Source organism: Zeus faber (assembly GCF_960531495.2).
Source record: "Zeus faber genome assembly, chromosome: 8".
Taxonomy (NCBI): Eukaryota; Metazoa; Chordata; class Actinopteri; order Zeiformes; family Zeidae; genus Zeus; species Zeus faber.
Window position 1 is genome coordinate 4,994,206 of NC_137195.1, and position 60,000 is coordinate 5,054,205.

Genomic DNA, 60,000 nt, shown 5'->3' on the forward strand with positions numbered 1-60,000 from the left:
CACATGTTGAGACTTCCCACATTTTGATTGGCTCTAGTTTTCAAAAGTCAGACCGCTGCAGGACTGGCATCGCCAGACCAGTTCGCAAATGCATATTAGCCTGGAATCTCTCTGTTCATTTTTAATTTTCAAGGGGCGTTACCAACGGGCGCAGACCGAAATGTCTCTGGTCGCAACTGGTTAGACCTACAACCAATCAGAGCGTTGGATAGACCTACAACCAATCAGAGCGTTGGATAGACCTACAACCAATCAGAGCACTGGATAGACCTACAACCAACCAGAGCGTTGGACAGACCTACAACCAATCAGAGCGTTGGATAGACCCACAACCAATCATAGCGTTGGATAGACCTACAATAAACCAGAGTGTTGGACAGACCTCCAACCAATCAGAGCGTTGGATAGATCTACAACCAATCATAGCGTTGGATAGTCAAACAACCGATCAAGAGCGTTGGACAGACCTACAACCAATTAGAGCATTGGATAGACCTACAACCAATCAGAGCGTTGGATAGTCAAACAACCGATCAGAGCGTTGGACAGACCTACAACCAATTAGAGCATTGGATAGGCCTAGAACCAATCATAGCGTTGGATAGACCTACAACCAATCAGAGCGTTGGATAGGCCTAGAACCAATCAGACCAGTGGATATTAGATAAAGGGTTGTGATTGGCCCGGCTACCGACAAGGTCGGGTGGAAACCTGTCTGCATGGGAGGGTGGCCAGATGTATTCAGCAGAGTAAATGGAAGCTGAGCTGCAGATCGCTGTGGTTTCCAGGCTCCTGCAGGACGGACGCTTTTCCAAGCGCTGGCTTTCATCCAGTGGCTGTGGAGGAAGCAGGGAAGGCTGTCATCACCGGGCTGCGCTGGACGTCAATCAAACCGCGCACACGTGGGTCAAGTGCTGGTTCACCTCAAACCACGGCGATTCAGGGGGAATACGACGGAAACTGCCAGAAAGAAAAAGGAAGTGCAGCTACAACCAAGAATGGGAAACGACTTACAACTGGGTGAAGCAGGTGGAACGCGAGGGGGTTTTTTTCTCGCCAAATTTGCAGAAAGGAGCAATACGACGTGAAGCGACACACGTGAGGCTCCCCAGAGAAATGCACCGAGAGATGTTTCGAAAGGGGGCAGGATAGAAATGCTTTTTTTTTTTTTTTTCTTTTTATTCGGTTAGTTCTGGTTGAAGTTTAGACGGCCTCTCGGCAGTGGTGACGTGTCCCACATGGTCCCACACAAACATCCTCTTTGTCCCGCTTCGGGTTGGCCGGCATCTGGTCACCCAACCCTCTTCTCTGTCCTCCAACACATGTTCTCTCTCTCTCCTGCTCTCTTGACCCCCCCCATTAAATTAAATTACATTAAATGAAATTCAATGAGCCTTATAACTGTGAGTGCGTCTGTATGCGGCGTATACATATAACTATTTAAATCATTACAAATCATTTTAGGAAGATTAACCATCAAGATTAATATCAACAATTATATTGGTGCAAAATGGAAAGTAAAGTAAAATATGTTGATGGATAATATGTAAATACACCTGCATCGACCGAAACAAATTCAAATCTCTCCTTCCCAGGATGCCAGAGCGATGGAGTGTGTGTGTGTGTGTGTGTGTGTGTGTGTCTGTGTGTGTGTGTGTGTGTACGTGTCATTTTTTTTTTTTAAACCAAGAAAGGAATTCAGTGTTACAATTCACAAATATATTTATAAAACAATTCACAAATCTGCATATAAAAAAAAAATGTAATGCAAAGAATACCAAAACATAAATGCATCTCTCAGTCCACAAATAACTGCAAGGATCCACACATCTGTATTTAGATTTTGAAATGCAGAAAAAAATACAGAAACCTCCTCGTACAGAACCCTCTCCATCCACAAAATAAATTGGAGTGGATGCAAAGCAGAATTCCTTCCATAGAAACATGCTGCATGAGTTCCAAGGATCCAGTCATGAAAGGAACACTAAGGTCATCTGTAACACCACTTCTCTGGCTCCCATGTGTCTGACGCACTCACACGCACACGCACACACAGGCACGCACTCACACACACACACACACACACACACACGCACACACACACACGCGCGCACACACACGCGCGTGCGCACACATGCGCGCACACACACACACACACACACACGCACACGCGCACACACACACACGCACACGCACATTTATGCAGGCACACACACGCGCGCGCACACACATACACACACACATGCGCACACACACACACAAACACACATGCGTGCGCACACACACACAGACACACATGCGTGCGCACACTTACGTGCCTACGTGTATGTGTATTAGTGTTGGTGCTTGTGCTACTCTGTTCCGGTGTGAACATTGAACCAAAACCAATCAGATATTAGTCTGGCACCCGATTAAAATCCCATTCGACTCTCAGCCCATCTCCTCAACACAAGAATGTGAGACACACAGATCCATATTAAACACGTCAGATCCTGTCGAATAAGAGCACGTAAGGCGTCCGCGATGGATAAAAATGAATTACATCGATGCGTCAATAAGCGTGTTAAGATGAGCCCAAAGCAACGGTCCAAGTCAAAGTAAAACTAATGGATCCGATCAGTATTTCAGTACAGTTTAATAGTTTAATAGTCTCATAGTTTAAATAGTTTAATGGTTTAAATAGTTTAATAGTTTAGTGTCGGTATCAGCGGCGAGAAGCGGAGTCTGGGGTCCAAACAACCCTGTAGTCCACACAGCAAATCGACGCCGCTGGAGATGCGTCACTAGAGGTTTTAAAATGGAGGAGTTTGACGAGGTGTTACCGATGCTGTGGACCTCCCCAAGGAGGCGCGGACGCTCAGAACGCGGAGAACTCTGGTTCACCCGGGACTCGGCTCTAGCGCGGGGAGTCTGTGCGTGACAGGAGACCACGGCGAGCGGCGACTGCTACTGGACCGTCTGCGGAGCCAGCGGAGCCATTTGGCCACATTCAGCGATATGCAATATGTTTGGATTTCCTAAATGCGTTGCCAGTGCCATGCGCCAGATTCCATGAGAGATGAAATGAAGAGAGCAAATAACAAAATGTGAAAACGAAGACAACCTCCCTTCACTCCTCGGCCAACAACGCAAGTCCATGGATCCATGTGTGCACCAGTGTAATATGCCGCAAAGTTTTTTGTATAATTATACAATATGTGATCCTGCACTAACTTGTACAATATGTAAGCCTCACTATTAACTAAACAACATGACATGACATTTGCAGACATTTAGTGCTTATTTAGAATCAGTAGTGTTGGCAAGCGCACACCCAGTGGCCAAATGTGCTACAGATAACTTGGTGATGTCCTGAATGTTTGAATTAACATTTTTAGTAATTTCCAGTAATTGAAGTAATTTCCATTACTGAATATTCCATTATTGACATGATGCCGTGAGGTGAACCCAAATCCGGGACACACAGAGACTCAGGAATAGGTGCAAATAAGCAGGCTATATTAATTAATAACAATAACCAGGGTTTATTAAAGGTAACAAGGGGGGACAGGGGATGGTAAGCACGGCAGGCAGGGAAGGTCGGGCAGGCAGGGCAAGCAGGTCAGGCAGGGCAAGGAGGTCGGGCAGGACAGACAGGCGGGCGGGCGGGGAACCGGAGAGTTGGTAAGTGGTAGTCTTGACAACGATGTGGCAAGACTGAGGGAGCAGGGAAGTGGATATTTACTGGTGAAGTAAACCAGAGTGAAAGACAGAGAAAGCCAGGGAGAGAGTGAGAGAGAGGGAGACAGTGGGAGAGAGAGGGCAAGGGACAGAATGACTAGAATAAAACGGGGCAAACTGGGATAATTATGCAAAAAACAAATAAATAAATAAAAACAGCCCATCAGGGTACACCCATTGTGTTCTCGTCATGTTTTGATTTCCTCCATCGTTATCTCAGCACGTATATCATTTAGGATTTCATTTGCAAGCCTCTGTGCATTTATAACGGAGAAACTGTCTCCTGTCTGCATGCAGTTTGTATGTACAGTATATGTAGTGTAGTATATGTAGTAATAGTACTAGTAGTAGTAGTAGTAGTAGTAGTACTAGTAGTATTGGTAATAGCAAGCACTGGTGTAATAAGAGGGATTGACAGGAGAATTAGTTCAAATAAAAAACAAAGCCCTTTGTACATGGCTTTCACAGACCTGATAAAGGCCTTTGACACGCCAGGCCCTGTTAAGCACACTAGCTTGATACGGCTGCCATGATAAGTGCATCAGAATATTGCGGCTTCTACATGACGGCATGTCAGCCACAGTGATCGGCAACAGCGGCTCTGAATGCAGGAGGTACACTTGAAAAGACGTGAGAACAAAAGACGTAAGGACCAGAACACCCTCAGCAGAATACTCAATAGGAACGCAATAGGAACTCAGCGGCGAAAGAAGCACGAGCTCGACAGCGAGAGTTGGCAGTGGCTTTGATTTACATAATTATATTAAGTTTAAAAAAAAAGTTGAAATAGTCATATCAAACTCAAACAATGTGTCATTTATTGACCGTACCTGTATTTCCTAAGATAATGACTGGGGCTTTTATTTGCCTCAGCTACCGTTTGGGTGCCGTGCTCCTCAATCATTATTTAGCAGATGTTTTTGTCCAAAGTGACTTACAATAAATAAAACACCGATGGACGCAGCCATCAGTGGCTAAGTGTCTTGCTCAAGGACACTTGAGCATAATGGCAGGAGCAGCCAGGGATCAAACCGGCAACCTATGGTTACGAGACGACCAACTCTACCTCCTGAGCCACTGCCCCTACCCCCCATTAGATTTTTGGTTCGAGGATATGGGATTGGCCGGGGCGCACAGCGGACCAGCGATTGCTCTCTCTCTCTGAATCAATCCACTGTCCTGATCCAAGTCCCTTTATTTGGGTTTAGAATGTTAATTTCATATAAGCACAATATAATGAAAACAAATAGATCTAAAATAAAAACACTGACTCGATTCAGTATTGTTTACCGGTTTATATTTGTTGTTTATATTTAATGGTTATATTTGAGGAAATACAGTATCTTAAACAAGCTTGTTGACCCAGAAAGGGAGGTTGTAGTCCGTCCAAATGACGCAACGACATTTGGACAAATCGTGACGGGGGGAGCTCTCAGAGCGAGAAAAAGACAAAAGACAAGAGTTTATCTCAGGGGCTTGTGCCGAGAAGAGCCCAAATCACCGCCTCAATTTGTTCTTACCTTGTTCTGAACATGTCTTTTTGGTCCTAAACTTCTACTTCTTTTTAAGTGCACCGCTACCTTGGGTCCACCCCTTCAATGTCGAAACGGGGTTCAAACAGGGATACATCATCGCACCAACTCTGTTTCCCATCTTCATCACTGCCATACTCAAGCTCATTGTTGAAGAGCTGCCACAGGGGATCCCAATCCTGTACAGAACTGATGGCAGGTTCTTCAACCTTAAACAAGTTCAAGGCCAAGAGTACAGTCAGCAACACCGCCATCATGGAGCTTCAGTACGCGGACAACAGCGCCATCGCAGCACACTCAGCAGAAGAACTCCAGGGCATACCACCATAAAAGTGAACTATTCAAAACTTTTAACCTATTAAAAAAGGTTGACCAATGCCACTACCTCGGCAGCCTCCTCTCCTCAAAAGCTGACAAAGACTCTGAGGTCAACCATTGCCTGAGTTGTGCAACGCCGGACTCAGTAAAAGAGTTTTTGAAGACCGAGACCTAAAGTCATAGACCTAGAGTCATAGACCACCTACAGCAGGCTCCTGGGAGCCCTGGAACCACACCGTCGTAGATCCTCACAAAAGATTCTGAAGATCAGCTGGGAGGACAGACGCACCACCTTCAATGTCTTGGAGGAAGCCAAAATGACTGGCATCACCACCACAATAATGCAGGGCCAACACCGATGGACAGACCATGCCATCCACATGTCCAATACACGTCTCCCCAAACAAATGCTGTACTCCCTGCTGAGGGAGGACAATAAGGACAATATCGAGACCGGTTCTGAAGAAATTCCACATCACATCCAGCAACCGGGAGCACATTGCACTGGACAGGCGATCCTGGAAGAAATCCGTGCAGGAAGGAGCTGCACATCACGAAACGGAACTCCCCGTTGAGCAGAGACAAACATCGGGGGACCCACAAGATGACGACCCTAATGGAGAGGACAGTCAAACTCGTCTCGAGTGACCGCCGATGATGAGCGGGGAAGCTAGGCGGCGGCTGGCAGGCAGGCAGGAGTGAGATGACCGTGGGACACGAGAAAAAGTGACCCGTCCAGCAAAGGATAAACACCCTGCGTTATAAACAGTGACATGTCAGACCACTCTTGGATATTTAATTCACCCCAAAATAGGCCGGTAGTATTTGAAAACTGCCGCTTAACTTCTGCTGCTTGACTTCAGGGAGTAAGGATCATTATGGAATTAACATCGGACACAGAAGAGCAATCAATCAATGGTGGTTCACAGACTACAGGGTAGGACAACTACATAATTAGCCGCTGTTTATGTGAAGATAATCCCTTTAGTGGGTGTTTTTAAGGGAACGAGCTCGGACTGTCTCTCATGATTAGGCTGTTGCAGGACACGACTGAATGATTGCATCAGGGGGGATTTACAAGTGAGTATACGCAATGCAGACTGAAAAAGAAGTAGGTGTACGCCATGTACCTGCGTATACCCTGCACTACACCACTGGCTTTCACTAGATAGCGCAAGACAAGGATTTCCAAATTGAATCGGCCTGGAACGACTACTACCACTGAGGTGGAAGCAACAATCTGGCGAGGAGTGGGTGAAGGGCTGGGGTGGATATACCGCAGCAGAGGTGGGATGATGGACCGATTGAATGGGGATGCGCCGGTGGAGCAGGGAGCCGGGAAACCGGGAGCGTGAGGGAGGGAAGCCACGCCTAACGGCGGTGGGGAAACGTGAACACTTGGTGGTGAAGGGTCAGAAGAGTAAACGCCCCCGCGCAGCCGACTTGTTGCAGAACGGACCCGTGGAGCAAGCATCCGGTGACCGTGGCAACATCACCGCCATCAAATTTAGCAATGCAATTCAATAAAAGAAACGTCAGAACATCAATCAAAGGTAAATGAAAACCTGGATGAGAGGTTCGGGAACGCAATGTGAGGGGTGAAATTATATAGTTGGTGCATAAAAGGAATAGAGGCCACTGAGCAGAGCTCTTCTTTCCTGACGTCCACCTTGATGTTCTTCAAATTCCGGGTGGATGAGGCGCGGGTCAGCGGGGCGTTTAGTGAAACAACACTGACCCCTAGTGGTCATCGATGGAAGCACCCATCAACTGGGTATTTCGGGTGCGTGTGTGCGTGTGCGTGTGTGTGTGTGTGTGTGTGTGTGTGTCCGTGCGTGCGTGGGTGCGTGCGTGCGTGGGTGCGTGCGTGCGTGTCCTAATAATGGCTCCTGGTGGACTGGGACCTTCTGTGATGCAATGAAGGCTGACAGCCGTGAAGCAGGTCCAATCAGGGGCGTGGGCACCGTCAATTAACCCTCCTCGCCGTGTGAAACCAGACATAATTGCCTGCGGGTGCGGAGGGCCGCTGGGCCGTGGCTGCCCAGCGTAGGCTGAAATGGGTATTAGGTGACCATTAAACACAACTGAACCACTGGGTGTTCCTCCAAATCACATAGTTACACACTGCCATTCCCAGCGGCTTCATACAGCCAATCATCTATTCTCAAAATAAATTGCATTTTGATTTTTTTGCATTGTTCTTTTTGATATTTAAGACATTTAAGAAAAATACACCATAGTTAAAAGTCTGAGGCAGCTGTTGTAGAGAAACGTGTGGGTCTTATGATAACGTGTAGGCCTACACACATGTACAAGTGCATGCATCATCGTTGTGTATTTTGGTAGCCCGCTGTTGTACAAAAAGTCCATATTTATCTTTCGAGGTGCAGTGTACTGGGATGGTTTTTAAACTTTAACTGTGCCGGTCTGGTGTGTTGTAGACACATCTAGTTTTCGCCTCAGACAATGTTATTGTGCTTTTAATTCATGTCACGTCAGTTATATCGCACACAACTCACCTCGCGGTAAAAGTCAAAAGCAGGTATTTTTTAAATGCTCAAACACAACAAAGCCTGGTTTATTCGTGAAACCAATGCAGAAATAATGCCGATTTTTTTTTTTTATATTAAATTTTATTATGCCACACATATTACTTATTACACAGGCCTTGTTTCTACTGTAGATCTTGACAAACGTGCTAATATTGATTGACTTAATGAATTAGATGATTACAAAATAACAACCTAACGCAAGTTCATACAATTACTTTAATAAGACACAAAAAAAGCAAACCCTGTTATGTCAGAACTGGTTGTTTTTAAGCCATTTTTGGTGAATTTTAGTTCATTGGTGAGTTTTTGATTTTATTCTATTACATGTTGTACTAAGATTATTACTATCAATATTTTAAATCAAAAATTTATAATTATGATTTAAGTCATCATCAACTAATAGTTTGATGAGAGTGAACCGATTATGTAGGTGTTGCCAAATATTTGCACGATACATCCTACCCGATAATCAATATCTGACTCATTTATTTAGATGTAAAATATAACATGAAGTAAGAATTAATTAATTAGAGTAAATAAAGCTCTCAAGTTCCAACATTTCCTCTTGTCCAAATACAAATCCAACATATTAAAAAAAAAAGGGATTTTCAAGTGGGACCTGTGATGCTCCTTTTCAACAAGTTAATATAGGTCTGAAAATACCACTGAGATTATGCATTCTTTCAAGTCATCCTTTTGTGCCGCTTTAAATGTAAATGAGCTGCCAGGCCCCTGTGAGCCAATGGGGTTTGAGCACGAGTAGTACGGTTCTGTTGTATTTAGTCTGGCGAGAAATAATCAATCAAGTTGCTGAATCTTTACTCATATTAGATCTACAAAGCCTCATTTAAAATTGTGTTCCGACTTTGATAAGGTAAGGGCACTGCTGCACTGCTGGTTGCACCACACGGGATACCGCACCGGGCTCGTTTGTTTCATTAAATTAGGAACCGCTGGAAAATAAAATATAATAAATAAAATAAATATACGTTCAATAAAAACACACTGTTTTTATTGGTTTTATTTCTTAATGTAAAGTTGTTTTGTTTTTTTTTTAGAACGAAACACAGCAGAATTATTTTTTCAAATACCTACATTAACATCGTCTGCAGTTTCTTCACGGACAGTTGTTTTTAATTCCTCCTTCTTTTACACGATTTGTGCTGGTCTGTTAGCCAACAACAGCTCACTTACCTTGCTTAGGGGGTCCGGCGGCTCTTGGTAGTTCACCAGCCGTGGGTGGAGTTATTCAGATGGACGGCGATTCTAATTAGACGCAAATCTGAACGGCTTTCCTCAGGACTGTTTTCTGAAACAGAGAGCTCCCAATAAACTGACTGGGTTGTCTTATTTCACAGTTTGTGCGTTCGTAGGCCCGAGTGCTTGATTTGTAAACGGAACTGGGGGTCTTAAGCTGCCGTGCGTGACGCGGCACCGGACGTGCAGGGCTTATTTTATTTTGTTCATTTATGGAACATTAATTAAAAATAATAGGGCTGCCCCCTGAACATCGACAAGTCGAATCATCAGACGGACACCCGTCAGTTGACTGAGATTCTACAAGTCGAGCAGTGTTTTTTTTTCATGTACGTATGCATTACAATAAAATGATAAAACAGATAGAAGCTTACAAAATCCACAGGGATAACATTTCAATGGGGAATTATAAATAAGGGGAATCATAATTATAGTTTTAAATCTGTGAATGGAACACGGCTCTCCTTGCTCTCCTATCGCTGTGCCCCGTTCCCCCAAATAAAACAACTAAAAATAGTGTGGAGGGAGGGGGCACGACTCGTAGATTATTTTCTGCACATAACGCATAGAGGGGGCGATCGGGGAGAGAGTCACGGAAAAGGTGTCCCAGTTACGCACGGTTTCCTTCCATACTGTTCCATACGCACATGTTTCATTCCGTAAGGAGATGTAAAATAAAAACACTGTATCTGGCACAAATGAAGCCTGGTCAGCCCCTCAGAGACCCAAATGCATGTGCACAAGCACTGAAAAACTGAGTTTTTCCATAGTAGGTCCCCTTCAAACATAAACCTTCGGAGTTTGCTAGGCAACCAATTTGAATGGTGGTGTGTACTTTACAACTAAATAGGTTGTGAAATTTGCAATTTCCGAATGTTCTCTCCGCGCACTCAACTGCGATATATAAGAGTCTTATGCAGATGTAATGTTTTTTTTAAGCATTTCTATAATAAATGTTTTTATAGAGCTCAAGAGATACCATTGTCAAGTCCTGCACCCGACCCGTTGCATACCGGCTCTAATATATATAATTATACACAATATATAAAAATATATACTCATTTTGTTTAAACTCTGTTGGAAACTTACAGAATTGAAAATAGCCTTACTTGTTGTATTAGGATTTTCCTTTCAGAATAACAAATTCAATGAACAGAAGCTACACGGCCTGTCTCTGGTCCAGATGAGACTTCCAATTTTTAAATGTATTGGAAACTAAGCCCAACTTTTATCCGTGTATCGTTCGTTCATTTCTTAACCGATTACAAACCCGAAACCCAAACAACGGGGGGGGGGGAGTTTTTGATTTTGGGTGTAATTTCATATAAATGTGACGCATGACGATCGGTGCAAAGTTGGGGGCCGTTGGGCCCAGCGGTGGCAGCCGGTCATGGACCTGGACCTCCGCCGGCTTCGACCGGGTGCCGCGGCCCGGCAGCGGGGTCCAGACCCTCCAGCCGCGGGGCGTGTGGCGGCCCCGCCGCCCCGCCGCGGGTTCTCCGGGGCCAGGTGCACTTACGCCGACCGGCCGCGCGGGGGCGCCGTCCCCCCAGTTTTCCGCCGGAGCGAGAAAAACGCGTCCCAAACATCCGGTTCTCCCGCGCAGGAAAAAAACATGGCGGACGGGCACTGAGACCCACACCAGAAAAACACAGAACACGTTGCCGAGCAAGGTAAAGCCGCGCGGGCGGGCGAGCCGCGGGGTCGGCGTCGCCGGAGCTTTTGACGCGACCACGCGTGGGCGCCACCGTCCCGCCGTTTTCCCCGGCTCCCATCACACGGGTCCGCTCCCGTTACTTTGTGCTAATATTTACGTTGAGGTCAACGGGCTGCGGCTAACCAGCTAGCGGCGCGCCTGCCGGGAGCCGCGCGGCGGGGGGCGGCGGCGGGGAGCGGCGGGGAGCGGCCGCGTCGCCCGTCGTCCCCGGGGAGGGAAACGCGGCCGCTCCGCTCCAAACGAACGGACGCGGCTCGAATCCCGCGTCTCCGTCGGAAGATACGCGCAGGGTGCGTTGGTGCTGGGCACGCCGACTCCGTGGGGCGAGTCGTTGGTTTGGAATCGGCGCGTCGAAAGGATTCGATTTATTTCGTGTTCGAGTGGTTTTTTGTTTATTTTTTATTAGACGGCAGTGATCCATACGGTGTTTATATTTGTTTAATGCGTCTAGATCCCAGAGACATGTATGTGCAGAGCACCTCCCCGGAGCAAGAATAACGTGCTTCATAACAAGTAAATAAAGCACAGGTAATCACTTCATGAGAACAGACTATCCACGCAGACTGAGTAGTGAGTCGTGCAAAGTGTTTTGATTCTCAAACGCCTCTATTTGCATTGCAATGAACTGCAAACGGCGTCGATTGCAATTTGGGATGTTTTGTCCGAATGGTCCGCACACGGAGTGCGGCGGGGAGGGGGGGGGGGGGGAAATCGGGGTGGAGGCTCGATCGATCCGCTCAGGCTTTGCCGCCGACCGTGCGGGTTCGGGGTCGATTCGCTCAGAATGACTCGTTCGTTCGGGACCGACCGGCGCGGAGAGTGCGCGGTGCGTGTGTTTTGAATGGAGCTCCGCACATGACGCTGCGCTGCGGTGGATCCGGGCTGTTTATCCCGCTGTCTGCGCGCCGCACGGACCTGTTGCGACCGCGGCTCAGATTTCTGTCTCTGTCTCTGTCTGTCTGTCTCTCTGTGTGTGCGTGTGTGTGCGTGTGTGTGTGCGTGTGCGTGTGCGCGCTCGCGTCTATCGACGTGTTTTTAGGGACGTGATGGTCCGCGGGTGAAGCTCTGTGGCGCCCCGGTCCTGAGGCTGCAGCAGGCGGACTGAAGGGAGTGCGCGGCCCGCTGAGCCTCCTTCCCCCTCTGGAGGAAGAAACGGGAGCTTTACACCGGAGTCTCGCCGCTGGGATGGAGCTTTAAGGTAGGCTAGGATATGCTTCATTATGTTTGTGTATTTCCACCGCACTGCATGTGTTGACGGGGTGCGTACTTCTGCTAGCGCTGAAATCTGATCTTGCAGAAAGTTTGACTGGTTGGTGTTATTCTAAACTGACGAAAATGCTCCGAATGCATCTCGAACATTATTCAGGATTCAACATTTCAAGATACTTCATTTGACACATGCATCATACAAGTACGGTGCAATTAAACAATAAATGGGAGAACTGCAAAACAAAGTCAGGAGAATAATTAAAATGATATGATCTAAATCAGGAACAAAAACCTGCAACAAGCAAAAAATGTATGTATGTGTATGAAAATGTGCATGTTCTTTGTCTGGCAGAGTATGTATATACAGTCCCAACAAAGGAGCAGCAGAGCACAGTAAACATTGTGTATGCACAATGTTGGGAATATGGGTTCTGTCACAGTGTGCAGGGGGGGGGGAAATAGATACTTGGCAGGGGGGATGTTTTATAAAACAACTAGTCACCAATCAAGATGAAATCAATTGTACTTACACTTGAAAACAGTTGTTTTGCAACTACAACAAACATAGAAACCACAGTAATTCAGATAAAAAAAAACAATGTGGTTCAGAGTAAACACATCACAAAAGAAGGGTGTGTGTGCGTGTGCGTGTGTGTGTGTGTGTGTGTGTGTGTGTGTGTGTGTGTGTGTGTGTGTGTGTGTGCGTGTGCGCGTACGCAGGCACACCAGCATTGACAGCCGTGTCTGTGTCTCTTGTTACCTCCCGCTGTGACCTCCTGTCTGCAGCCTAAACAAGACCAGAGCCCCAGGCCAACTCTGAAACGTACCATTCCCAGATCCGGGGTATTGTCTGAGAATTGCATATAGGGGTGCGATGAATAACCAACGTATGTATCAGAAATCGATGACCAACATATTGTCGATTCGTTGGCGACGTCATTGCGCGTGTTTTTCGTGCTGACTCTGAAGGCTCTGGAGCGAAGTGAACACAACACCTTCACAAGCAAAAACCTCCAAAGTGTGGAGGCATTTCACCGTTAACTTGCCCAAAAACATTTTGAAATGCAACATTTGCATTTCAAAATGCAGCTATGCTGCTCCATCTGAAGAGGAGGCACGTTGGCTCTCTGGCTGAGGAAGACTCGTCCCGGTAAGTTAGTTGGCAGCTAATGCTAATGTTAAAAGCCATTCACATTATGAGCTGCAGCGTTTTCTATTTTGAAATACATTTTCTCTTGATCGAGGAATTTCTAGCTGGCGTTACAGAATTATTTTTATTCCCAATTATCCTGTTCACATTCCAAATATGCCCTAACTTTACAATCTTCAACGTTGCATCGTTGTCATGGCGACGTCTTTGGCTGGTGAATGTTTCGCTGCTGACTGCACAAGTTTGGAGAAAACCGGAGGATTTAATACTTTCCTAATCGCAAAAAAAAAAAAATCTACAATTCCTGTCTATGCGTGCGTGCCCAAAGTGGGTTGCATTGAAATGTATTCAAACGATTTATGGGTTCGTTTGATCTCTAATATGGGTTCGTCTGATCTTGTTTAAACATGACTTTTGGAAAAAAATGATAGCCCTAATAACTCACATCTCCATTTTTCGTGAAACTGGATTTATAGAGGGCAACATTTATTTGGAAGGCTTTTCAATGTGCATTTCAATATCTGCACAGGATTTTAGAATCAAGAACAAAAACCATGCCTTGAAGGTAGATTTCAACACACCCTTCCATCCAGAACTCATTTTACTCACTTGATGTAAAGTGAATATGACAACAACCTTTCTGAAGGTACAAGTGTATCATGCTCACACACACACACACACACACACAAAATAGCAAATTGTATTTGATATATCGACATAATTCATGAAGAAATAATATTAGGATCGCTGATCAATAATTTAATCTTGATTAAAGCATAAAATGGCCACAATAATGTCAATAAAAATGTAAAACTGATTGTGTTGAATGGTTGCTGTGCACACTGTATGGGTCTTTGCCCTTCAAAACGTTGACTGAAATCCCCCTGATGTCTTTGAAGGTGAAGGAGACCATTAAAGAAGTCAAACGCTCCCTCACACTGACAGCTGATGTCTCAACTAGTCGTGCGACAGAGGAGCTCCTCTGTGTCTCCTGCCGTTTCAGAAGTGAGGATCGGCAAATGAAGACTCGGAACCTCGCCACCGGGCCTCTTGAGGAGAGCTGCTCTGGTGCAAACATAATGGCGTGGCTGGAGGGGATTGGTAGAAGAAGTGGACATCTCGCCGACCAAAATAAAAGCAGTAGTTCATGACACAACGAGTCCAATAAGGTGGCGGCGACGCGAACGCTGGAAAGGAAAACACGGTCGGGCCTCTGTCCAGTGCACTGTGCACACGCTCCAGCTCCTAGTTCAAAATGTCCTCAAGAGGGCTCAGCGTCAACAGAGAGTAAAAGTGCAAGACACTTTAGGAGAAAATTTCAGGAGAAGCAAGAAGGCCAACACAAAACTGAAGCTGAAACAATGAGCACACCACAACATGAGCTGATCCAGGATGTCGAGTACAAGATGGAGCAGTTCATACTCACATGATGGAGAGACTCCTGCGACAGCGCTGGCCCATCACTGCCGCTCCACCCCATCCTGAGGTGACTCCGAGGGGCAAACACCGCCTTGACTTAAAGCCAGGGCAAGGGGTGCTGCTCCAAGGGCGGCGGCCTTCTGGATCTGCTAGACGAGACGAACCCAGGAACCCAGGAAAAGCATTTTTTGGCCGCTGAAGAAAAAGGGATAACCGGGAGATGGAGTCTGAACGCCGTCTGGGCGGAGAGATGCAACCCAGATGTTCTTTCAGCTGCCCTTCACCCAAGATTCAAAAAGCTGAGGTTGACGGCAGCTGAAATTGACACAAGGGTGCAAGGGCGGTTGAGGTCAAAGAAGCAAAGAACACTGGGATACCTGGGTGCGAGCAGCGGGAGATGGTCAATGTTCCTGGCCGGTGGGGGGCCAGGTGGACCAAAAGATCCAATTGGTGAGAAATGCAGTTCAGATCTACTTCGCAGGGCCAGCAACCCCCAAAAAGGAGGATCCTCAAAGATGGCGGGATCTTTTCTGTGTATTCCTGCAACATCCACCCCGTCAGAGCATCCTCACGAGACCATGTGGAGATGCTGACTTACCTCCATTTCATGAGAAAACTGTGATCGACATGTAGCCTAATGTTGTTACTCACTCTCACTCGCTCACTCACTCTCGCTCTCTCACTCTCTCGCTCGCTCACTCACTCTCACTCTCTCGCTCGCCTTTGTAAAAAGCAGTGCAAAGTTTGCAGTATTTTTGGGTTGTTGACTCATGCGGGTCTACATATGTTCTCTGGAAAACCCAGCAGGGTGCAAACATTCCTTTTAGTCCACAACAAAGTGGAGACCACAGAATGCACTTTCCTATCCTCGCCCTCTTGTTTTGTTGTTTTTTCCTCTTTTATTTTATTACTGCAACTCTGCTTAACCTTGGTTTTATATTTTGACAGGAAAAAATGGATATTGAAATTGTTATTTGTCTTTTGTATCAGTAAGAAAGTTCGTTAAAATACGTATTTTTGAATGAAGTAATCATCTACATTGTCTTTATTGTTGGTTGGCACATGCTTTAAACACCCTGAAGGTAGCTAAATAAGAGCCCTCTGGGTAATTGTGCGATCATAATCCGAAAAGTCGATTATTCGTTTCAATAACCGATAGATTATTCAACTATAAAAATAGTCGTTGTTTGCAGCCCTAATGGCATGCCTCAGCAAGCAGAATCATTACAGCACAATTGATGCAAATGGGATGGTAATTAAAGATCATGAAAAGGTGCTCCGGAGTTTTAATTCATGAGGAAATATCTGCTTTTTCACCGAAGAGAGGAAAGTAAAAAAAACATGAATTAATCGTTTAAACTCTTTTAATATCCATCCTTGTTTTGTTGTGTGTGTTGATAGAACGGAGGCCAGTGTTGTGTCGTGAGCTGGGTCAGTATCGCTGGAGTATGAGGAAACCGGTGTCACAGAAAGGTAAGGACAGACAGTACTTCTTCACATATTTAAATGTTTGTCTCTGGGTTTAGCTGCAATATCACTCTATGCCAGGATGAAATTCTCACTATTCACTATTTCAATTGTACTGAAACACTGATTTTTGTCTGCATTTATTATTTTCAGTAACTCATTTATCCACTGTTTTGGTTTTAAACAAAATCTGATAGAACATAAAATTCAAGATTCAAGAGGTTTATTCGTCACATACATATACATACTTTCATACATACAGGTATATGCAGTGAAATGTAATGCAACGCACCCGTGATAACACACAATATGTCCTAGGAAATTTCTTTCTACTAGACCAACTAACTGATTCCTAAAACGTAATACAGTAAGTCGAATACTTATAGAATCAAATAAATTAAAATGGAATAGATAAAGGGAACTGCCACTTAGTTCCAGAAATAAAACCTAAAACCGGAACAACTGCAGTAGTGATTTTTATTTTTTTAAATTTTTATTTTTTGGGGGGGTGGGGGTATTGGTGGTAATGTATAAGCATACTGGCTTATATTGACCATGTCCGTGTACGGTGCCTTCCATGTGCGATGTCCTTCACGCTGTCCCTCTCCTCCTCCTGCAGCGATCGAGTGGAAAGATGGCAGACGGATCAAACACGCCCGGAGTGGAAGGCCTTCCCGGGTTCCCTCGCAGTACCAAGGAGGTATGGATCACCACCTGCTGGGCGGGGCCTTTTCAGGCGGGGCGGCTTGACCAGGAGCTCCCTTTTTTTTTTTTTTGTACATTTGAATCTATAACAGCTTGGGGAAAGACTCAAATGTATGATTCAAGTGGTAAAACTTCCAATGTATTCTTTGAAAGAGTGATGATCAAATTTTGTCATGAACGGTGTTAGAGCCAACAACAGAGCATGTTTTCAGGTCCCTATAACACTGGGTCAAAGTAGCCAACTAGCGGACACGGCAACAAGACAAGACGTTGTCACTCTTTAACCGGCAACGGGTGATATGGCTAAAAAAGGTGATATCAGAGAAGTGTCAGAGTCTCAAAAGGTTTGATTTTTGGTCCTTTTGGGGGAAACAAGCCAGATTCCACGTTGACCCCTTCCGTCCTCTGACAGGTCACTTCAGCTGGGATAAATACCTGAAGGAGACGGGAGCCGCGGCCGCCCCGGCGTCCTGCTTCAGACAGGTCAGCTCCGACACACCCGAACACGAACACAAGCTCCTCACTTTTTACTGTCTGTCTGACTGTTTACTGGGGATTCTGCTGGATGATGATGATGAGGTGGAACCCTTCTAACGCAGATCATTAGTCCCTGGTGTTGTACTCTGCTCTGGCGGGAAAATCTGCAGGGAGCTCCTAACCCACAATTATCTTCATTAACCAACTATTGCAATTTGATATAAAAATTAATAAAAAAAAACGTGTATATATATCTTCTTTTCATTTTCCAGTGCACAAATGATGTAAGGATAATGTAAATATGGCACATATTTAGCCAAGTTCTCAAATATTATACTATATACAGTTTTACAAAATATTTTACTCTCAAATATATTACTCTTAATACAAATTGTGACTTATTGAAACAAACGCAACACAAATTTAAATGTCTATGTGCTCACAGTCGTTAGAATGATAATGTCTTTGCATGTGAGTGTCACCTCAGATACAAAAGCTCAGATCTGGCGCGTTTCTACCGCTTCCGTACGAGCAGAGCACCGCGCCGCCGGTGAACGAGTTCAAGGCCGGAATGAAGCTGGAGGCCCAGGACCCGCGGAACACCACCTCCACCTGCATCGCCACCGTGGTGGGGCTGACGGGGTCGCGGCTCCGCCTGCGGCTCGACGGCTCCGACAACAAGAACGACTTCTGGCGGCTGGTGGACTCCTCGGAGATCCAGCCCATCGGGAACTGTGAGAAGAACGGAGGCATGCTGCAGCCGCCACTGGGTAAGACTCACTGTTTATTATAGTATATTTATTTATCAGTACATTATCATATATTACATTGTATTCAAACATCCATACGGTCAAACTGTACATACAGGGAGTTTTGGAATGTCTGGAAATGTTTGAAATTCTATTCCAGGCAGCTATGGTCATGGAATTTGAGGGTTTTGTTTTTTTTTGTTTTTTTTTTCTCGTCTCGGTTGTGGATTGTCCTGGATTTATTTAGTCTGGTTGAAGTGTATTTCACTCACAATGATACATGTTTTTGTATTCCGGGTTAGATTTCAACATAAGGGTTCCCTGACGATAAGAAATGTTTAAAATAAAGTTTGTCACTGTTGAGATTGATGGACCATGGATTTCGAGTGGCAGTCCTGGAAATATTTTAAATCCCGTACTCAAGAATCTTAAGGTGGATTTCAATATCTCAGACTTTGTGTTTCAGGCTATATCTTATCGTCGTTTATTAAAACTAAAACATTTCTCTCTATCGTGTCTTTAACATGTAGATGAGCAATGTAACTCAATCACGGCTGAGCTCTGCTTCAGCTCGAACGTGTTGACCTCTCTGAGCCGGTCCCTGTGTTGATGTGTCTCGTCCCTCTAGGCTTCCGCCTCAACGCCTCCTCCTGGCCCATGTTCCTCCTCAAAACCCTGAACGGGGCGGAGATGGCTCCTGCACGCATCTTTCACAAGGTACCTGTCGAATGCTCGCAAGCCTCATGGGAGGCACACACGCACCAGCCTGCCAGTCAGCTTTTGTTAGCTTAGCCTACATTCTTTTTGTGCTGAGCCGTTTATCGGCGGAATTCCTTCTTGAAATTCCAGATATTCAACTAAATTGTGCGGTTAGCCACACCCTAATCAAGGTGTCAGTATACCTGTTTCCTCAGTTGTCACTGGAACAATACATTGAAACAATTGACAGCTTGTTCTTCTCTTATACAATGAATGGCGACTCAGAGCTGCTTTAGAGATTCTTACCCAGACTTTAATTACACCAAAACACAAACCATCTATTACCTCATACCTAAAACTTAATGTTTTCTGAGGTGCCATTGAGATGCTTAACTTCACCTTCCCCCAAAAATTGGTTCAAGACTGCATGTGACTAAATGGCTTCCAATTAATAAAGAGGCTGTTTTTTGGTTGTCCCGCTCATTGGCACCTCAACCGATGATGTTTAATTGTTTCAGAAAGTGACATTGATATTGATGATGTCAATTTCACTTTCTGCCACACGTGTCACACGTGTTTTTTAACTCAGGACCACATCGGAAAACATATTGCTAAATTGCCCAAGTTACAAAATGTTTCTTGTCCATTCGTAGATGTGCACACATGTTGGGTGTAGACAGCTTGTCGGAAGCAAACAAGGACAGTTACATCATAATTGGGCCGTGGCCAGTGGTGCCAACCTATTTGAAAGAGGTTGGCACCTATAGAGGTGGTAGGAAATGCTGGTAGGAAACCCCAGTTTCCTACCAGCATTAAGTTACAAAATGGCAGCCTCCATGTGTGACTCTGGCCCTTCCTCCTTCTCGCCCTCCTTGCCCTATCCCTCAGCAGGAGCCTGCCGCCCCGGAACAGAACTCCTTCCAGGTGGGCATGAAGCTGGAGGCGGTGGACCGTAAGAACCCCCACTTCATCTGCCCGGCCACGGTGGGCGCCCTGCGTGGCGTGGAGGTACTGGTGACCTTTGACGGATGGCGCGGGGCGTTTGATTACTATTGCCGCTACGACTCACGAGACATCTTCCCCGTGGGCTGGTGCGCCCTCACCGGAGACAACCTGCAGCCGCCCGGCACCAAAGGTCAGAACCAGGACTGGGACTCGGCCTGGGTCCTTGTGTCCACCTGATTTGCTCATTCTAGTTGGGGTTTGATGCTAGTTCCAACGGTGAATGATTAATGTACTTATTGTTGCTTTGGACAAATGTGTCTGTTAAATTATGTCATGTAATGCAGTTCCAGCTGGGGCTTGAAAATTGTTCCAGTGGGGTGTCGATGCTTGTTGTAGTTGAGGTTTTGCACTGGTCTAGTGGTGTGGTTTGGTGTTGGTTCCAGTGGGGGATTGATGCTTGTTCCAGATGAGTTTGGCGCTAGCTCCAATGATGTGGATCCAGTGGGGGATTTATGCTTGTTCCAGCTTGAGTTTGCGCGCTAGACCAGGTGATGGTTTGGTTGTAGTTTCTGCTGGGAACTCTCCAGTTGGGATTTGGCACTTCTTTCACTTGGGGTGGGAGGCTAGGCTTCCAGTGAAGGTTTGATTATTGATCCAATTGGGGTTTGGTACAAGTTCCAGGTAGTCCGCTGGATAGTCAGCTTGGGCCGATATTCGGTATTATTATGTGGGGATGGTAGCTCAGGCGGTAGAGCTGGTGTTCTAGTCATCTAAAGGTTCCTGGTTCGATCCCAGGCTCCTCCTGCTAGCATGCTGTAGTGTCCTTGAGCAAGACACTTAACCCCTATTTGCTCCTGCGTCCGTCGGTGTTTGAATAATTGTAAGTCGCTTTGGATAAAAGCGTCTGCTAAATGACTAAATGTAATGTAATGTGATTATCAAATATCGTCGGTAGGCTTGGGCCGATATTCAATATTATCCTATATCGGCCCAAGCCTACTTGCAAGTCCAGCGATATTTGCCACCATATGGAATATTTTCACAGTATCAAAATAGCGTCCGTCCGTCCACGGGGAGCGACGGACGAAGCAGCAGAGCGCACTGACAAGGCTCATTCATTTGCGTGCACAAAGAGGATGCGCAGTATGTGGACACATGCACGCAGTGGCGCAACAGCGAGGAAGCAGATGGGGGATTTGGACGTGGTGGCGCACGTGGCACGGATGGTCCAGCGATTATGTTGCGGCTCTTGTACATCTCCTATTGTAGATGTATTTATTGTAATTGAATGAAACTGAGTGCCGGGCTCCATATATTTACTGGGCAGTCTAGGACATCAATTTTGATTTCATTAAATGAGACAGGCATTAACATTTTGGTAATCGTGTAATCATTTTTGGAGAATCACACATGGAGAACGTGAGGAGGATAGAGGAGGAGCACGGCCAGAATAAATAGACGAGGCTCGGAAAGTCCTCAATGACATCACAGGGCAACAAGGCAAAAGAAGGACAAGTCGTAGGGACAAGCCTGGAGCAGAGGGTTACCACCTGGTTCTCTCGCTTTTGAAACCTGTTTGGCAGTGCTCCAGAAGTTGAAGGTGCTGATGAGGAGATCCCCGACATCCTCATAGACCTGAACATCAACGACAGGCCTTTCACTGCTGTAGAGTACGTCAAGCCAGAGCTTCCCTCAAGCAAGGAAAATGTTCTGGGCCAGATAACATAGCTCCCCAAGTGCTGAAGATCTCGTGTGGGGATGTGTGTTGACGCACTGATGAAGAATGGCACGCCGGACCAGTGGTCAAACTCCAACATCATCAGTATACCCAAGGCTGGCAATCTGTCCCACACAGACAACGACAGGGGTATCAGTCTGTCGTGCATTGTTACAAAGATGTATGACAGGATCATCCTGAACCGCCTGGAAGATGAGATCGATCCTCACCTCAGAGACAATCGGAACACATTCCGAGCAAAAATGCTCCACTGTTGCCCAAATATTTGGCCTCAGCAGTGTTGACTTCAAGAAGGCGTTCGAGTCCATCCATCGGGGCAAGATGGCAAGATTCTTGAGGGCCAACAGAGTACCACCCCGTCTGCTCTGTGGTATTAAGTTGATGCGCACCAACACACGTGCTAAAGTGATGACACTGGACGGTGTAACCAGTTTGTTCACGATTACAGCAAGGCATCTACAGGGGATACTCTGGCCCACTTCCTGTTCATCATTGTCTTTGGCTATGCGCTGCGGAAGCTATCGTCGGGCAGGAGGCCTAGCTTGGATTTATCATTATTCCGAGGAGGTCAGGACGCTCTTAAGTTTCAGTAAAGTTGGTTCGATTTTCGGTGCCATGTACGAGCCTAAACCGGTTTGATTTCATGTAAACCGACTGAACTGGCATTTGTCATTTCTGGCAAATTAAAAAGTAGCCCACATCAGCCAGCTGTGCCGACGGCGTCATGCCTCTAAATCCAACTTGTATTGCATTAGTAATAAGCAATATGACAATGTGATTAACATATTATGGTTGTTTATTAACAGACTAACGGAGCCACTAGTGTCTGGCAGGCCGTGCGCAATGAAGTCCTGAGCCAAGGCTGGCAACATGAATTAAAAAAAAGAAAAGTTAAGATGAATGGTTGTTGTGAGAAATAATAACACAATGTGTCACTCAATTGTCCTGCTGATTGCGGTGCCGCTATACTGTCTTCTTCTTATTTAGTGTAGAGGTGCATTACCGTCACCAACTGGGGAGCGGCTGCTGATTCAAGTGCGACACCTAGTGGTTCAATTCGGTATACTGCTGGGTGTTTGATTTCAAATTCAAGAGGTTATTTGCCACATACATATACCTAGTCATACATATACTGTATGTAGTGAAATGTCATTACACCCGGTGATCACGCACAATAAGCTCTAAAAATACAAAAAATGTGCGTAATCGACACCAGGCGCACGCACAGGCGGCCGCAAGGGGCGGCACCACAATCGTGATTGTGGGTTCTATAATTATATAATAGAATTAATTCTCTTGTATTAAATATACATTTTAAATCCTCCTAAATGAAACTTAGCTTAACTTACCTCCAGTACTTATTTAACAGAGTAGAAGTCCTGGCATGTCACAAAGCTTCAGATGGCTCCACTGGAAATAATAATTATCATATCAAACCGGTTTGAACATTTTTACACCAGCCCAACCCTACCATACAGTAGTTGTGGAGACAGACCTGGACTTTGTGGATGACATCGCCCTGCTCTCTGACAACATAGGACAGGAGCAAGAACTCCTCCAAGTGGAGGCTGAATCCGGTGCGGCCTCTGCCCGAACGCTAAGAAGACAGAGGTTGTCATGTACAACAAACCTGACCATGCACCCCTGAAGACACTGGAAGGTCGAGAGCTGAAAGAGGTCAAGGACTTCAAATACCTTGGATCCTGCATCAACTCATCTGAGCAGGACATCAAGATAAGGAAGGCCAAGGCGTAGAAGGCTCTTAATGACCTGAAGAAGTTCTGGGGCTCCAATAGGGCGAGAGGGGTCAAAATGTCATTCCTTACCACCGTGGAGTCAGTCCTGCTCTATGGCTGCGAGACATGGACCCTCACCCCCACCCTTGAAGACCCTCAATGGTTGCTTCCCCCGCATTGCGGTTGCAGGTTGCACTTGGCATCTCCTGGCTTACTGTGATCTCCCAAGGCTTGGTGACAAGATGATAGCACATAGAATGCAGCTGGCAGGACATTGCCGGAAGCACCTGGAGTTCAGGACCCATCAAGTTCTCCAGTGGGAACCAACTCACGGCCAGAAGAGGCGCGGTGGGCGGATGACCTCGTATATCGGGGTAATGAAAAAGAATACCGCCGCGGAGAAGACCATTGACCATGGAGGAACGGAGTGTGTGGAGCAGCCTTTAGTAAGTCCGGCTGAGAATGACCAAGTACAATGGTAGTAGTAGTAGTTTGTTTTTTTCGAACACAATGAATCACTTAACCAATTATTTGATTCACAACTACATTTTAAAGGAAAGTCATACAATTAAAATAAAGTTTTTGAAAACAGTATTTATCGGCTGCAAGGAGGCCGTGTGCTTGTTTGAGTTGGCTGTGAACAGGAAGTGACAGATCGGGGAGGGCTCCGCTTCGGTGCCTGTTAGTGTGTTACTAAGGGCCTGGCGCTCACCCAGTGGGTGCAGGAGAGGAGGGGTTGTGTGTGGGTGTTCTAGCAGAGGCTGGGTGCCCCTTAGAGAGAGAGAGAGAGAGAGAGAGAGAGAGAGAGAGAGAGAGAGAGAGAGAGAGAGAGAGAGAGAGAGAGAGAGAGAGAGAGAGAGAGAGAGAGAGAGAGAGAGAGAGAGAGAGAGAGAGAGAGAGAGAGAGAGAGAGAGAGAGAGAGAGAGAGAGAGAGAGAGAGAGAGAGAGAGAGAGAGAGAGAGAGAGAGAGGCCAAGGCAGACATATGGCTGTGGAAGACTGAATATTTACATCAGTTAACAGAGGGAGGGGAGAAGAATCAGAGGAGGGACGGAGGAAGAGATGAGATAGGAGGAGCGAGCCAGAGGAAGAGAAGTACAGAGGAGGACAGGAAGAGGAGAAGAAGAGGAGGAATAGTACTTTTTTTCCCCCCCTCTGGAGAACCACGGTGAGTAGATAAGAACAGTAGAACTTGTGATGTTCGCTAAAAGCTCTAAAGTCTCCTGAGGAGGATTTCCCTTCTTGGAAATGCAGCGCTGACGCTCTGTGAACTCCATGAACTCAGTGAACTCAGAGCGTTCTGAAGGAAAACGAGCTGCAGCTTGCCGCATGACTCCCTGCCACTGTTTGCAATGGACTCTGCCGGTCCACCAACAAGTTCTGTAGAGATCTACACACACACACACACACTGAGAGGTTAGGCAGGAATCCTGGAACAGGCTCTGGATCGGTCTGTGGGTTTATTGTGCTGCGGCTGTTGGAGGTGGAGAGAGCTGACGGACTGCTTAGATGGTTCGTGGTTGGTTTGTCTGTTTTGATTCATCCAGACTAGGGACATTTTCTTGTCATAATTCTTGTCAGTGGTGAGAAGATAGTTTAATGTAAGTTTAACAAGGCTTTATTTTCAGTGGTTAGAGGGAAATGAGCTTAACTTAGCTTAAAATTGATTAATAAAGTGGAAAATGTGAGTTTAACAAGGCTTCAGAGTTAAATTCAAATGGAAAAATCTGATAATTGAACAAAGTCTGATAATTTATCAAAAATAAAAATGTATTATAGTTATACTTGCTCTTTTTCTTTTCATCAATAGTAGTTCCCATGGTTCTCAACGACAAAACGATTTTTATCAACTTCAAATGTTTTTTTACCTCATTAAGTTATATTACCGTTGGCTGTTTAGGAGAACTCCTCCTCCTGGATCAGACGTGTTACTGTCTGGACCCCAGCAGTCTGTCCAGCTTTGTTCCAGGACGTACGCAATCTGTGCACTGTTCAGTGGATGTCCGTTTACGTGCAGGACTGAATGTTGTGTAAGCTTGAATGCGCATGTGATGCTAACCGTCTCTCCATCACATGTTGAAGCTATGTATGTGCGCTGTACAGGAATGTGGAGTTTTTAACTGTTTGGTTAAGTCATGTGTATATATTTTATTTTTTTAACTTAATTTCTTTCCCTTTTTCCCCTCTATTGAGTTGAATAATGTGTCTACGATTTAAAGCCTACTTGTTTATAAACCACTCTGCCTGTAATCCTGCTCTGATTAGTTATTATGTGCTCACAGTCTCTAGTAACTAACCAGGAAGTCTCATAAAAGTACTGGGCTTGTTTTGTAGTTGGGTTGTTGCTATGTATTTATAATACACAAATACAGCGACTGTGCATGATTACAGCGCGAGTCTGCGTTTATGCTCGTTTCTATAGTAACAGTGGGCCAGCTGGCCCAGGCCATCTTAAAATCACTACTGTCCAGACGTGCAATAAGTCTGAGCAGCAGCTTACAGGCGGCAGCAGCTTGATGCTTCGTACGACTGATATACCCCTTTCCCACAACACCAAAGACCCGGTAACACTACCTAACATCTGGCATTTGTCATTAGTGGGAAAGGTAACACCCAGGTTACCTTTTACATGTTTACTGATGTAAACAAGACACCCGGATAGACCCTCTAATTTTTAATTGACAGGTGTTGAAGTTCCGGACATTGCCGTGCTAATAGACAGGAATATCATTCGATAATTTCACATCTGATTTAGAATCCAAAATCAGAAGTTAATGACTTTTTTCCCGCATGGGGCCCCATGAAATGTTTTGAGTGTGGGGATTGCTCCTTGGAGACGACAGCTTAGAACCCCCACGCCCCTGCCGGGCTCCAGGCCACTCCAGCACCGCCCCAAGCCGGTCTCCGAACCGGATGAGCGTCCCCCCGCTCCCCGCTGCTGAAGGACGGGTGTGGGGGCGGCCTGAGCTACCTCCACAACCTCTGTGAAAGGCTGCGGGAAGTGCATGGGTTGACCAGGCAAGCCTAAATGGACGCCAGGTCCCGACAGAAGCGGGCCTACTACTCCACTGTAGGTCTACAGTCCGGAGGGAAAGAAGGGCCTCTTTCCTCAAGCCCCAAGCCAGTGACTGGCCCTTGCACTGTGCTGGAACAGCTGTTGGACGCGGTGTACAGGGTGCGGCTGGTCAAGCGGAACCAGGTGGTGGCCCTCCACTGTGTGCTCGCTCTCTACCAGCCCCTTCCTCCAACCGAGGAGGTATCCAGAGCTGGGGACCAGCTCAGAGCAGCAATTCCTCCTACCACTGTTGGGTAGGAGAGTGCCAGCCCGGCTCCCCCTCTCTCCGCCAGCTCTGTGAGATAACCACGGGCCATTAATTTGCATATAAGGAATGGAAATTAAGCATTTTTGAAAGTCCCCTTAAATAAATAAAATGTGGAATTAAGAACTAAAAGTCCCCTGAAACGAATCAAAAGTATTACCACTCGTACAAAGTAGTACAAAGTGCTTTTGAATAAAAAAAACATTTATTTAACTATATTTACCCATTTATTTATATTTACATTTATTTATATGTGTATTGCCTCATTTATTTCAGGATTTATTTCATGGACATTTATTTATTTAATATAGACTCAAATAGTGTTCCATAAAATAACAGGTGGAATGCTTAATACAACATGAATGAGTTAAACCATATGATGTCAAATCCAATATAATAAATATATAGAATTAATTATATTCAACGGTCTTGGTCTGAATTTTATTTACCAAGCACACTCAATCCCAACTGTTAGAATAATTTAAAAAATAGCAGAGGCCAAATCTATATGTCTAAGTCTTACCATAAGAGATCGGATTGTGAGTAGTACCTCCTATGTTTATTCATATCAAGGTGAAAATACTTGCCAAATTTAAGTGAATTGATTGATCATAATTTTTTCAATGGAGGAAGAATCTCTGAAGAGAAGTAAGGAATAAGTCGGAGTATTGTAAGAAGGCCCAAATTAGGATGATGGGAGATTGAAGCTCCAGTGTCCTACTTATAGTTCACATCACAGGAAGTTCCGTAAAGATTGGACCATGCAGCAGAAAAACAACGATTCTGTTCTGAACGTCATGGAAACAGTCTAGGTGGATCCAGTGGAGCGTTGGGCTCTGTGGCTCTTACAGGAACGTAGACATTCCTTCTCCTCTCTCATGTGATTTCAGCTGGCACTTACATCCTGGTACTTTCACAGCTGTTGGGGAGCACAAACTATGACTCCGTGCCAACCGGGCCACGTGTGTAAAGCTGGTACAACGGCTTGAGTGGAAAATTAAATGGAGGACAGAATACTGCTCTCTCGGGGTATTTACACTATATCGTGGATTAACGTGCACGTTAATCCACGATATATATAAGGACTTCTTAATTACCTGTCTGTACAACCTGGTGTGTCATTAACACGATGGCATGTTTAGTTTGAATTAGATTAAATAGATGGCTGGCCGACATGCAGTCACACGCAGTAAAAACACTCGCATCCGTTTGCATTTTTTTTATTTTTAGAGAGGGAGCAGTGATGCACCGGCGCCTGGGTGGTCTGGCTTGTTATACTATTACATGCCCTGTGCACGTCCTTGGGTCCCCAGCAATACGCCCGTCGAGTGTGAAGTAGATCGGATGAACGGCCGTCGAGATAATCAGTGCCCTGATGTTGGCAACAAGCGCGGTGTTGCCTGCCAGGCGTGCATCCCGTGCCTCACATATTGTATGAGGACGTCACAAAGGGCCCCGCTTCGTGGAGTTGGATGACGGCACAGAGCGTGGAGCGCTCCGCCACCCCCAGCACCTCCGTTCCTCCGCTGCACAGAGCGGCTGGCTGTTCGCTTGTTTATTCAAAGTTTATTCGTATTAAACGTGCCGGTGTCCAAACTGCGCCAAACTCGACACTGCACATCCTCGGGTCCCCGGCGACACACCGGCCAAATGCGAAGTAGACCGGCTGAGCGGCTGTTGAGATAATCAAAGGACAGACAGACAGGCAGGCAGACACACAGACAGGCGGACAGAGATTCCTCGGATTATAGTCTATTACGTTCTGTCTGTCTGTCTGACTTACTGTCTCACTTTCTTGTACCTCTCATTCCCTCTCTGTATCAGTCTCCCTCTCCCTTTTCCACCGTCTCTTTCTCTCCATCTCCATTCATCCTCCAGTGCTCCTTGTGTAGCACAAACCTTCTCTTTGTTTGCTGCAGCTGAATACAAACTGGGTCACTGCTGTTTCCGGCGTGAGTCTCCCCGTGCCAGCGTGCACGTGGGTAAGCCAGTGTGCGCGGGGACACATCACTGCATTTCAGAGTGCGACGTAGTGTCCGTAGAGCCGGGGGCTAAATGGGTTGTTTAACTCAGTGCTGTCGTATCATCATGAAGTTGTGATATTGATGATTCTGGAATCCAAATGGGTGATGACGACGAGGCGTGAGCTTCTCCTCATCTGTTGGGACCCTGTTCCTGTTGGGATCCTGAAAGCTAAATCGGGCATTTTGTGCTGACTGTGTACCATATATTGCCATTTAGTGTAACTCAGTTGAGTTTGTATTTAGAAGATTGTGCAATGTACACCGGTACTGTGTAAAATCCCCTTTGATTACCTTGATGATAAAAACCTTTTTCATACGGCTGAGCTCAGTTCACTGAGTCTGGAAAAAGCTTTTCATCTTCCTCTCTCCTCCCTTTTGTCTCTCTGTCTTTCTCCCGATTTGAAATTTCACTTTTAAAAAATGCTTTATTGGAAACATTTGTAACACCAAAACCATGAGTACACCAGAACGAGACTAAGTAATGATGAATATAAAAACCAAGGTCTCTCTTCCCTCCCTCTCGTTTTTCGCTCTTTCCATCTCAGTTGTTCAACCTAAGAGTCTCGGGTCTCTAACTGACATCAGCACAGAGAGTCCAGCCATGCATCCCACCCCCGTGGTGGGCCGCCCCCCCGGCCAGCGAGGACGAAAGCCGGGGCGCAGAAAAACCAAGCTGGTGGGGCCCTGGGCCTCCAAGGGCCTGGTGACGGCGGCCCCGGGCGCACAACAGGGCAAGGACCTGGAGCCCATCAAGGTCCCCAAGAAACGAGGGCCGAAGTCGGGCAACAAGGTACGAGTCAGCTGGCACGACGCGCTCTGGTGCCAGGTTGAAATACAGTACCGGTCTGACACCATGTTAAAACGTAGTACCAGCTACCAGTGTAGTACCAGCTACCAATGTGATACCAGCTACCAGTGTGATACCAGGCGACACCCCCACTTTGCCGTGTGGTCCACAGCTGAGCTGGGCCAAGAGGGCTGGTTGGCTGGAGGGGGCCATGGTGGGTCCAGGACGGCCAGTCACGGGTCCAGGCCGACCAAGGGGCCGGCTCCCCGCCAACTGGGCTCAGAGGGCCCTGCAGCAGGCCCAGAACCACACAGAACCCATCAAGATCCCAAAGAAGAGGGGCCCCAAGCCAGGCAGCAAGGTGAGAACACAACGGAATATATTGTTATCCTGATACTAACGCCGTCCGTATTACTGCCCCGTAGATTATTGCTCCATAAAATGTTTTTGGTGTTCACTAAACCGTCTCCAACTTCCGGTTATTCCCGATTGGTGAGCTGCGCTTCGATAGTTTTTGTGGTTTATCCGGGAGTTGTTAACTAAACATCATAGTTTGTAGTGCTGTGTTGCAAGGTTTTCTCAAATTGAAATAAAAGCTCAAGCACTTAGCAGTCAGTGAGCCCCAGAAGAAGAAAAAGGTTCTGTGTTAAAAAACTGCCAAGCCGGCAGAGGTTAATTCCTCCTGGAGCTCTCCTTGAGTCTGTTCTTCTTCACCTTTTTATACTTTTAAATTGCCCCCACATTTTGGTTTATCCGCCAGGTCTGATTTATCACACTTCGCTTCACTGTTTTTTCCAAATCCTCCTCTCCCACTGGATTTGATCAGATGTACGCTCTTCCCTTGTCAATTCACACATTCCCCTCTCTCATGGGAATGCCCTGTTCTTATCAACAGTTAACTAATCAAGTTACAGGTAAAAGTTTAATTTATACTAAGAACCTAAACAAAATCACCTCTGCTGCTTTCCGAGACTGTATTTAGCGTTCAGTTCAAGTTCAAGAGATTATTTCATCTTGTGCATCTTAATGGGCCATGTGACCCATCTGTATGTTAAACCTTAAATCCTTCTTAAATATCTTATCCCTTTGTGTCTTTGCCTGGACTGGCGAGTTCTCCAGTTCCATTAGCAGGGTTCCATCACAGTAACGGCTGCCCTCTGCAACCAGATTGAGTCAAATGGCAACCATATTTTCATATGCCTGGTTGGCAGCGTGGCAACCACTTTTTAAAAGTCAGTGTTGCGCCCCGGGCACATAACCCCCGGTTAGAACCACTGTTCTAGAACGTGTCCTATTGGATAAAGCACTCGTCCCCTTCAGCCAGTAGTAGCCTATGAAAGACCCTTCTCAAGGACCTGGAGCCTATTAGAATGTTGGACTTGGAGCCATGCTCAGCAGGCATCCAAATAGGAGACATTTTCATCTCATAAAGAATTGCCGTTCCTTCAGCTCCTTCTTTGGCTTCAGTCCTGGTGAAGAGATTCTGCTCTGACTAATTACATTGTATTCGGCAGTTACTGCAGAGCTCTTGTTGCTGGCCATGAAATGCAACAATGTTGGCAACACGAAAATGACTGTCACACTTTTTCACGGGTAGCCACGTTATTGGGGGGGGGGGTCTTGCCAGAGGACTACTTTTTAACTCGCAGCTGAAGTGTTGGTGGAGATTGAGACGTGATTCGGCGTCGGACTCAGTGAGCTCAGCGGGAGCGACACAGTGAGAATCCAGCCTGAACACTGTTCACACGGCGCAGCAGATTAACTGGCAGCAGGTGTAAAGCGCTCGCTTTGTCACGGCTATAACTGCTCCGAAACACAGATCTGTTTCAGGCAGTCACCACCAGCCCCTAACGTGCGCTTCATTTGTGTTTGTGATATTTTCATTAGTGGTTGCAGTGGAGATGGTGGTGGTGTTTACTGAGCTATGAATAACTGTAAATGGTCCTTCAGGGTCTGTAATAGCGCCGTGGTGATTGACGTGTGTGTGTGTGTGTGTGTGTGTGTGTGTGTGTGTGTGTGTGTGTGTGTGTGTGTGTGTGTGTGTGTGTGTGTGTGTGTGTGTGTGTGTGTGTGTGTGTGTGTGTGTGTGTGTCCGTGGGTCCGTGGGTCCATCTGTGTCTCCTTTGGTGTGTGTGTGTCCGTGTCCGTGGGTCCGTGTCCAGAGGAAGCCCCGGGTGGTCCCTCACCCAGTGCCCACGTCCCCGACCATCAGCACCCCGGAGCCAGACACCAGCACTGTGCCACAGGACAACGCAACCATCCCCAACTCTGCACTAAACGCCCCCACGGGTAGGACAGACACACACACACACACACACAAACACACACCTGGATATACACACATACATAAGTCCTCATTATGGAGCTCGTCCATTACGGTTCCCTGTTAGTAATACATTCATCACAAAGATCAACATTGTGGATTCATCTGCTCTTTGTCTCGGAAAGATGCATTTAAGAGACCCCCGTTGGATGAGAAAACAATCTATCAATTAAAAATTCAATAATTGTAATCGTGAATCATGTACAAAAAAATTACTTCCTCTCATCCAGGTGTTTTATCCTGATATCAGACCGTTCATTTGTCATGCATCTATTCAGACGACTGGTTTTTCACCCAGGGCTTGACATGCCTTCTTGAAATGTTTTTTGAAGCGTCATTAACATACAAAACATATAATTAACATGTAACAATTACAATCAGTAAGATTTATACACAGTGTAGTATATACTAGGGTTGGGCGATCCTTTCTATTTTCATTTTGTTTAATCGTAGCTGGTAGGAGGGGATGGGGGGGGGAGTTATGTTACAACACGCCAGTGAAATGGCACCATGGACGATGTTGAAAGAAATATAAATATTTATTTATTTATTTATTTATTTATTTATTCAATTTCATATTTTTTTATATATATATTTTTTATTTCTTTCAACATCGTCTATATATATATATATATTTCTTTCAACATCGTCCATGCTATACATATAAATAATTCTTTGATATATTTTATATATATATATATATATATATATATATATATATATATATATATATATATATATACTGTCATTTTTCCTCTATTTTTTTATTTTATTTTTTTATTTTTTCTGTTCAGCATTTTTTTATTATTACTGATGTTTAAGTCAAATTTTGATGAAAGATTTTCAATAACCTGCATCTCATCAAATAGTGACCGGGGCTTTTATTTATCTCAGCTGCAGAGGGAACCAGACTTTTGTATCTAAAACCAAACAAAACCAAACTTCCGTCTGTGTGCCGTGCTCCTCAGAATAAATACATTTAAAAGAAATACATCTAAAAAAATACATCTATAATAAAAACATCAAAATAAATACATCTAAAAGAAATACATTAAAAAAAAATACATCTAAAAAATAATACATCTAAAAAAAAAATACATCTAAAATAAAAACATCTAAAATAAAAACATTAAAAAATACATCTAAAATAAATACATCTAAAATAAATACATAAAAAAAAATACATTTAGAATAAACTACCATTATTTGCGGAACACACAGTGGACAGGAGAACCCTCTCTCTCCATTACTCAATCCACTGTCCTCATCCAAGTCCCTTTATTTGGGTTTAAAATGTTGGTTTCATCCAAGTAGAAACGAAGGAAAACAAATAGTTCTAAAATAAAAACACAGGAAAACCAACGCGGGGGCCGGTGCGGGAGGCGTGGTGCACGCAGCGCTGGAAGAGGAAAAACACACACACACACACACACTGATTCAGCCGTGTTTACCAGTTTTTATTTGAGGAAATACGGTATTTATCAAACACGCTCCGAATGTTGCGGCTTCAGGGGGGGGGGCGGGGGGAAACAACAAAAATTGTAATAGCCGTTCTTAACGTTCTCAGATATTAAATGTTAAACAATATCATATTTGAAGTGCGGCGGTGTTAAATAAATAAAACAAAATCAAATAGATCAGCATTGCCTGAAGGGATTGGGCCTTTTCTGGGACAGTCCCTGTTTATTCTACTTGTCCCTGTTGAACAAACAAGCCATGAGAGTCAACGCAACCTCACAAAGTTGCTGTGTGATGTTTCCCCGCCCCTCCCAGATGAGAGGAGGAGCACGGTGAACTCAGAGAAAGCCTGATTGTTTGCAGGGACAAGTGTTGTCGTCTTTATTTTGGAGGGATAGTGTTCAGCCACACATAAAATGATTCATGTTTATTGATAGTAAAAGGTACGTTATTTTGTACACTTTAGAAAAACATTAACAACGGCCGATTACGACGGGTTTTTTTTGCGTGCGTGTCGACAACCTTCCATCACCCGATTTATGAAATAACCGGCCCGAGTCAAACACGTTTATCCTGTTTTCTGGTGAATTTTTATTTTTTATGCAACAATCTGTGCCATTTCTGTATCAATTTAAATATCTTTATTTATGCAAAAATAAAAGCCCTCTGCTTCTCTCTGTTTTCATTGGGGGGGGGGGCGGATGCACATGTTCCGAAATCGACACCGGTGCACAGCATCATGTCCCGTGTGACATTAATGTGTCTCCTTTAGTATCAGCTCCTCTTATGGAGCCTGGAGCACGGCTCTGGCGAGCAGCGCGTGGGGAAGGGAGATGCAGGCGTCAGATTTGATGCTGATTTAACGAGCCGGGGGGGGCGTGCGTGCCGCTCCTCAGGGCTTGAAGCGGGCCGGTACTCGCCAGTATACGCAGTACCGGCACGTCTGCCTTTTACTTTTATTTTTGATGTACCGGTGCGTACTGGCACTCATCACAAGCTGCCCGGTCTCCGTTGTGCCATCTCCGGTGGACACATTGTTGAATATTGTTAAATATATAATTTTATGGAGTCGGAGAGCACTTTTTCTCAAAATTACTGGAACGGGCCAGCGGTGAGTTCCGGCTCCGCCCCTGGCCCCGCCCCCGCCGCTCCGGCTCAGCAATACAATGCGCCGTTTATTTCCAGATAACTTGCCCCCCGGCAAGCGCATTAATGTCAACCCCCCCCTCCCCCTCCCCCAGTCTGTGTGTACCTGAACAAGTACGGCAAGGTGGGGCCGCACCTGGACCAGCGGCGGCTCCAGCAGCTCCCGGACCACTTCGGGCCGGGCCGGGCGTCCTCGGTGCTGCAGCAGTGCGTCCAGGCCTGCGTGGACTCGGCGCACAACCAGAGCACCGTGTTCTCCTGCCTGAAGCCGGGCCACGGCGGGGAGCTCATCTCCGGTAGGAAGCGCCTGATGGAGTTTTTAACCGGGGGAAACAAACATGTGCACGGTTGTTGTTGTTGCTAGGGTTACCACGCCGTAGCGAGCTTGAGCGGCGTTTGACGTGCGGTGGATGAGCGGTCTGGCTTGTGGGGCTGTTGGGTGGGGATGGTCAGGATCCTACGCCGAGAATGGAATCACGCTCTGAAATGTTGAGAGTGACGACCTCTGACCCCTGTCGCAGCGTACTTTGAGAAGCATCAGCACACGCTGACCCTGCCCACGGCGAGCAGCGTCACCTACGTCCTGCGCTTCCTGGAGAAACTCTGCCACAACCTGCACTGCGACGCCCTGTTCGGCAGCCAACCGGTGGCCCGCGGGGGGAGCCTGCACTTCCACATCCCCCCACACTCCGCAGGTCAGGGGTCGCACTAAGACTAAGAGGAATTATTATTATTATTATAATTAATAATTAATAATAATAGAGATGTATTTAGAATGTTGACTAGTTTAGAATAAACTTCAAAGTCCTTCTTGTTTATAAATACATTTTATTAATTTATTATTATTATTTATTGTTTTATTTGTTATTTAAGTGTCAGCTGAAAACACCTTTTTAACGTGTGTAGGTCCTTCCACAATTCTAAATCTAAATACATAAAATTACTGTATTTATTTTAAGACTCTTAATATATTTTCTACTTTGTAAAACTGCTTTAAAATTGTCTGTTTATTACTAGTTAATTATTTTTGATTATGTATATTCCTATTATATTTGTCATATTTCTATGATTCCTGCACTTTGTATTTTTAATTAGACTTTTTGGGAAAGCACTTTTGGGTTTGTACATCCCGTATGAATTGTGCTTTACAAGTAAAGTTTATTAATATTATATTAGAACTTCTTGTCATACTCAAGGCATTTGATGGTGACATCCGTGGGAACGACGTGTCGCTATAGAATAACGCACCAAACTCCCTGCACTGTAAATAAAAAGATTCAGGTTCTATACGACGCACCTGGTGTCAGGTAGTAACCGTGACTGTGGTGTTTCGTGTGGTGATGACTGTCTCACCACACGAAACACACGTCGTTCTGTGGGTCACGTTCTGTGTCTCTGTGCGTCAGAGCGGAGAGGCTTCGCTGATGCTTTGGCGACCGGACCGGGGCGGGGCACCAAGCGCTTCTCCCAGGACCCCTACGGACCCCCCCACAAGCTGGCCAAAGCCCACCGCCAGTCCACCGACGGTACCGTGACAGAGCCTCATCTGGATTCAGCCTTTTGTAAAAAATAAATAAATAACAGCCCTGCGCGATCCGTGGCTTAGAAAGATCGACGTTCTGATCATAACGGATTTAGATGTTTATCATGTTTATGTACGACTCCGGTCAAAGGTGGTTGATGGGATTGATTTGCCGCCTGGTTTATGAAGACTCGTGCGGTGCGCCGGCTGTGTTTGTCTCCCGCAGGTGAGTCCTTCATGGAGAACGGTGTTGGGTCCGAGCACTTAAAGAAAAGCCCCCTGTCTCCCTGCTCGGGGGGTCAGACCCCCAAGCTGCTGCAGCTCAACTCCGCAGGTGAGCGACGGAAGAGGGTTCGATAAGACCCTAACGCTGGACGGGGATTTTGGGATCGACGTCCATATTAGTTTCCATGTGGCGTCACAAGATGGCGCCGCTAGCTAGCGTTGGCATATAGGAGGAGGAAAAGGGACGTTAATCCAGGCGGAGAACCGGTCGGTTATTCACATGTAATTAACCAGACCGCCTCCATCGACCAATCATAACTGAGTATTCCGCAGAGCCGCGTAATGAGCTGCTCTTCCGCAGGCTCAGGCAGCGTGCGGGACAGCCCCCGGCCCAGCGCTCAGGACCCCAACCTCTGGACGGTGGAGGAGGTGATGCAGTACATCAGAGAGATTGACCCCGTGCTGGCGCCGCACGCCGACCTGTTCAGGAAGCACGTACGTATGTGGAGCACGCGGTGAACCTGCTTCCGGGGCGTGGCTTTACACTCAGTACCTCACGCATCCACAAGGCGTGGTCCAGCGCAGTGTGTCCCTCCTGGGAACTTGAATTACAAAATCATGATTTTTTTATTTTTTTTTTTAAGAAAAATGGATTCATTACGATTACAATTTCAGAAACCGTAGAAAACATGAGATTTCGAGTCGACCCAAAGTCCAAATCTGGCGAAATTTGGCAAAAAGTCTCAGTCAAATACAAAACAGCTCCAAAAGCCCAGCAGGGCTGGAGATGAGGTGACACCTGGGTCAACCGTGCGTTGGATCATCGGACGCAGTGAAACGAACCAAAATGAAAACGTAACCAGGGAAGCCACAAGAAAAAACAGACCACGTGGTACGCCGCAGGAAAACACAGAATTTTTTTATAACATGGGATCCAGAACAAATGAGCCAATGCTCCTATATGGTTGTGTGTATATATCGTATGTTATTCTCTAGTCTTCTATGACGCGGCGTCATCTTCTTTCCTCGCAGGAGATTGACGGCAAAGCGCTGCTGTTGCTGCGCAGCGACATGATGACCAAGTACATGGGCCTGAAGCTCGGCCCCGCCCTCAAACTCACCTTTCACATCGACAAGCTCAAGCGGCATTAGCGGGCGTCGGCCCCGTCGGGCGGCGCCGTGGAAAGCGCCTCCGCCTCCGCCCCCGCGTCCTGGAACCCGGAGCGAGTCGCCGCTTCCGTTTTTTCCCGATACAACCGCTTTCCTCCGAACGCCATTTCCACTGTCCAGGTCGAGCTGCGGAGCCAGAGGAGGGTACCATTTTTTGGGACGCATTAGTATTAGCGGTGCATTGTGGGTAGGCGGTTCCATGTAGCAGCAGGTAGGAGATTCCTGTCGGACGACCTTCATCTGATGAAGAGGAGCCCGGCAGCGAGGAAGGATTGGATCTCCGAACGCAAGAACCACCGTCTGTCTTTAGGTTGAGCTTTGACTTGAAGAGGTCGTTTTTAAATGTAAAGCGATATTTTCTGCTTTTATTATGTAAAAAAAAAAATAATAATATTCTGAACGTTTTACATTTGTACAACTCAGAAAATACGGACTGAATTTCTTTTGGCCTTTTTTCAGCATCGTGTGTTTGATATGAATTCCCCAGATGTACAAGGAAAAACACTACGCCGGGGCCGAGCCTCGTTTCAAGTCCCGTGTTTTTGTAAAGACTCGGTGGGATCAGGTCCTGAAGGGACGTTTATTCAGAAGATGAAATTTGTTTCGTTGATCTTGTTATGGATGTTGTTTACACTGCCTTGTCTTGTATGTTGTTATTTGTACCTGTTTTTTTAATTTTTATACTACATTATTAGAGTTGCATTATCATACTCAACATTGTTCAATAAATATGAAATAACTCAACTTATTGGTGGTTTGTTTTTTTTCTCCGTTAACTATGTAATGAACTCAGCAGTTTGAGCCAGAGGCTGAGGATCCTATTTATAATAATAATAATAATAATAATAATAATACCTCAAACATAAATGGGATGTAAACGTGAATTTTTAGTTATATTGCGTTGTAATTTTGATTAAGAAGAACAGAAGAGAAGAACAATCTTTAATCGTCACACAGCACACCACACTCCAACAAATGCACGCACACACACACACACACACGCACATGCTTTTGATGGTGCCGGTGAGATGAGGCCTCTGCTTTTGACCCATCCTGGCTTGTCCTTCCTCCGGGGGCACAGCCAGGAGCAGTGGGCAGCGTACGTGGACGCGCCCGGGGACCAGGTGATAAGTGTCCATCGCTGGTCAGACCATGATGGTGCATGTTTTTGGTGGGGGTCCTTACTGACGTGAGGTGGAGGAAACCCCATGTGAGCACGGGGAGAACATGCAAACTCCACACGGAAAGGCTCCTATTTGGGAGATAACCCACCGGAGCACAGTGCCATTAATTTAATTTTCACATGTAGTCTGAAAAGACTGAAAACTGAAAACATGTAGTCTGAAAACTACTATACTACTATAAATATAACTGTAGTGGCTATTCGAGGAGTTTCTTTTCCAGGGTACTATAATAAACAGTGTTGAGGCCGTATGGGGGATCTGTGCTGACACACCTTGGTTTTCAAAAAATAAATGTCCGGAGGTTAAGTTGCAAAGAAAATTGATAGTCCAAAGACACAAAAAGTGCGTTTTGTGTATGTGTGGTGAAAGGACTGTGGAGCACACATTACACATTCCACACACCCGCTCCACCCAGCCTGTAGAGGCTGCAAAGCCCACAGGACAATCAGTGCATACACACATTTAACATACACACTATATTAAAATATCCAGTGCATGAATGAAATAAATGATGACTCAAATATCAGGATTTTGCCTCCTACACATCCGGCCCCGAAATTGTTAAATATTTATAGGGAGAAACAATTATCCAAAAAATGTTCATAGCAGAAGGAGCCAATCGGGACAGTCATGAATGACACCACATCCTGTGTGATGTGAACGTGCGTCCGTCTTTCCTTCATTCGGTTTCCTCTTCCAGCAGGAAAACCTTGGGCACCGGCCTCTCAACGACGCTGGTCTTTGTCTGAAGCTCGACAGAAAGGACCAGTCCTCTGGAAGCAGGTTTTGTTCCTAAAACTCTTCCTGATATCCCTGAGCCCCCCACCCCACCCCACCCCCGTAGATCCATATTTTCCGGCTCCATCTCTTCCTGGATCAAGCAGCCGTACGCTGGACTCGCTTCCACTCCGACTTGTGAAATGTTTCCCGGGGGGATGGTGTTGGGTTTTTAACAAGAGGATGTGGTTTGGGCTGAGTGCTTCCAGATCGAATCTGACGGAGGCTGCGGCGGTGACAGGGCGTGGTTGAGGATCAGCGGTGCCTCCGCCTCACGGAGCACGAGACGCGCGCCCTCCGGCGTTTTGGGATGGCTGGCTCGCTGCGCTGCTTCCTGTCCGGTAGGTGTGGACTCTCAGCGGTCACCCGCACAGAGGTGTTTCCTCCCGATCGAGTCCATTCAAGTATGACTGACGCTGACGACAGTGGGATTTGACTGATGTCACCTTTAGGCCACCGTAACAAGCCCCGATAGCCCACATCAGCCCTTGATACTTTGACTTGGTGAACCGTCGACTTTTTATCTGCCGTCACCGCAGTAGGCTCCCGGTGAAATCTCACGATGACCCCGATGAGTGAATGGGTTAAATCAAGGCCTTGAAGGGGCTCGCTCAAAGACCACCCTGAGCGCGTTCTCCGTATTGGGTGGTGTACCCCGTGAGGCGGAATGTACCACGTTCTTCCAGCCGGCTGTGTTGGTTCCTCTTGGGCTTCCAGCGCAGTACTCACTCTGAAGCGATGGGTACACGCATCGTCCTCTGGAAATCTTTCGTCTCCCAAGGACGTTTTCAGGCTCTTCCCCTGGCGTTGTTTCGCTCAAGTCCCAGACTGCATTGATCGATCCGCGACTTTTCCAAGTCAACAATGGAGACGCCACCGACGGTGACGGAACGACGGCCACTCCCCTCGCTGCCGTGGCCTCGGCTGAAAGGACCGTTTGCTGCCCGTCCCGGCTGAGCCTTCACAGCGTGCGCTCCGTCTCCGTCTCCGTCTCCTTCTCTGTCTCTGTCTCTGTCTCTGTCTCTGTCTCTGTCTCCGTCTCCGTCTCCATCTCCATCCCCTTCGCTACATTTGGGCCAATCAGCAATTCCCATCTCACCAGATCCTCCTCCCCGGTGACGTTCTCTCACCACAGGCTTCACTCTTTGGGTGGCGGCGTCAGGCCACTGCAGGAGGCTCGTCTGTCTGTTGCAAACCGGGTGCGGTGGGTGGGGCCTCTCGGTGTTCGCCGTGCGTCCAGGATCCAGGAAAGCACGCCCTTGAACCTCCTCTCCTTTGTCTACTTTGACCTCAGCTGGCCCGGTGGAGAGGAAGCATTTTGGGTTTCCGGCCCCGGTGGGCCTACAGGCTTCGGGTGAATCCAGTGCGCCGCCACCCGCCGGGGTCTCTAGGATTCGTCTGGAATTCCGGCCTTCCTCCATGTTTGTTTTCGCTCGGCGTGGAGCACGCTGCGGCTGGGTTACAACTTTTCTTGCAGCCCTTGCTCAGATGTCCTCCTTCTCCCTGTCGTGTTTGCTTTTTTCTTTTTTTTTCCGTGGCGTACACGGCCCCGGTGCGCGACGTCGATTTTGAGAACCTGCAGGTCTGGAGGCTCGATGCAAACCTCCTGCTTCTGCGGAGGAGACACGAGTTCCAAAGATACTTCCGGTGGATTTGGGCTTGGGCGTGTTGATGGCTCGATTTGGTCTCTTTGGGCGGAGTGATGTTGTATGTTTACCAAACAATGGATCGGAGGCTGTTCCAACCTCCACCTCTCCCTGAGTTGATATGAGAGTTTCACAGGGAGAAATTTTCACGCTGGAAGCCAAATCCACTTCGGCCTCATGATGCACATCCCCCATCGCCTTGCGGCAAGTTCTGAGGAACGGTGCCTCCGCCGGCAGACACCTCCAATCGTCAGGCTTTACGCCCGGGTCGAGCGGAGGCCCTTTTCATACGCCCAGTGCACGTTTTCAACTCATTGCCAAAGTGTTCCAATAACAATGCTCCCGCTCTTTGACGACTACTGTCTGGAGGCGTTTGGAAACGGCTCCTGACAGTCCTCCTCCTGGTCTCCATCCTGCCCCCTGGTGGACCGCTCGGGGAAGCACAGTCGGTCGGAGTCGCTCTCAGCCGTGCGCTCAGCACCAGCTTCAAAAGGTTTTGTGAAAGCTCCGTGCGTGAAAACACCGTCAAAGGTCGGGGGAGGGGGAATCGTCCAGGCGGAGGAGATGAGAGCTGGTTTGGTTGGGGCTTTTCTACGTCGCCCGGGGCGAGGGCGCCGGGCTGTGTCCGGTTGGGACTTGAGTCGTCGCCCGAGTCGGTTTTATGCTGCGGCCGCAGAATTGAGCGGCGGAGTCGCTGCACGAATGTTTATTTACTCTGCGGCGGTTGTTTGGCTTGGACGGAGGGGAGCGCTGGGTCGGCGTGCTGGCATAAAGGGAGCTCCTTCCTTTGGACGGACGCTGGCTTCCTCGGTGCCCGGCGGCAAAAAGAACCCCGCTAAGTAAGTCGTCCTCTGCGGTTTCACGCCGCTCTCTCATTTCCTCAAAATATGCATTCATGGCGTCATTAGAAGCGTATTTTTTTAAGTTTTTTAAGCCCTTCCGGCGTCTGCACGGGCACGAGCAGAAGGTGTGGATGAAACGCCGCAGCGTGAGCTGGGCTGAGCTGGGCTGTGGATATACTATCTTTAGGAGACACATCATCGTTCACATCTTCGGTTCCCGACTCAACTCTTATCAGATCAAACCGGGCTGTGACAGAGGACCAAAAAAAAAGCGTTAACAGAGGCCATTTTAGCTTCAACTCCTGTCGTTTCAGTCTTTTTGGCTTCATCCTCAGACGGTAGTCGCTGATGTGATCTGTGGAAACCTTTTGGTTCGTCAAACGATGCGTTGAATTTGAACGTGTGAACCATGACCTCCTCAATGGACGGCATTCACTTGCAATTTCCATTCATGTTTTCAAATATCCTTTAATCCACTCCAATAGCGGATTTCCTTCCTTTTTGAGGAGCGTCTATTGAATTTGCAGTTGGGTTAGAGCTCGATGATTTGACATTGGCTCCCTCCGCTGAGCGCGGCTTTGGCTTTGTTGTGTCTCGTTCCAAAACTTTCCAATACTTTCCAGTTGATCCAGAAAAAGTCTTTTAACTTACTGTCGTGGCTTTTTTCAATTTGTTTACCAATGTACTAAAATAACCACTGCGAAGGCCGTATGGGGGATTTATCCTGATGCTCCTTGGTTGGATGAATAAAAATAAATCACAATGTCCAGGAGTGTATTGCAAATAATTTGTATTTTTTAATTTTTTTATTCCAGTCCAAAGACATCACAAAAATATTGAAACAGAACCTACTTATATAGCTTAAACAAAAGGCTTGCCAAACAAACGAAAGGCTGTGTGTGTGTGTGTGTGTGTGTGTGTGTGTGTGTGTATGTGTGTGTGTGCTCCTAGTACTGCTACACATGCACTTCATCACTGCTGAACTTAAAGAGTTCAGGTATGTTCTGTAGTTCCTCCACCCAGCCTGCAGAGGGTGCAAAATTCACAGGACAATAAGTGTACACACACATTTAACATACACACTATATTACATTGTCCAATGCATAAATGAAATAAATGATGACTCAAATATCAAGATTTTGGCCCCTACAATGACCCTGTAATTATATGCAAATATTGTGTGTATACACGATCAACCACAACATTAAAACCACCTGCCAAATATTGTGTAGCTCCCCCCTCGTTCCACCAAAACATCATGGAGGCATGGACTCCACCAGACTCTGAAGGTGTTCTGTGGTATCTGGCACCAAGACGTTAGCAGCAGATGCTTTAAGTCCTGGAAGTTGGAGGTGGGGCCCCCATGGATCGGGCTTGTTGTTCCAGCACATCCCACAGATGCTCCATCGGATCGGACCCTGACCCCACCCATCCACATGGTGTAGAAGAAAAGGTGATTCATCATCTTCCATTGCTCCATGGTCCAGTTGTGACGCAGACGTGTCCATTGTAGGTGCTTTGGGTGGTGGACAGGGGTCAGCATGGACACTGTGAGCTCCCATACGCAGCAAGCTGCCATGCACTGTGTGTTCTACACCTTTCTATCATAGCACCATCACTTTTTCACCACTTTGTGCTACAGTAGTTCTTCTGTGGGATCCAACCAGATGGACCAGACTTCATTCCCCATGTGCATCAGTGAGCTTGGGCCCCATGACCCTGTCGTTGGTTCACCGGTCGTCCTTCCTTGTAGCACTTTTGGCAGGTAGTAACCACTGCGTAGCAGGAACAGCCCACAAGACCTGTGCTTGTGGAGATGCTCTGACCCAGTCGTCCAGCATCACAATGTGCTCCTTGTCAAAGTGGCTCAGATCCTTACTCTTGACCATTTTTCCTGCTTCCAACACATCAACATACACAACAGACTGTTCACTTGCTGCCTAATATATCCCACCCCTTGACAGGTGCCAGTGGAATGAGATGAGCAATGTCATTCACTTCACCTGTCACTGGTTTATGTTGTTTATGTTGTTTATGTTATAATGTTAGGGCTGATCAGTGTGTGTGTGTGTGTGTGTGTGTGTGTGTGTGTGCGCGTGCATGCGTGTGTGCGTGCGTGTGTGTGTGTGTATATATATGTGTATGAAACAATTTGTTTGTGGACCCATAATTTAGCTGAATGTCATTAATATTGCATGTTTTCAAGTACTATTCATTGACATGGTCCACCAGCAGAGGGCACCAGAGCCTGAAAAAGCGTCCTGCTGTGGACTCCCTCCCAGGGCCTGCCAGGGGAGGCCATGTCTCCATCTGTTCCCCCTCTGCTATTTTTACACCAGGCCACAACCACATGAGATGGCTGTTTGTGTGTCGCCGTGCACATTAAAGGTGCAGCGGAGGAATATTTGTGTCATCTTGACATCTCTCTCAACGTGACATGTTGTGTAGTATCACTTCAGCCATTTCTGCCTCGTTTCCTGCATCGAGTTTGTGGTGAAACTCGTTCGGAGACAAAGCTCCGTCCATCTGTTGTCTCTCTGGACACGACTCTGCGATGGAAGATGTGGGGGGTTATTTTGTGACACTGACCAGCTGGCTGCACATTATTGTGCTTATTAAACGGCTATTTACCAAATAAAGGAATACGCTGACAGGGAATATTGATTTGAAATGGATTTTATAACTGGTATGTTTAGTTTAAGAGCCTCCGCTAAGAAAAATAATCCGCAGTAGGGGCGTGGTTGGCGGCTGAGATCCAGCCTGCTACGCTCCTGCCATGCCGTGCTTGCGCCTCATGACTGTCCTGCAATTTTAATACCACACATAATTAGCTTAGATCCCATCCACATCCACATAAATCTTAGTCCAGGGCGGGCAGTGCACAGGCGGGTTGGCGTAGGGGGTGTGGTTAGTCGGGGGGGTGCAACCAGGTGGGCCCCGGCCGGCTGTGTTCGGGTCCTAGCGGCTTGCCCCTGGCACCGGGTGATTTCCAGCCTGCTGCGACTCGGCGGGGAGAGCACCGCCAGGTGCTTTCCGGGGCCCTTGGGTGGAGGCTCACCGTCATAGTTGTGGGTCACATTGCGGGGGGGGGGGGGCTGTCGGCCTTGCTTCTACTGCGCAGCTTCTTTGTGGGTTGCGGGGGGGCGGGGGGGGGGGGGGCGTATTCTGTAGCTGCGGTGCATTGTTCTTGGAGTGTTCTTGCGGTCACAGGGTGTCTGTACAGCAGTGCGTGGCTGCGGGGCCTTTTCCACCGCTTGGAGGCCCTAGGATATAATTCTGACCTCATAAACCACAACTAGTTGGGACAAGTCCCGTGCACTCACCGATGAACACATCACCACCAGCACCCGCTTCGAACACACCCCAAAACACCCTCCTGATTACGTCTTTCTCCTTTCCGCTCCTTTACTGCAAACAGTATCACAGGAAGGGGCCACGTGCTGTAATCGTTGTTCCAATTTCCGTCAACTTAATTCCTTATGTTTTGTCAAATACACATTGTCGTCACATGTTTCTATGTTTATGTTTTTCCATGTACACATTGTTTGTTTCTGTGTTTGTTTTTCCATGAACCTGCTGTTGTTTGTTTCTGTGTTTATGTTTTTCCATGTTCATGTTGTTGTTTGTTTCTATGTCTATGTTTTTCCAGGTTGAAGTTGTTGTTTGTTTCTATGTTTATGTTTTTCCAGGTTGAAGTTGTTGTTTGTTTCTATTTTTATGTTTTTCCATGTTCATGTTGTTTGTTTCTATTTTTATGTTTTTCCATGTTCATGTTGTTTGTTTCTATTTTTATGTTTTTCCATGTTCATGTTGTTTGTTTCTCTGTTTATTTGTCTCACCGGTCATGAGTCTCCCTCTTGGAGGAGTAATGATGATGAGTTTTTTATTGATCAAACATGGTAAGATGCTTCTCCAAAGAGGGGGGTTGGTGGTGGTTGTGTGCTCTTCTCATCCCACAGGTCGTCCACAGGACAGAGTTATTGCAGCAGTTCTTGATGATTAAAGAATGAATCAAGAGTTTTGTTGCATGTTGAGAAGTTGAGCTCCACTTGCAGACACACTCTGTCCTGGATGCAATGGAACAAACACTCTGTGTTGTACGTCCAGTGTGATGACAGCACAGGTTAAAAAAAGAACACTGTAATAATTCCTGTTACTGGACCCCATAGTGAAACACACATAAAGAGAGAAGTGAGAGAGCTGTAGCTCCCGGAATAAAGAAAGCTCCCGCGTTTATGTCAAAGGACGTCTACAACTGCAGGATCCAAAACTAGAATCAACACTGGAAGAGAGAACCCAAGGACTCGGATTCTAGCGCTGCATTCTTAGTTTGTTTTTATCAAGCTATGATGGAAAAGCGCTCCCTACGGTGGCCAGAAACCACACATTGCATCTTTACTCATTTCTTAACTTTTTCACAAATCCAAACCGGGTGCACGATTTATTTATTTATTTATTTTTATGGTGTGTGTGTGTGTGTGTGTGTGTGTGTGTGTGTGTGTGTGTGTGTGTGTGTGTGCGTGCGTGCGTGCGTGCGTGCGTGCGTGCGTGCGTGCGTGCGTGCGTGTCCACCAGATCGTACTGTCTTTTTTTACTGCACTGGAGGCTCTCAGGGCTGTGGATCGGATAAGCGCCATAATAACCGCGTGCACGCTTTGCAGCGAAAGAGGACGCGACACCCAATACATTAAAGCAACCACATCCTGAGAGTGAGAACAGGAAAAAGCAGCAGTGGGTTGAAATCTCTGACCAGACTCACAGACCCTGACTGCCGTGCTTCCTGCAGAGCCTGCGCTGCAGCCGAGGCTGCACGCAGAACGCACCCCCGTCCTTCCCGGCGGTGTAGAAGCACAGCACCGGCGATTCCCCCTGTTGTGGCAGCTGACTTCACGGTGCTGTTTAATAAACGCTCTGATTTGACGTGGACTCCTCGGCACTTGTATTCAGAGAGTTCGGGGGTAGAGTCCGTCCCCGGCGTCCGGCCGCTCTGACTCCTGCACGCTGCCGTCCCGGAACCGAGCAGAATCCATCCTTGTTATTTATAGAAGTAACATCTCACTATGCAGGGCCGCGTCTCGGGCACGTGACGTGACTTTCTCCAGAATACAAAGAAGCTCCAAACTGTTAACCTTCAAAAGTCCTCCCCGCCCCCCTCGCCCCCCCCCCCCCCCCCCCCCCCAAAAAAGCGCTAGTGCGGCTGCATTTTGCTGCTATTCCTCATCTGCAGGCAACGCAGAGGGCCTGCTGAGTCATTTCTCTTCTCTTGAACTGAATTGCGTTTTGCGTGGAGTTGGTACGGTCTTGCTGCAGAGATGATTTTGGGAAATGCTGCTCTGGGAGTTTACCAACCCCGTCTCAGCCACGGTCTCATAACCAACGTCGCACGTTGACGTGTACAAGATGAACAGATAACTGCGGTGGATTCCCTCATGGGTTCCCTGTGGAGGAAGAATAGAGGTAGTGTAGAGATAGAGTAGTGGGAGAGTAGAGGTAGAGGAGTGGTAGAGTAAGGGAAGGTGGAGTAGATGTAGAGTTGGGGGCTGTAGATAAGAGAGTAGTGGTAGAGCAGAGGTGGAGTCAAGGGAGGTGGAGTAGGGGAAGGTAGAGCAGAGGAAGGTAGAGCAGAGGAAGGTAGAGTAGAGGTTGAGTAGAGGTAGAGTAGGGGTTGTAGAGTCGAGGGAGAGTAAATGTAGAGTAAAGGGAGGTTGAGTAGATGTAGAGTAGAGGGAGGTAGATGAGAGAGTAGTGGTGGAGTAGAGGTGGGAGTACAGTGGAGATAGAGTAGGGGGAGGTAGAGTTGAGGTGAGGTAGAGCAGAGGGATGTAGAGTAGAAGTAGATCTAGAGGTAGATCTAAGAGTGGTAGAGGAGTCTAGAGGTAGCAGGAGGTTGAGGTAGAGTAGATGTAGAGTAGAGTAGCAGGAGGTTGATGTAAAGTAGAAGTAGATGAAAAGTAGAGGTAGAGTAGTCTAGAGGTAGAGTAGCAGCAGGTTGAGGATGGGTAGACGTATATGTAGTCAAGAGGTAGAGTAGAGGTAGAGTAAAGGGAGGTGGAGTTGTCTCGAGATAGAGTAGAGGCAGAGTAAAGGGAGGTAGAGTAATCTAGAGATAGAGTAGTGGCAGAGTAAAGGGAGGTAGAGTAATCTAGAGATAGAGTAGTGGCAGGTAGAGTAGCAGGAGGTTGATGTAGAGTAAAAGTAAAGGTCGATTTAGGAGAGGTAGAGTAGTCTAGAGGTAGAGCAGCGGGAGGTTCAAGTAGAGTAGAAGTAGAGGCAGAGTAAAGGGAGGTAGAGTAGTCTAGAGATAGAGTAGAGGTAGAGCAGAAGTAGAGGTAGAGTAAAGGGAGGCAGAGTAGTCTAGAGGCAGAGTAGCGGCGGGTAGAGGTGGAGTAGAGGAAGTTGTTTTCCTTTCCGAGCCGGTGCGGCCCGGTGACACGGGTCCATTCTTCCTTCCCTTCACACACAGAGCGGCAGAGCGAGAGCAGAGCGGCAAGCGACGACCGGCTCCTCACTCACTCGGTCTGGGACTCCCAGCATGCCTCTGGGACTCCCAGCATGCCTCTGGGTTCCCAGCCCAGCGTGTAGGACGGGCTGCGCGAGCCGTGAATTGACGTGAATTGACTGCTTTTAATCTGTTCAGGGGAGGGGGGCGCGGCCGGGCGCGGCGGGGGCGGGTGTTTAGGGTCCGCACGCTCTCCATGTTTCCTCCCGCCCTCCACTTCCCCTCACCCCTAAGAACGTGCATGTCGGCGTTAGACACCCCTACCCACGCCCCCGAGCAAGGCAGCGGTCAAGTTCTGGAGTTGGTGCTGCTACGTGGCAGCACCTGGCTGCTCCTGGATACCTGAGATACTATGAGGGGCCAACGCAGAGAACTCATTTCCCCCAGGGGTACACAGAAAGTATATATATATATATATATATATATATAAAACCAACAACCAGCGCAGGAGGTTTAATGAGCAACAGGTTTATCAACAAACATCATTCGCATCAAGGTTTTTATTTTGCGATGCAGGCGGCTGCTGGTTGGATCCCACGGAGGGACCAGCGACGGCGCATGGAAACTCAATCATTTAAATTGGGAATGGGTGATGAAGTGCTGGAATAAACAGGAGAAATGGGGATGAAGTGCTGGAATAAACAGGAGGGAAATGAGTAGATTATCAAGTGCTCACGCAGCAGCGTCACACTGCCCCCGCTGCCTCGCTGTGGAGTTATGCAACGAGCTGAGATCACATCTGATGGAGAGTCGCCGGTGTAAACAGAGCAATCTATCTGTCTGTGTGTCTAGCTGTCTGTCCGTCTGTCTGTCTGTGTCTATCTGTCTGTCTGTCTGTCTGTTTTTCTATCTGTCTGTGTCTGTCCGTCTGTCTGTCTGTATGTCTGCCTGTGTGTCTATCTGTCTGTGTCTGTCTGTCTGTCTGTGTACCATCATAATCCTGAACAGGAATACGCAGACACAGAAAACGATGAAATGAATCAAATCATGAATCATCTCCAGCAACGTCAAGAAGCCACAAAGAAAAAATGGTAAATGACCACATTAAAATCAGTCATAATAATAATAATAATAAGAATACTAGTACAATAATAATAATAATAATAATAATAATAATAAAAATAATATTATAATCATACCGTTCTTAGCTTCTCCTCAGATCTCCTTGATAGTAGGGTGTGTGCAGATAAGTGAAGTTGTCACTCACAAATTAACTTTTATGAATGGAAGTTTGAAAGCACGCGCTGTTATTATCTCAAGTGTTTTGGCCTCGTGTGGCAGATACGAGGGAACTCCCACCGCACAAGATCACCTAATTGTTGGTTTGTTGTGAGGAGTAAAGAGCGCGTGTAAAAGGAAAATATTTGGCTGTGATTGTGTTTTCTGAGAGCGGGAGGAGGTGGAGGTGGAGGAGGCGGAGGAGGTGGAGGAGGCGGTGCCGCTCTTTGGGACGCTCTGGAGCTGCATGTCACTGCACCGTGCGCAGACGGGTTTGTCGGTCAGAACGGGGAGAAATGTAGCTTGAGCCCGGCCAATGTTCTGTACCCTGCGAGCGGAGAGCTAAGCCTGTCTGCTAATCTGCTGCCCAGAGAGAGAGGACGACAGACAGACAGACAGACAGACAGACAGACAGACAGACAGACAGATAAACAGAAAGATAAATAGATAGATGGATCTAGATAAACAGGTAGATAGATAGATGGAAAGATAGATACATAGACAGACAGACAGACAGACAGATAGACAGATAAAAAGAATGATGGATAGATAGATGGAAAGATGGATAGATAGATAGATAGATACATACATACATAGAAAGACAGACAGACAGACAGACAGACAGACAGACAGACAGACAGACAGACAGACAGACAGACAGACAGACAGAAATATAGATGATCTAAATAAACAGATAGCTAGATAGATAGATAGATAGATAGATCTCGATAGACAGACAAACAGATGGACAGACACAGACAGATAGACAGATAAAAAGAATGATAGATAGATAGATGGAAAGATGGATAGATAGATAGATAGATAGATAGATACATACATAGAAAGACAGACAGACAGACAGACAGACAGATAGAAAGATAGATGATCTAAATAAACAGATAGCTAGATAGCTAGATAGATAGATAGATAGATAGCTAGATAGATAGATAGATAGATAGATAGATAGATAGATAGATAGATAGATAGATAGATAGATAGATAGATAGATAGATAGATAGATAGATAGATAGATAGATAGATAGATAGATAGATAGATAGATAGATAGATAGATAGATGGATAGATAGCTAGATAGCTAGATAGATAGATAGATCTCGATAGACAGACAAACAGAGACAGACAATAGATATGGACAGATGGATAGACAGATTGACAGACAGACAGACAGACGATAGATGGATGGATAGATGGATCAATAGATAGATAGATCTGGATAAACAGAAAGACAGACAGACAGACAGACAGACAGACAGACAGACAGACAGACGGATCCAGTTGGTAAAGCAGAGCATCCCCCTCCTCTCTGGACTCTACCTGTTAGATCGGAAGAGGAATGATTTACTCCTCCGCCGACTTCAAAGCTCGGTCCAACCATTCATGGTTTGGGGGGTGGGGGCTGTAACCAGGCAACACCTCCGTCACCTGCCCCAACAAGCCAGCAGCCCAAACAGCACCCCTGGAGACCGCCAGGTGCACAGGGACAGCCACGTGCACGCCCAGGGGAAACAACAGCATCACTCTGCAGTTTTACTCCACCGCATTTCAAAGTAAAAGTCTCGACATTTAACTGAATTACATTTTCAACACCGTCACATGACTTTAGTTTATATTCAGATATATGTATATAATACCATGTATGCTCTGTATATAAAAATATACAGGGTATATACAGTATACTGTATATCGTACAGTATATACCGAACAGCCACAACATTAAAAGCATCACTAATAACACTAATACTGTGGAGCTTCCCCTCGTTCCACCAAAACATCCTGACCCCTGGAGGCATGGACTCCACCAGACCCTGAAGGTGTCCTGTGGTATCTGGCACCAAGACGTTAGCCGCAGATGCTTTAAGTCCTGGAAGTTGGAGGTGGGGCCCCCATGGATCGGGCTTGTTGTTCCAGCACATCCCACAGATGCTCCATCGGATCGGACCCTAACCCCGCCCATCCACATGGTGTAGAAGAAAAGGTGATTCATCAGAGCTCCACCTTCTTCCATTGCTCCATGGTCCAGTTGTGACGCAGACGTGTCCATTGTAGGTGCTTTGGGTGGTGGTCACAGGGGTCAACATGGACACTGTGAGCTCCCATACGCAGAAAGCTGCCATGCACTGTGTGTTCTACACCTTTCTATCATAGCACCATCACTTTTTCACCACTTTGTGCCACAGAAGTACTTGTGGGGGATCGAACCAGACGAGCTAGACTTCACTCCCTCGTCCAGCATCACAATGTGATCCTTGTCAAAGTGGCTCAGATCCTTACGCTGCTTCAACACATCAACTTCAACAACTGACTCTTCACTTGCTGCCTGATATAATGATAATAAATAACAGTATATATATATATAATAATAATATATAATAGTATATATATAATAATAATATATAACAGTTTATATATAATAATAATATATAACAGTATATAAATGATAATAATATATAACAGTATATGTATAATAATAATGTATAACAGTATATAATAATAATAATATATAACAGTATATATATAATAATAATATATAACAGTATATATATAATAATAATGTATAACAGTATATATATAATAATAATATATAACGTATATATAATAATTATATATAACAGTATATATATAATAATAATATATAACAGTATATATAATAATAATCATAATATATAACAGTATATATATAATAATAATATATAACAGTATATATATAATAATAATAATAATAATATATAACAGTATATATATAATAATAATAATATATAACAGTATATATATAATAATAATATATCCCACCCCTTGACAGGTGCCATTGGAATCAGATGATCCATGTTATTCACTTTATCTGTCACTGGTTTAATGTTGTGGCTGATCAGCTTGCACCAAAATCAGGAATCTATCAATATGATCATCAATGATTCATTCACTCCATGTCCTTGTGAATGACAATTCACAAGGACATGGAGTCCTTGTGGATTGTGATAGGACACCTCCTGTCCTATTTTATTGTCAATTATAATCAGGATCTGCAAGAGCATTACCTGCTGAAAGAAAAGCTGCAGTAGTACTTTATGAAGTATTAAAGGCTTATATATATAAGGGCACCTGATATGCCAAGTACTTTTAATACTTCAGTATTAAGCAAGTTCTTATATAACTTTACTTCAGTCAGAAGGTCTAAGTACTTCTTCCACCGTGTTTACACCACAGGTTTACTCTGTGTGTGTGTATGTGTGTGTGGGTGTGTGTCTGTGTGTGTGTGTGTGTGTGTGTGTGTGTGTGTGTGCGTGTGTGTTGATGGAGCTGAACTTCCTGATTTTCTGGCTGAGCTGCTCTTCCTTCCCAACCTTTGCTCCGTTTCCTCTGTTTTGAGGCGAGCACGGCGGTGCAAGTTAAAGTACTTTTCACGTCCAGTGTCCACATAGCAGAGCCCAAATACTTCAAAAAGTACGTGTTTACAAATACTATTTCTGCAGATGATGCTCATGCAGATCCGCATAACAAGTTAAAAAAAACAGTCATGGTGGCGTCATGTCCATTTAAAAGAATATGGAGCTCATGAATCATGAGGAATAACCCCTCACAAAACACCCTCTTCCTCATGCTTTTGATATAAATATATATTTATATAATATTTTGATATAAAAAAACTAAAGTAAAAACACGTGTTGAAATGTAATGGACTAAATGTCAAACTGAATACACACAAGTACAAAAACATAAAAACATATTCATTAAGTACAGTAATTAAGCACCTTGCACTTTCTTGAATTCCAATATTGAGCTGTACACATATGTCCACACACACACACACACGCACACACACACACACACACACACACACACACACACTCACACAGCGGCCTTCAAATCACAATGTGCTTTCGACCGAAAATCTGTCAAATCAAACACTGAATTTAAACAGAGAATCAGTCAACGTGTCCTAACACCCCCCCCCCCCCACCCCCCAACACACACACACACACACACACACAAACATGCACACACACGTACACGCACACGCACGCACACACACACACACACACACGCATACAAACATGCACACACACCCACACACACACACACACGCACACGCACGCACACACACACACACACACACATACACACACACACAGGCGCGTGCCCAGACGTGTTGCAGCGTGTCTCCTCCATCACTCCTCTGTTGTCAATAAATAAAGCATCCTCTCGTAGCGTTTGGCAGAACGGAGCGATGAATCATCTCTTCCCTGAGAGGGTTTGTCGTCTTTACCGTCAGAGTCTGAACTAATGAAGCTTCAATTAAGTCGACCATTGAACGAGCTCTGAAATATTAAGAGGCAGCGTTGGCTCCCGTATACAAGTACTCAAGTACACTTTCTGTACCATTATGCTGTGCAGAACAGTGTTCTTGCAGTAAGTCAAGTAACTTACTTGACTGTACTTAAGTAAGTTACAGTCTCTGTACTTGAGTACTCTACTACATTTCTAGCACAATTCTTTTTTATTTTTTGCAGGATTAATAGTAACAGTTATTTATCAGACATGAGCTAGTTAATGCAAGTCAGCATTTTTTTGTTAACTGCATTCAGGATGTCAAACTTTAAATTTCCGCACACTTCAGTGCCATGAACCTCAGCTGGATTCTTTTAACAAGGCATTTGGAATTTATAATCAGTTCGAGTGATTGTGTTGGGTATGGCTGTCGTGTAAAACCCCCCTGTATTCAACAGAACCTTCTTGTGTAACCTTTGATGCTTTGTGCACTAAATGACTCAGCCACTGCGCACTCCCCTGAGTAAAATAACACGGCGTAAGTCTATCCTCACAGCGCTACAGATGATCTCCCTTAGTTTAATGTGACATCACCGGTGGCATCGTGCTCACACTGGGGCTGCAGACTGGTTGAGTGTGTGTGTGTGCGTGTGTGTGTCTAGGGTTTAAAAGGACAACACACCTGAATATATTACACCCACCAGCGTTAATGGGACACTTAGATTGCCGGGACACATTTAGTGTCCCCGTAACAAGAAAGGCTTTAATGGTGTTTTTATGCGTTTTTAAGTCTTTTAAAAAAAAATTATGCATATATTCAGATTTACTCTCATCGTTGACATTTGGAATTTCTGAGGCTGCACACACTCGTCCAAACTGATCTTGTTTTTTGAAAAAGAAAATCTACAATCCGTAAACCGAGTCCATGAACCGCCTGCACCCGAATTTCTGTGCCTCGGTAAAGCGGTCTTAACAGCAGGTTGTACCTACAAGCAGTGCACGTGTGTGTGTGTGTGTGTGTGTGTGTGTGTGTGTGTGCGTGCGTGTGTGCCCAGGCCATGCGTGACCACAGTAAGTAACTGGCAGTCCGTCACCAATGTGGTGGCCTGGGATTACCCTGATCTGAGGCTCAGCGAGTCCCAGGCTGGGAATAAGAGGAGCAGATATTCCGACACACTGAACACACACACGCACACACACACACACACACACACACACACACACACACACACACACATACACACACGGACACAGAGACACACACACACACACGCACACACACGCGACGGGCGAGGGTTAACGTTAGACGGCTTAAACCCGCCTCTCCTGCCAAACGTTTCGGGTGTTTTATTGGTGGGCTCCACAGCAGCAGTTAAAAGAGCATTGTGGGTAAATCCCGCTTTGAGAAATCCCCGGACTTTTATTTTTTTTCCCCTCCTTGTTTTCTTTTCCCAAACAAACAAACAAACTAAAAAAAAAAAAAAAGTAAGAAAACCTAATTTATCTTCCCAAGACCGGAGCGCTCCGTCGCCTAGCGCCGTGACTCGTCTTGGCCTTTACACGTTCTCCTTCTCATGTTCAGCTCCTTTCTGCGTCTGTTCTCTAATGGACTTTTACACCGAGAGAGAGAGAGAGCGAGAGAGAGAGAGAGAGAGAGAGAGGGGAACAAAAAGGGAGAGTGACAGGAGGAGTGACGCCGCGCTCAGGAGGTCGTGGGAGGAGGGCGACGGAACGCCGAGCGGCACAGTTCGCCGCCAAGTCACAGGCACTAATTGCTTCTGAAAACACAGAGGTGGCGGTTAGAGAATAATGTCAATATTTCAACAGAATATCAACTTCATGAGGAGCAATGTTTGGTTAATGTAAATCCCAGGGGTCCCGTTGTTGTGCTTCTGAGGCAAATATTAAAAATGTTGCGACAGTTCATGTGTACTTAAAGACAGGTTACACAAACACACACACGCGAATAAGACATTCATAATCGGGTTAAGGCAACACTCTGGCTATTTCATCTGTCATGTAAACACCTTACCCCGGATTATCTTAATTGAGTTAAAACTCAGAATGGGCGTAGACACGACACAAGACACCGATCATCCCATTTATGGTGAGGTCTCCTCAATCATCCCATTGTGGCGTGTAAACGCCATGTGATATCTGGGCACGTTTGACCCCGGCTGATAAACCACGGACACCATGGCAACGAACACGCACTTGTTGTCGGAAGAGGGAGACGGAGGCTTTTCCCCGGACGATAATCATTTTTTTTTTCCCGGATGATGACGATCCGGTCAATAACCCCAACGCGACGCTCGCCATGTAAACCCGGGTTTTCCAGTAATCGCATTATTCAAAAACGCACGTCAAGGCCTCCTCAACCCGCCTGTCGACCCTAACCGGGGTATCGAGCGCGTGTAACCCTGGTGGGTTTTGATCCAGTCCGTGAACCTGAATTACTCACCCATTTGAATACCCTTCCATATTTGAGTTCACACGCATAAATTCACGGGGCCTGGGACAGAGCTGCCGGGTTTGGGTGCCAGCCGCCCCTCGGTGCCTTCCGGAGAACACCAGAACACCAGATTGTCAGCGGGCAAACAGAGCAGCCATCGCTCCTGAACCCGGAGCCAAGACGAGCGGCAAGGCTCATGCCCCCGCCCCCCGAAAAAAAGAAAATAAACACACGGATAAGCTTGCTTCAAGGTTGAAACCTTTCCATTTGGATCAAGATTCTACATTCAACTCAGCCTTTTTGACCGTGAGACTCCGATCCAGCGAGTTCTGTTCCCGGTTCGGGAGCGTCGGCTGCCGATCCCCCCCCCCCGCGTTTTTATTCGTCATGATGTTGCAGAAGACTCCCTGCGTCGCCGGCGCGAAGGGGATAAATATAAATACGGCGACGGCATCTGAACACGACCGCAATCAGCTGTTTGGGAGCCTCGGGGGCCAGAGCACGAAAGCAAACGCAACACAGAACAGAGAGGCTCAAACCAGACTTTCGACCGTGCTCGAGTCATTTGCTTAAAAAGCCACAAAGCGAACGTTGTTGCACAATATGTTGTGTGGAAGCACCCGCTGAGCGATCTGTGGAACGGTAACAACAGGAGGAGAGGCTACACCCACCACCACCACCACCACCACCGCCGCCGCCACCCCCATCAAAGTAAGCATTCATTCTTTGGCTTATTCCACCTCCCCCAAACACACGCACGCGCGCGCACGCACACACACAGCAAAATGTTATTTTCCGAATACTGATTCTTCAGCCAAACTAAATGATTCATTTGTCTCTCTTAAGGTACAACGTGGGGGACTCCAGCGTCGGCGTGGGCTACGATTACTAAGGTCGCTTCCCACTGAGCGAGGGCTCCAGCCCCGTTAAGCGGCCGAAACTTCAAGGTTATTGAATAAGTAATATCTGTCCCATGCGTTTTAATTTAAATGCAAATACCTCACCGCGCGTCAATCATGTGACACCCATCACAACTTTGGCTTTGGAAAATCCGTGACTCCGAAGGGAAGCGCAGCAGGGGGCCCTGGGAGATTCATAGCGGCGTGCCCGTCTTGTATCCTTTCCCCAAAATCATAAATATTGAATCCTTTTAAACGCACCCCCCCCCCCCCCCCGCATCCCCTCCCCTCCAGGTTAACCTCAGCACTTAGCTGTGGCTCAGCGCCGCCCGGGGGGGGGGGGGGGGCACGGTGCGATGAGAAAAAATGGAAAAGGAGGCCACTGTCTTTCTATCCAGGCCATCTTTATTGATCCTCAATCCCTTTTCACAAAGACCAACACCCCCCCCACCCCCCCGACAACCCCACCCCACCCCCCACCCCAAACCCTGCATCTTGACCACAGAAAGGGGACAATATAAACAACCAATAAATAATGATGTGCAGGAATAAGGCGCCTCTAACGTCAGGAGTTTGCACAGTACGAGCGGCTTTAGAAGATCTCCACGCACGCACGCACGCACGCACGCACGCACGCACGCACACACGCACACACTCACAGCGCTGGCATGTGAGCGAACCATTTCTCAATTTGGAGAAGATTCTCATTGGAAAAAAAAGCAAAAAAAAAAACAAAAAACAAAAAAAAAAAACCACATGAACATTCTACACTTTGTTTTTTTGTGTTTTTTTTTTACTGTGACATAAATCCAAGCGCTGCTCAGACAACCTTCTTATTGGAGCCCATGTCTTTATACCAAAAGGCCAAAATGGGTTGACAAAAACAAAAAAAAACACTTAATCTTATTTCTCCTAACCCCCCCCCCCCACCCCCCCAAAAAAATCCCAGGATGGAGGATCTCTCTGTCAGTGGTTCTGCAGTTTCTCAGAGTAATAAATAAATACACATTTTACTGGTGAAGAAGACCTGGAGGCTGCACAGCTTCCGGGCTTCATCCTTACATTACATTCATGTCCAGGAAGAGGGGGGCGACCGGGACGCACCGGACCCTCCGAGCGGAGCTTCAAGGCTACGCCTCCACCGTGGGAATCCAGAGTTAGTGAGGCTGGCAGTGCAACCTGCACCGGGCCCCAGAGGCACCCGCCCAACTCCAAAAGCGCCAAACGGGAGTCGAGCGGGCATCGTTCCGTCGAACCGCCATCCTGCGCTCCCCCATCAAAGCCTTCCCCTCAAAGAGTCCTCAATCAGGTCCTCTCAGCAGCTGACCGTGCTGGGCTGCTGTTTGCTGACAAAGTCCGAGATGAAGTCGAACTCGTTCTGACCCAGAAACAGCTCCGGGAGCTCCTGGACCCGGTCCAGGCCCAGCTCCATGACCAGTGAGGTCAGGACCTCCTCGTCGATCATGTCTGCGTCCATGCCGTTCAGGGCCAGCGCCGGGCCGGCCATGTGCTGCATGTTGGCCAGCTGGGCTGGGTTCATGCGGTACTGGGCCCCGGGGCCCATGTGGGCCCCTCCCATGGGCCCCAGCGGGTGCCCATGGTACTGGGTGTTGAGTTTCTGAAGCTGCATGCTGGCCATGAGCTGCTGGGAGCTCATCCCCCCGTTCAGGAACTGCTGCTGCTGCTGCTGCTGCTGCTGCTGCTGCTGTTGTTGCTGTTGTTGCTGTTGTTGTTGTTGTTGTTGTTGTTGTTGTTGTGCATGTGGATGTTGTGCCTGTGGGTGTTGTGCGTGTGGGTGTTGCGCCTGTGGGTGTTGCGCCTGTGGGTGTTGCACCTGTGGGTGTTGCGCCTGTGGATGTTGTGCCTGTGGATGTTGCGCCTGTTGCTGCTGCGTGTGCATGTGATGCTGTTGCTGCTGTGGGTGGTGCTGCTGCTGGGGATGGTGCTGCTGCTGGGGATGGTGCTGCTGCTGCTGGTGCTGCTGCTGCTGGCCGTTGTACATCATGTTCCCAGAGCCCATCTGGTGATGACCCATCTGAGCCCCGTTCAGCTGTCCGTTCACCGGCCCCCCTACCATGCCCTGCCGCTGCCTCATGGCCGCTTCCATGTTGGCCTGCGCCTGCGGCCCCCCGCCGCCGCCGTAGTGCATCATCTGTCCATTGGGCATCGCCCGCATGCCCGGCTGGGCGACATGCTGCTGGTGACCCGCGTGCATGGCACCGTTCAGACCCATCCTGTAACCGTGGAGACCGCCGCCCGCCGCACCGTGGTTCATGGGCATCATGAGGTGGTCGGCCATGCCTGCTGTCTGGGGGAGGGGGATACGAGAGAGAGGGGGGGGGGGGGGGCGGTTAGATATGGATCTGGGAACTCACAACATGTCTGGTTTGGAGGACGCGGGGAAGAGGACGCCCGCTGAGACGGTGACATCATGGTGGCGGCCGGCGGAGCGTCATGCGGCCAACACAGATGATTCCAGAGCCTCGTCCTATGATCAGAGGCTTTGCGGCGGACCGCCACGTCGCTTCCGCCGAAACGCGGTGTCACATCCATGTGTCACGTCCTGCCAAATCACCCTCAAAACAGCAGGGACCGTCAGCTGTTCTCACCGACGTCGGGAGCCGTTCCTGTCTCGTTCAAAGCAGCTGAAACGCACCCCTCGGCCCACTGTAGTAATGCACTTTAACCTGTTATCTGTGTTTGCATCATGCCTTGTTTTGATACGACGTCTTATATTAGTTTTATATTACGGTGTCTGTGTTTATTGCTTATTATTTCCATGCATGCATTCCTCTTTGCTTCGAAATAATGTGCTTTATCCCTTCTGTGTAGC

General features: G+C 46.8%; 2 protein-coding genes across 4 annotated transcripts in view; one reads left to right on the forward strand and one right to left on the reverse strand.

The window, feature by feature from the left end:
- The first annotated feature begins 10,988 nt into the window (after positions 1 to 10,988).
- On the forward strand, positions 10,989 to 38,067 carry LOC307233695 (polycomb protein SCMH1). 2 transcript variants are annotated; one of them, XM_080005081.1, is made up of 17 exons: positions 10,989 to 11,052; positions 12,136 to 12,294; positions 16,276 to 16,347; positions 16,961 to 17,041; positions 17,459 to 17,529; positions 18,059 to 18,293; positions 18,901 to 18,989; positions 19,860 to 20,106; positions 29,279 to 29,523; positions 29,693 to 29,881; positions 31,683 to 31,809; positions 34,543 to 34,743; positions 34,969 to 35,142; positions 35,854 to 35,973; positions 36,196 to 36,303; positions 36,556 to 36,689; positions 37,227 to 38,067. In XM_080005081.1, the coding sequence occupies exons 3-17, from the start codon at positions 16,323 to 16,325 to the stop codon at positions 37,344 to 37,346; spliced, it is 2,166 nt and encodes a 721-aa protein (XP_079861207.1). In that variant the 5' UTR covers positions 10,989 to 11,052; positions 12,136 to 12,294; positions 16,276 to 16,322; the 3' UTR covers positions 37,347 to 38,067. The 2 variants fall into 2 exon arrangements, with proteins under 2 accessions (XP_079861207.1, XP_079861208.1); XM_080005082.1 differs by having other exon boundaries at positions 19,863 to 20,106.
- Positions 38,068 to 58,118: 20,051 nt separating this feature from the next.
- The window catches only part of LOC307233983 (cbp/p300-interacting transactivator 3-like), a 2,615-nt gene continuing 733 nt past the window's right edge, over positions 58,119 to 60,000 (reverse strand). The window contains exon 2 of one of the 2 annotated variants that reach the window (XM_080005502.1): positions 58,119 to 59,475. In XM_080005502.1, coding sequence (XP_079861628.1) covers positions 58,483 to 59,466 — 984 coding nt within the window. In that variant the 5' untranslated portion in view covers positions 59,467 to 59,475 and the 3' untranslated portion in view covers positions 58,119 to 58,482. The remainder of the gene's footprint in view (positions 59,476 to 60,000) is intronic. The other variant, XM_080005503.1, reaches the window with a different exon arrangement.

Coding starts and splice junctions, on each gene's coding strand:
- LOC307233695 (XM_080005081.1), top strand. CDS start 16,323: ATGAGGAAACCGGTGTCACAGAAAG. Junction 18,294..18,900: donor CATGCTGCAGCCGCCACTGG/GTAAGACTCACT, acceptor TCGTCCCTCTAG/GCTTCCGCCTCAACGCCTCC. Junction 20,107..29,278: donor GCAGCCGCCCGGCACCAAAG/GTCAGAACCAGG, acceptor TTTCCATCTCAG/TTGTTCAACCTAAGAGTCTC.